Source organism: Saccoglossus kowalevskii, chromosome 7 (assembly GCF_978046115.1).
Source record: "Saccoglossus kowalevskii chromosome 7, keSacKowa6.1, whole genome shotgun sequence".
Lineage (NCBI taxonomy): Eukaryota > Metazoa > Hemichordata > Enteropneusta > Harrimaniidae > Saccoglossus > Saccoglossus kowalevskii.
Genome location: NC_140647.1, coordinates 19,552,092 through 19,613,039, shown reverse-complemented (window position 1 = coordinate 19,613,039; position 60,948 = coordinate 19,552,092). Strand labels below are relative to the sequence as shown.

The following is a 60,948-nucleotide window of genomic DNA, read 5'->3' as shown; positions in this document are numbered from 1 at the left end:
ATGATTGACAGTCATACTGTGTGTTTCCGGGATGTGCACTAAGACCAAGCATATAATATTTAATATTTGCTAGTTAAGTTCGAAACGTCTATTTTGAATAGTTACTTATAAGTTATAGTATAATTGCCTATTGTTATCATATTTTTCGGTCCGAGCAGCGTTAATTTTTATTTACTACTGCGGCGTACTGCCACGTCACTTTGATGGCACCTTGATACCGAAGAGTGGAGAGATTAATCACGTGATCATATAAAACATGAGAATCCGTCAGTGCCGTGAGTGTGTGACTGATTACAGTGTTCCTCATGGTGAAACAGACGGACTTAAAATGCTCTATAAATTACTGATTTTGTGTTTTCAGGACATTAAAGATGCCGAACGAATGATGTATGAATATATTAGTGACACATCAGTATCTACAGGTATTAATATAAGTAAGTAATTAAGTCAACTGTACGATGAATTAAAGTTAAAGCGATGGTCGTCGTTCAACGCGTTCGACTTTCGTGTAAACAAACAATAGATTTTCCCATAGACTATGGTTTTACCCGCGCTGTGTTCGTCACATGAGACCTATGAATGTCTAGTACAATAGTTGTCACTTTGCAGTCAGTGTAACACGTTCTTCATATTCTCGTTTTAGGTGATTGTCTTCCACGCTCTGTACAGCAGAAGAAGTCCAATGTCAAGAACATTCGTCGTCCCGTAATCGGAAATGAGATACATTTCATGTTGTGTGAGGATTGCTATAAACAATCGTACAACTGTCATCGTGGAAGAGTTTTGAAACCATTTGACAATAAAAGAATAATTTAATTTCTGTTTGATGACTTCACTCATTCCAACAATGCTTCGTTACTTAACCAGGGAGCTGTAATGAGACAGCTCCCTGCTTATACAAATCATTGCCATTCATCTGTTCATATCTGTGGTTGCATGTATATTTTGAGTAATAAACACTACCAAACTGTTCCTTTATTTGTTATGTCGAGTGGATTGAATTTGCGTATTTTGATTATTTATGAATGACTTGCACCATTTTAAAGCAGCTGTATCAACATACTATAGTCTGGTTAAACATGGAAGGTTTCTACCATCCATATCGGTCCTCATTATCGACATGAAATTTTCGGCACATTTAATATGGCGGTAGCAATGCCTGAAAAATATTACACTGTCACGTGACATATACAAAAAGGCGTTGATTTTAACGCGCACATTATGCCCGAATTATTGTGTTGAGCTTTTCAACAAATTGGTAGATGCTGAGTTGGCCACGCCCATATTTTAGAAACTACGTAAAACCACGTCCAAATCGTAACACGATGTCCGTAATTCGAACAATTCGGCATCTCGACTGACAGGGTCATGAACATGATGCGGACCTATACTGTCACAGTGGTTTGGTCGAGATTTGCCAAGAATGAAACCCATTAAGTACGAATAAGTTTCAATTACAGAACTTCACGTTTTGACAGTACAATTCGTTATTCTGTGTGATGTTTCTCCATGTGGAATTATGAGCTATTTACGCTGTGAAGTTCGGGTCATCGTCGTGTGAACATACTCAATTTTCTGTCCCTGTTCGCAAAACTAATAAAACAACGGCAAATGTTATAATTGGCCGGTTGGTTGTGAATATATAATTTTGATGATAAAAACGATGTATTTTAAGACACTGAATGTGTCAATAAAACCAATAAGGCGATGTCTTAATGATGGGATTATTGATTGTCAATGATTTTGTTTTGCTTGTTTTTTTTTTATTAATTATATACACACCTGTTTTGGGTCACGTCACAGATGGTATAATTTCTGGAATACTTTCACCAGTTTATTCACTCACGACATGGAGGTAGAAAAGAGACCTCCATGCTCACGACGAGCTTTGGCACAATAGATAGCATTTCGTTTCCAGACCGGGAATAAAGGAACTGGTGTAGGTTTAACAGTTTGTTGACGTTGAGGTTGGTAAAACGTGCTTTTTCAATTCACACGTTTATAGGTGCGATTCGAGACACCAGTATTTGAAACATACTGCTCTTTTGGCGGAGTAAAGCTGTGAGTAAAGATTAACACGTTATTAACAACCACGTTAAGCGGTTCCTTTAACTACAGTCTGACAGAGAAATTAACCGGTGTTGGTAGGCGGGTTTTGATGTCCAAAATTGTGATAACATAATATTTTCAATGCATATAATTAATTATTATTTCAATAATTACAACATTTCCTCTAAATAAACAAAATATCGAGTCAAAACTTGAGTTAGGGTAAATGTCTGTGTATATCTCAATCATCCAAACTTTAAAATGTTACCCTCGAGCCCCAAAACATGGATACGAGTAAACTGATAAGATCGGCGCATTTATTAAAACAAATATGTATTGTTACAAAAAGTTTAATATTACCTCGGAAAATTAACGAGCATATATTTTTCGTGCGTGTAGAAACAAGGTTGAGAACATTAGTTATTTCGTTCAACGTCATTCCAACCAAATACGATGATCCTATCGAATGTAACATGCCATACATCAATCGCTGTCGCACGGTGGCGCTCACCAAAAGTGGTGAATTGATAGACCATTAGGCGCAGTGATTAACAGTCATACTGGATGTTTCCGGGATATGCATCCGACCAAGTAGTGTAACTACATGTGTCTGTGAAGACAACAGGCGGGAAGAGGTGCATACGTAGTGTAACGTCTGTCAGACAACAGTCCGACCTGAGACTAGTACCTCGACTAGTAATCTACGAATAACAATGTATCTGATGAACTTGTTTTGTTCCGTACGCCCTCTATAAACAAATGTGGTTAATCTCAGGCCCATATACACTATGCAATCCCTCTTTAATAGAGGAAATGTGTGAGAATAATTAATCAAGAAATCTTATCAGGTGTGTAACAACGCGATGATGGTAGAATGAATGGGAGTGTAAAGTGAATGGGTCTACGCCATGTATTCGAATACTAGGTCTGAAGGGGGTTTACTTTTGTCCTCTTATCCCGGAAACATACATTATAGTTGTAAATCAATACATCTCTCGATCAACCAACACACGTGCAATAACATATCAAAACATTTTGCGCGAAAAATACTGTCTAAAGTGGAAACAATCCTTACCAACATTTGTCAAGAACAATGAAGTCACCCTAATCACAAAAACATTAATTAAGAATTAATGTTCTTCAAGTAATACTTTATGTGCAGTATTAATCTCAATAAATCTCATAGAACAATAAATATATCATGAATTATATATAAAGTTAATAAAAATAATAGTACAGCAACATGTGTTCCTCAATTATAGAATAATATAATAACAAGAATAGTGTAAAAGCTCCTAAACAAGCAATCTGTCGGCTGATATAGTTCCGCTCTTTTAGATGCAAATAAGAAAGGAATATCAAATCAATCAGTCCAGCCATTGTTAAGAAACAAATTGAGAATGAGGATCCCGAAGATTTGAAACGATGTAGTGTGATGTTGCCATAGGTTTGTGAAACCATACCTCTTCTGTAAAATATATGCTAAAATGTACCTGTTTATAATAATTTCCGCGTGTGTAAAAACAAAGATGAGAACACAGGACAAAAGTTACTCAGTTCAAAGTACATTCCAGTGAAATACAATGGTTCTGTACTGTGTACAATCACAGTCCCTCTGACTGTGGTACAATATAACATGCACTAATTCAATGGCTGTCACAAGATGGCGATCACCGAAAGAGGAACTCATACGTCTGTCGATGTATCCATGGATGCACTGATTGACAGTCATACGGTATGTTTCCGGGATATTCATCAGACCAAGCACACCGTGAGAGAAAGAGTGTGTGACGTGTTTGTGAAGACAAAGAAGGGAGAGACGCGCACGTTTAACGTCTGTCGGTTAAAATGAAGTAATTGACACCATTATTTCCGACCACTGTACTTTACGGACGGTTTTTGTTTTACAACCCCCCCCCCCCCCATAAACGAATGTGTTCCCGGTGTGTATTTTTTTCGTATCCTCTAAAGTTTCAATAAATATATCATACAGTTCCTCCTTCAAAGAGGGAGTGTGTGAGGAATATTATTCGGGAAGTGTATCCATCAACTCACATGCAAATACCTCTTTATCGTTTTCACTGGCAAAATTTTGGTGAGCGCCACCATGCGACAACAATTGATTTACTGCCGTGTGAACACGACCATCGTATTTGGTTTTGAATTTGTGCTGAACTGAATAACTTTTGACCATAGACTCTACAGAGTACACGCTTATGTTCTCATCCTTTTTTTACGTGCCCGTCCTTTTGTACTCATATTGCCAAGCACGTCATCCCGCATTGCATGTCGAGCAAATGCCGGAATAAAGCGCCATCACACGACGTATTTCAGTAATGTATCGCTGGTGCAAATACAATATCGCAAATTATTAGGCGATGAACGATTTCTTTGTGCCGGATCCTGGGTTTTCACATTTTAAATGGTAAACAATTAAAACCGTTGTTTAAGTCCCAGATATAATCCACTGAATCCAAATGTTACGCCGAGTACCTTTTCTAGCACACCCATGTTTGGGAAAAACAAGACACAATTATTGTCCATGTATTAAAGAATAAGAATCATAAAGTGTACTAATAGTTTGTATTAACTGTATTCATTCCTTCGCTGTAGACACAGGGAAAACCACAGTATGGGCAATAAAGAAGGTGTTCACCTTGATGTCTAACGAGTTTCCGGTGACTTCTCGTCAGTGATTGGTTGTCCACACTCGGGAAGAACCGTTTCTGATTGGTTCACATTGCAAGCTTAGAGCGCCATCACACGCCAGTCAGTAAGTGTATATAAAGAGAACCACGCTGCGCACTAAAGTATTAATAAGGGTTTAATTATCAGTGCTCGTATTCTACAAATTTACTTTGAAGGTATTCTCTTGAGAAATCTGTGAGGACTGTACCGGTAAGTATGCAGTAAAATCATAGACCATGTTTTTAAGACGCTCCAGCTGATGCACTCATTCTATGAACTTGACATTCTTTTTCTTATAGCGTAGTAATTGTTTTACTATAAATACACATTATGAACTGAACTGTGTCACAGACTTTTGTTGTCATATGATCACTCCAGCAAAATTGACGATGATACTCCGGTAGAAAGACCTTGTCCATTTAGTTTAAGCACATCGTTAACGATTACTATATAATCAAAAATCTACATGTTTTTGCAGAGAAAAGAATGATTAAAATACAAAAGGAAACAATAGCTACCGAAGAAATGCTGACATCCGAGCTCACAGGTGTGTTGTTCATATATTTGAGTCAAATAATAGTGTTTCGCTATTTTGTTCACATAGTCATTGATTCCTCCACATTTGTTCATAGATTTATATAGGATATACATTGTATGTGTGACGTGAACGTATTTAATGTTGTGTACATGTAGCGTAGGAGAAACATCGTTCTTACGGGGATTCACTGCTAACGTATTTAACCATATTTCACCCCAATGCACTATTGCAGGTAATGCAGGTACATCTATTGCAGTAAAGCCAGCGGGTAATCCATGGAAGGTTCCGCTATCGATGAAATGTAGTGGCTGTCGTCAGAGCGTACCTAACAGTGATAAGTTATCTCATCTTGACGAATGTTGGTTTAACAATGATGGTCCATCTGATGTTTATTTATTAAATGCTCGAAGTGTCTATTGGGCTGGTAAGTGTGTGGCACTGGTGACTGTAATTACTATATGAATGTGCGGAGATTATCGATATACATAAACAGAAGCTGATTATATTCTATTGTATTGTGTATGCAAATACGTCTTCTAAAATTGTATAAAATAAACAATTATGTAAAGATCGAAATGCGGAAAAAATAAGCTTTCAGTAAAAATGGAAGAAAGGTCGACATTTTTATCGACTTAAAAAATGTCATACCGCCCTATTGTTAAGTTGGGGACTACGGTTAAAGGCGCCGGCGTACGTCAGTTCCGACTAAGCACCATTTCACCATTGTTTTCTTATAACATGTCTTCAACTTCGCATTCACTTATCCGTCTCAACAAATATAAAATAACAATACATTTGTATTGTTTGTTACAGAGAAGTTTGAATTGTATCTGGCCGTTCCATTAGATGCATCGTTTGAAGACATTGATTTATTACTTCGATTTACCTGGATGCAATGTTGTTTTGGTCATGCACGCTCTTTTGACGTATATGCTGCTGATGCATTTACGAACTTAAAGGTATGTATGAATCTAAACATTATTAGTAATATGACGTCACAAGAAATACTATCACGATCACACGCAACGGTGAGCTGGGGTGTACGCTGTGTATTGTGAATACATTTTTTGCCAGTGGCGCCATATTGACTCAACAATAATGTGAAATAATTCACAGCTACGTTCCGAACCACTTTAAAGCTATAACAATGAGCTTTATTCAAGCATGCTTGAATGATACTGTGTATTTGTAGCAAAATTCTGTGAAGAATGCGGGTACAGTATACACGCACAACGTTCGATGCGCGCTCTGTAGTCTGGTTCCCTGCCCTATTTCAACGCTGAGGGCGGTGAAAACTTGGACAGGGAACCAGACTACGCGCTCTGGTGATACCTGCTGGAGTGCGCGAGATAACAGTGTCCATGACCAATTACACAATCAATTTTTGTCACATGGTTAAATCGTTACCTCATGTTTTGATTACTAATGTTAATTTGATATTGATATTGTTTTCAGGACACCGATGACGACCCTGACCCTGTAATGACACTGACGACAGCATATGGACTTATGGTCGGTGACGACATAGGTCCAATAGATACTCCATTACGTCAGTATCTTCAAGATGGCGTACGAATGACGTATGACTATGGCGGCAACTACACTACATCGATATTTGTAGATTATATAGGTGAGTTATTAAACCAGCTTTACAATGAATGCACAGATTTACATTTACTAAGTATTTGTAGTCGATGTAACCCGCTTTTCGTATTCTCTTCCAATTTTAGGTGAACGACGTCTAAAACGCCCTCTACAACAAGAGAAGGCCAATGTCAAAATCATTCGTCCCTTGATAAGAAATGAGATGCTTGTCATGCCATGTGCACATTGTTATCGGAAATCAACGATGTTTTTCATGGATGATGGTCCTTACGACAGCGACGAAAGTGATGACGATAATGATGATAATGTCCGTGAAGAAGATGACGACGACTGCGGGATGAAGTTTTTTTGTTCAAAAGCTTGTTCAATATCTCAGGGTCATCGTGGAAGAGTTTTGAAACCGTTTCTCAATTCACCGAGATCAGGAATTTGTACATACAGAGGAAAGAATTACTTCGATTGATAGATTTTACCAAATTTTATACCGATGACGTCATGTATGCTAACAATGTCGGCTATGATTGTAATTGTTCAGCAGAATTCTGTGTTATCAGTACAAATTTGTTACGTTGAGTACATGTGGCCATTATTGCAGGAATACAAAATATGTACCATTAGTGTGACTATTATGAAACGTACAATATGAGAAATAAATATTACAGATTAAACATGCTTTCTCTGTGTTTTTTATGTAAAAGTTATATTGATTGGACTGCATTTCCTTATTATAAATCCCCATATCAACCCCTATTTACGGCATTTTTTTGGCAGTGACAAATGTGATTAAAATTACACTGTTTAACTTCTTACCGGGCCACAGTAAGCGAGTAGAGAACGCTACACGGAAGTTTAAACATCCTCATTATGTATATATTTCAGGCCACGAGGATGAAGAAAATTGTATCCCATGGAACGGATATATCTCAAAATTAGTGACATATGGTAAAAAACAGAATGTCTTACATGTTACTTTGTGGTATCTTGAAGTATTAGAAAAAATATTGTAGTGTTTTTTTCAACGAGGAAATGTATGTTCACTGTCACAGTGGTCTATGGAAACCGTTGCTATATAATAGCATTGTATGTGGTTACTGACGAATTAAACAGACGCGCTGTAATCGAGCCACTCGGAATACGCGTGATCTTACAGCAAACGTAAAATCAACTATTGGTGAAACTAATGTGTATGACTGCAATTCGGAGATCTGATAATAGTTTATTTTGGCAAGCTGTTGATCGATGTACTACTGACTCATTCGAATATTATTCATAGAGTTATTCACGTAATTATGTCGAAAATTAGTGTTGATCACTTTCACTCACAAGTTACAAGTCACGAATTTTGGTATTATAAGAATACATTATTCATTGGCATTTTAGGTCTATTACGTCAAATGTTGCATGAATTGCGGAAAGTGTTTTAGGTTTTGCCTGGAATTGGAATTTTTAGATGCGACTCGTCGTGACTCCATTTAAAAGCATTGGAGCAAATAATTGCACTGTAACAAACAATCTAACGGGGAACCGAAACGATTGTCAACAGTCGGACGTGTTGAGAACTATTATAATATTGAACGACTCGTTTTCTCAGTGTGCAACTTTCATGACGGTCATTTTATCATCACCGCCAGACTGGGATGCAGTAAAACCATTTATTTTTACTATTTTAATATTCTGATCATATTCACTTGGTTTCAGTCACTGCTTTGCCGATGAGTTCTATTGTTATTTTACATGTACACGTGTATTTAATGTACAGGATTAATAGCTAAATTAAAACCCGGGGAGTAATTAATGCATTTACAGTACTTGGTGAAGATGGTGACAACATCATCTCCTAATATACCACCTCCATGCGTGTATAAACCGTGATAGACAGACTAATTTGCGTTGTTTTGAGTGATTTTTAAACAGCCACAAATCAGACCCTATTTATTGTGTTACACGGAAAATGACAATTTTGGTGAAAACAAGCATGGAGCTAAAAAAAGAGCTCCATGAATCGAGCAAGTTTGTTTAAAGTATAGTTGTATAATATAAGTTCAAATGAAACTGCATATTCTTTCATAAGTTTCATAAGAACGACTTTAATAGTTCGGTAAACATGTTTAGATCTCCACTGTAATCACGTTGAAGTTTGTGAACCGGCTAATACCAGAAACTGTCTCACTGTGACGCATGCGCAGACATTAGTCCGGCAGTTCAAAGTCCATTGAACAGCCCCAGCTTTGTTATTAACAGTAATACACGCAGTATTTTTAAGGTGAGTAATATTCTAAATTATTGGGTTCATATGTGTATATGACGTCACTATACTATATGCATTATATACACCCTTAATGTAGTCTTTATTTGGTTTCATACACAGTTCATAATTTAACACGGCATTCTGTAATCGACCATGCGGGATAATCTCCATTTAAAATATACACCAATAAGAACATATAATGTATCACCTGGGATGAATAGCATCTCCATACATCACTTGATTTCGTTGTAGATGCATGTAATGCACGTGAATATCCTTGGGATTATTTTAGTGTTATGTATATACTAGTATACTAGCGTGGAGTTAATATTTAACTAAAATTGTGAATGCGAAGGGCGCGACTTGTCCTCGATATGACTCCGCATGATCATAAACGCCTGACCAATTCAGTTTCTCCTCCCATCTTATTCCCGACTGCCGTCCCGGCTTCCACCCCTCCATCACACATGATTGCGACATGGATACCGTCCTGGGAACGTGTATTTAAAATGCAAGGTTCACCAGTGTCAATCTCTCTGAAAGCACCGTGATTGTAAGTATGAGCAGCAAACTGTATTGATGTCCTCGTTTTATAGACCGGCGGTAGTCTGTGTTCGAATTCATCACGCCGAATACGTCGCATGAGACAACCATGTAGAACACGGCGCGTCGTGACGACCACCGCCCTTTAATTAACTTATCCTAATGTACTCTAACTTATATTTATTATATTTTCTTGCAGACTCTAAATATGAAATAAGACTCAATATCAGATTGGCCGATGTAGTGATGTCATCACCAAACTTCTCAGCTGTGACGTCATCTACCAACAAAAAACGCTACTTGATCTTATCGGCGTTTATGCTTTTCTCTATTGCATGTTGTATCATATTGTCTTATAACATGGCCGATATTATTGGTGTGGTGCCATGGAAACGTACTAGTGTTTTACCTGCTAATAGAAACAACACCTTAGGCAGTGAAGACAAATTTTACATCGCGAAAAATACCACTGCATCGTCGTTAATTTTAAACACCACTGTAGCTTCAAATATATCACGAGATGCCGTGCCAAGTAACAGTACATATACCAATAAAGCTAAGATAGAAGACGTTGCATATTATGGCCAAGGAGAAGCACCCTTCTTCAAAGACACCGTCGTACCAAACGTTGCTCATTTTATTTGGTTCAGCAACCATACGTTTCGATTCTACCATCTCCTAAGCATACTTAGCGCGCACAAAATCATGAAAGCTGATCGCATTTTATTTCACACTGACTCTGAACCTGAGGGAGCATACTGGGACGAACTGAAACAAAAGGTACCCGAACTAGAAATAATTCACCGTGACCCACCATTAACCATCTTTAACTTAACTTTGAATGCGAGATGGCACCAGGCAGATATTGCGAGTCTCGAAATTCTCATGGAACATGGCGGTGTGTACATGGACCCAGATATATTTGTAGTACAGCCATTGGATTATTTACGTCATTACGAGTGCGTCATGGGACGGGAAATCCCCGGTTTTATCGCTAAGGGAATCATCTTTGCAAATAAAGATTCCCAGTTTCTTCGGCTTTATTACGATGGTTACAGGCGATACGATCGCTCGTGTTGGAATTGCAATTCTTTAAGATATCCTAATTATTTGGCGGCAAAATACCCCCGACTTATCCACGTTGAAGAGCAGAGTCTGATTTATCCTCCCGGAAGTAGATGGAGAGCGATGTTTTATGGGAATTTCCGGTGGTGGGTTGATAATTTTACTGTCCATATATGGATTAGAAACTTTGAACGACGTGATAAGAATGTCGTCATCTCGCCGCAGACGATAAAGACAATGACCAGTGCTTTCGGTGAGATGTGTAGATTCATATACTATGACGAACAACCCAACAAAGACACGTGACACAAGTTCGGGACAAGGGGTCACGTGGATAACGTACGCATTTATTGTAATATAATTTAGATTCATGCTCGAAAGCTAGTGTAATGTTATCAATCTTCCGAATTCTTAATGCATATATTTCACGAAGAATTATAACGACAGAAATTGCATTGCTTTTGTTTTCATAAAAGTTGACGATAAAAAAGAAATATTCTTCCAGTTTAGTCACTGTTGGCGCTTTCCTCCATTAAATAACAGTTGCCAATTCTGTATGTTCTTTTCACAGTCAGCTGGCGCACACGTGATAATAAAATAAATACGATATTTACTATATGGGGGCCGCCATCTTGAATGACGCATAAAACTAAATAAGAGACAAGTTGTGAAAGTGTTTTTCAGATTCCTACAAATCAGGACAAAAATACCAATCTTTCACAAAAATACGGTCCGTTGGGGTTATAACAAAATTCGGCCTAATTCGTCGTTTTTGTGTGGAAAAATCCCTTGCGTACGAACACCTAATTACGCGAAGAACCTATATTTTATATGTACCGCACGCGAGTTGGCCGTGTATGTCATCTCTTAGCTGTTCAAATTCTGTCCCTTTCACAAGCACACTTTGAGCACCCGTATTCTAAGCTGTGATACCAAAATATATAAGCTTCAACTTTAATAGGGTTTAATAAAACTCAAACCGGCTTTGAATTAACAAGATGTATTCCATGCAGTTTGTAGGTCATTGTGCGTTAGTGATATGATACCAGTGTAGTTGACTTCAATGCACTTTATACTGTAAAATGACTAATTTTCACTGGGTTTAAATCTTGCTGATTTACCATTTCAGGCATATTCAGTGGGTTTTAAATCCACGGTTTTATCATTTAGATAATGTGTTCTATGCTAAATGTTATATATTCACTAGGTTTTAATTTAGCACATTTTTTAGTCAGCGAAATAAGCTAAATTAAAACCCAGTGAATAATTAACCCTTTACAGTATTTATTTATTTATTTTACACAAAACTGACTAGAAATAGCACAGCAGTATGAATATTAATAACTGCAGTTATGTGCCACTGTATTCGGGCACTCAGACGATGTTGTCCACTGTTTTATTTTATCAACGAGATTGGACACACGACTCGGTTTAATTGACTGAAGACGCGGCAACATTGGATGATGATCAGTAGGTTGTCATGACAGAGTTCAACGTATTTATATTAGAGGGATAATTTCCCTCCAGAGCTTTCTATTCTGTACGTTGGATCATATAGCTTATCAACATGAGAGTTGATACTTCAACATCAATCATAGTCTTTGAATGCGCCTAACAATCTTTTTTCACTGGGGCAGTGTGGGTAATATGGGAAATTGAGTCCCATAGTGGGGATTTGGACAGCGTGTATGTGCCCGTATACACACATGTTTGAGGTCAGGGATTGTTGCAACAGCGCCAGTTTATGCCCATCCTTGGGGGATTGCAATATTGTCATTGTTTTTTTTGAGTGGGGGATTTGAGAATGCCAAGAAAATAAACGTCGAATTCCCCTATTCAGCCCCCATGTGGAAAACATTGTGCGTGGACCTATGATTGAAATGTTTTTCAAAAAGCATAGTATGACAGATTTATTGTTCGTTTCTAGAAACATCTCGCGAAAAGGATTGATCATTATACACTTTGATTGAAACTGTCTGGAGAGATGAAAATGACAAGCAAATCGTACAAAAAACAAATACATTTTGATAAGAAAAAGCCGAAAAGTGTGTTGAAATATCATCAAAACCACAGTCGCTCTATCACGTGGGGGGACATTATACCAGTTTCCCTACTGAATTTTCTGACGATCAGTCCCTAAGTAGCGAATTGTTAGTTAGCATCCAAGATTCCTGTGCTACATATGCACACGACTGGGAAGATGACCTCGATCACACCCTAGAATTCCAGCGGCGTGTTAAAATACAATAATAATTTACCATGTTTATCTCACAGCTTGATACGATCAAGAAACTGATCTGGCGTGTCTGGTTTTAGAAGTCTAAGCGATTTGTTGGCGGGGATAAGCGTACTATTTATATAAAACACGTTGTTTTCGGCTGAAGGGGTTTATTAGATGATTTTAACATCTTGAGTTTAAGATGTAGATAATTGGAAAAATATAAATTGTTGATCCATTAAAAGTAGGGTCACTGAATGATTTACCATGCGCCAAATTCGTTAAAATGACACGTGACAGCTATCTTAAATTGATATATTTTATCTCTTATATAGAACGTTATTTTGTGATTTTTTGCCAAGAAGACAAAAGTATGGTAATATTAGGCCTATACAATTTTAAGGTTAAATAAAGTTCAAATAAGATTTCAGAATTTAAAACAGAGACATTTGCCTTTAAAATAATGTCAATGCAATTGTAAGTCGCTAACGTAATTTTATGAATCGAACCGAACATTTTCCCACACTCCAATGCAATGTACATTTGCTGGAACTAGTGATGAAGCTGAATTTATTATTAAAAAGTAAATCATAATCAAAGGTGAGAGTGTCAATAGCCATACAAACCATTGCACATATATAAACCATGGACGACCCGACCCTGACAAGCTGCACGTACAACTTTCGAACTTTCAATCCGGTATTTAGGTGAAACCTGAAACTCGAGTCGACGTGTTGATGTCACTTGTGCCAGGGAGTGGAAACGAAATACACATAATTATATATACACATGCCCGGCGGTCCAAATGATTACGATTTCTTCACTTGTCTGGGGTGGTTGGTGGTGGTGGTGGTGGTGGTGGTGGTGGGGGGGGGTGTCGACGAGTATCGTAACGAGGTGCCAATGAAGACATCGCTAAGACATGTACTGTATTAGCTAAGTCTACAACACGAATTAATCAAAAGATGAATACGGAGAATTGTCAGTCTAAGGACCCCCCAACAAGGCAACATATACTTACCCCCCTTACACACTTCGTATTCGTCAATTTTAACTGACAAATAAGGGAAAAAACATGTAAATGGGCGTGAACCAAGCGCCTCATATGTTAAGGGACGAAGCGTTTGATGCGATGGAGATCAGAAACATTATGATGATAAAAAGGACTCTTTTAAATAATACTTAAAATTGAATTCAACTTTCATATTTGTTCTCGGCAGAAACATTATTTTATAAAAGTAGATAGAGAAATCAGCAATTAAATGCCACACTGTTAGGCATTTGTCAATCCCTACCAATGTCAAGAATGTAATCGGAAACTATCACGCTCACTCAGGGTGTTGTCGACCTATAAAAGCGTCAGCGAGACAGCCCCTTCTCTACTTGCAAACTATTTGGGAACGTAGAAACATCTGATTGTAGTCACCATGGCCAGAACAGCAGTTTTAGCGTTTGTCTTCCTTTCCTTGATAGCTATCGCTTTCTGTGTAACAGAAGCACCCGCGGCAGAGCCAACAGTCGCCCCAGCAGCAGGAACCGATGCTCCAGCTCCTGCAGCAGGAACTGATGCCCCAGCCGCTGGAACATCAGCACCTGAACCCGAACCATCCGCCAAATCCGCCGCTCCCGAACCACCAGTAAGTTTTGTCATTTTCTAATGTGCAACTATTGATTATTGATAGTTTGAAAGAGTGAGAATCGTTGACCATATATTTAGTGAACACGCCTAGGGTGGTTTGACAGTGTGAGCATCATTATCAACGTTTTTTTGTAGATGGATGAAATAAGTATAAACAAGTGTCATCCTTTTATCATATTTCATGGAATTGTGTAGAAGCTATGTCTTATCATTGTGAATGAATAGCGACGAATTTGGAATTTCAACACGTTTGTATTTTGATCGGAAGTCGATTCAAATATTCATATGAAATGTACGAAGTGTCGTCGATACTATCATGGCCGCGTAATTGGCGATTAGCTCCCCATCTTTCTATCGCCACGTAGACATAAATAGGGCGCTGACAAGAATTTCTAAATATTTGTATGGAATTTTCGTCTCCCAAGTGTTTTAACATTTGCTGGCTAAATGCCCATGGCGGTCTCTCCTTCTATTCGGAATAATTTTCAACTCTGTTTCCTATTTGGACTAGTAGCTAATCGGGTTTACTTCTCTTCTATTCGTAGGCAACTGAAGCACCCGAGCCCGACAGCAATGCTGGAGGCCGCGTAACTGCCAGTCTAGCTTTCATCGCCTCTTCGATGTTTATGGTAATCATGGCATAAGAAATACAGGGAAAGAAACACAAAAATAAATTCCATCCACCCTCGTGCTGAGTCACTATCAACTTACCCAGTATCTGACACCAATGTCGTCATGACAACATGAAGATGGCATGCCGGCTGTCTGAAGATAAACGATGACAAACGAAATCCACCCGTCACGTGACCTTGAAGCGCGTTGTAGGCACGAAGTTGTTGTTGAGGCTAGGGTTGTATGCCTGCCATCGCGATTCAGTTTGAACATTCGGAAGTCACGTGTCGCCTCAACAACAATTTTGTACCTTATCATCCAAGAAAAGAAACGATTGAATTGTGGAGGAACAATCTCCTTAAAAAAATTGTAGTGTCACCTTGTTGTATACTAAACGTGAATAACAAAAACGTCCAAATGATGCGCATGAGTGGAAATTACCATGGTAACCATGATTAGCTGAGTGGACGTTTTATAGCACAAGCTACAGTGCCTCTATCTTTACGTTGTTGCTATGGTAATCCTGAGGAAAATAATCTATCTTGGGTGTCATTGTGTTACGAAATGAGCATTACATGCCCTTTCAAGATAACTGTAGAGTTCCAGCCAGCATGGGATGTTTGAACATTCCATGAGGCCGCTGCAGATGTGTGAAAATACGTGATTAAGATGTGAGGCGACTTGTACGAGTAGACATTGTAATAAAACCACATTTTATCTTGATTATGTCTTGTCCGACTCGTTTTATTGGTGGCATAGTTTACATCACGGGAACGCCCACATTCCATTCCATTTATTTTCTCAACACAAAGTTGTCCAACTTTCAAGAGTAACATTAAACACATTAGTCAAAAATAAAATTGTAAATTCAGTTCCCCGTAGATTCCATACTGGTTTCCACGGCGTGGCTTCTTTTTCTTTTCCACGTAAAACGGAGTCGTCAAATTGTTCCAGAAATAATGTTTTGGCAAATAAAACCATCAAAAAAATGTTTAGGAAAAGGGGGACATAATTGCGAACACTTTCGATGAAGACCGGTGCATTGCAGCGTCCGAATTTCTTCCCCATAAAACAATCCGCCCTTGAGACAAACTGAATACATTAAACAATATAGGGTACAGAAGACAACGTTTAACTGTCCCCAACTCCAACTGCATCTGAGTCTGAACGGAAGAGTAATCGACACCCAATGAATTACAGTCTAACTGAAAACTGGTGTAAAATATGGTGGCCTCTGTGAAAGTGATAAATCGAAACAACGTGCGTGTTTCACCATATGCTGTCTATGTCAATGGTTTAATCACAATCTTTCAATCATATCGAGGGACTATGGAGAGATTTGACATTATTCCCTTTCGCACGCTAATCTTTACCGACAGGTGAAAAATTACATACATCTATCGATTTTGAAACATTTCGCAGTAAATATACAAACTTCCTTACAAACTATACCGTTGGTAATCGTCATGAGGGCGCTATTTTCCTGGTGCGTGAGTTACACATCAAAACCGGTATTGACATGTGATTGACTTTCTTGTCAACCACTTAGGCCAAAATTACATACATCTATCGATTTTGAAACATTTCGCAGTAGATATAGAGAGCGTATTAATTTAGACGATTTCCTTCATTACAAACTACACCGTTGGTAGTCGTTATGAGGGCGCTATTTGCCTGGTGCGTGAGTTACACATCAAAACCGGTATTGACGCTGTGTTAGTTCAACGGCGCGCGCGAAAAAAGAATCAGAGATGAATACTGTAACAACCGAGATAGCGGCGGGTTTTATAGTACAGCTGCAGCTCATTATTGCAATAGACGGAGACAAATTTACGGTAGCGTACAATCCGGGCTAAAATCGGTAAATGCACACACGAAGCTTTAGGTTGCAACTAATTCGTGAGGGTCAGGCAAAGTGCCATATATTTGCCGTTCCTTCAAGCAAGGACGTGGCCGAGTGCATCCTGAACAGCACTGTTTTGGTATCTCCTCAATCGGATTGGAATAATTTTTTTTCGATGAGTAAATTGTTTAACGCCATATTGTATCTCGGTCAGATCATAGGTAACCGGGCTAAGATTATTAAGAAATTAATTGATTCTAATTGGTCGAGAATTACTCAGAGGAATCCTTAATGCGAAAGGTAAACGAATTAACAACATTTGTATAGCGAAATGACATGTAATAATAATGAAAGCAATATACAGCCAAAACAAAGTCAGCTTAGACGTTCAGTTGCGAGACATAACAAAAAAAAAAAAAAAAAAAAAACGCAGCCAATGATACATTTTGAAAACAAAAATACAAAATAAACGCAATCAGAGGCGCCGACCACGTGCGTAGGAAATAAATAGAACGCGTTGTGACACAGTCTCACCAGCCTCTTTCACTCGCGCAATATAATTATGCTATTTCCCAACGCACTTATATTTAATACATTGACGAAAAACAGGTCAGGTAAATCAGGCTTGTAATTACTAGTAACTCAACTCGAACGAGATATTCATCACTGTAAAAGTGGATAAATTCGAACCAGCTAGCTCATGGCCGGAGACGTCCGGTCGCCTTCGTTGATAACAAGGTCGCCAATTCACCATAATCGTGGTGGTGAACTGTTTAGCTAATTTTCCAAAAGATGGACATTCAATTCATATTCATCCACAGGGAGCCCAGGAACTAAGATCAACTGTATGCACTCCCTATGAGCGGGGGGGGGGGGGGTATCGGCTGTTATCTAGTGTACGAAATAGACAAGGGATGAAGGCTCCAGCCAGCTCACATTTTTTAAACTCGAAAAAACAGACGAAAAGAATGAAAAATAAAATATAAAAAAAATACCAGGTTGAAGAATATTAGTTGCTTCTTCAAATTTCGCCAAAGCCCTATCTACATTTTACCGATACCTGCAGAATAAATCAAGACACTGGAGGGCGTAACGACTGATTTCAGTCTGCTTGAACACTGACACATAATAATCACCAAGTGGGTAAAGATTTCACGTTTGATGGTTCATATATGTTTTGATTTACAAAGAAACTTCGTACTTTTTAAATAATAATATATTTTTTCCAGTTTGCTGCATTTGATTGAAATGTAAAAATCATTGGACCAGTCTCAGTTAACACCCCCCCCCCAACAATGAGTTGTGATGGAATTGTGAGAGTGCTGTTTACCCTTGTTGAGTGTGTGAGGGCGCTGTTCACCCTTGAGTCTTATTTATATTTTCTTCAAATATTCATATTTCTACCTTTGAGATGCATTGTAAATTCTTTATTTTTATTATTAATTTCTGTAGAGGATATGTAATGTATTATTTCAATGTATTTTGTAATTTTAAGAAAACTCTTCTTTTGACTCCATCTTGTAAACTTCTGTTTACAAACACATTTCTTTTGCTGTCTGCAATTTCATCCAGTTTGTAATCTTTATCAGTCACTCGAAGCTTGAAACCCATTTGATGTTTTTCTGGTAAGTTTAATCTTTGTAATTGAGGTTACTGAAGTTGTTATTTAAAATATTTTCGAAATTTTTATATTTTGTGTTGAACTTTATGCATATGACAATACACATCGTCTATGACATTTCTGAATTGTACTTCTACTTTATATTAAATGTCACATCCCCTTCGGATATCATTGCTAAAGTTCTTGATATATATTCTATGCCCATTTTTATGAGTTTATTGTCAGTCAAGCACATTTTTAGTCCCCGTTCGGACGTAGTCCGAAAACGGGGACTTATGTTTTGCCCTGTGTGCGTGCGTGCGTCCATGATCACCTGTATCTCGAATATGCATAGACCGATTAAGTTCAAACATCACTCATACATCACACATTATATGGGACATATGCACATGCATTTTTTTCATGATCCGATTAACGATAGCCGAATAGCGGCCATTTTAAGGCCGAAAATGCATCAAAATCGCACATTTTCACCATTCCGGACCCGGATCTCAGTTATGCATGGACGGATTTTGTTCAAATTTGGTACATACATTAAACATAATAGAACCTTGATGCACGTCTTTTTTTTGGGGGATCGGGTTTGAAATGGCCGACTGGCGGCCATTTATCTGAGACATGCTTGGATTGATTGAGTTCAAACTTCACACACACAAGGTACATCATGTCACAAATAGATATGTGCATTTGTTTCATGATCTGCTTAACAGTAGCTGAATGATGGCCATTTTAAGGCCGAAAATGCACCAAAATCACGTATTTTCACAATTCCGGAACCGGATCTCAGTCATGCATGGATGGATTTTGTTCAGATTTAGTACAATGTGTTGTACATATGCAGGTGCATTTCGGTCATGGTCTGCTTTGAATGTATATGTCACTCAAATATGAACAGAACAGGGACGTGTCATTGACAATGACTTGTTCTTGATAATCTAATAAAATGTGTGTAATTGCATGTATTTGACATATAGCGCTCTAGCTGTGTGAATGGCGACCTGAAGCTGAGGAGTATTGTATTTCACTCAATTTAGAGTTGTTCTAGTCAGGGTGAGCTATTTTGTATATTTCTATATATTGTATTTCTGAGATTTATTGTCGTTATATTTCTTATATTTTTATTTATCATGTTTGCCAGCAGCATAAACTTTCTGTTTTTCTGACAAATATGTATTTATATCTCCCTGATATCAAAATGTACATGTAGACCCTGAGGTAGACAGTCTATTGAAATTTATTGCAATAACTAATCGTATAATATTGACACTTCACCGAGTCAAATGTATTTATTAATGTGCTTACATATTTTGTCTACACAGGTTTTTTGTTTTTGTTTTATGTTATCTTAACCATAGTATGAACTTGGAATAAAAGAACGCAGTGAATGACATACATGCGTGTTTCTGTGTGTGTCTATCTGCACATTACAGAATCAAATCTACAATAACACTCACAAGACTACTCACAATCTGTTAAAGGCAACACAAAACCAAAAAGTTTAAACAATTATTTATAATAATAATAAAGTTTTTAATGAATCACTGCACCTTTTGATAAATTATAAATACATCAATGATGAACCAACCACCTCAAAAAATTAACAATCCCATGAAAAAATAATTACATGTAGAACAATTAAATCATATTTCAGTCAATACTGATTTGGAAGAGAAAGGTGTTAATTAAAAATTATCATATTTAAAAAGTTTTTAAATTAAATATAAAGTTTCTTCATAAGTTTATTGGTGCTCATGCCCAGTACAGCATGTACATTTCATAAAGGAATTATCTGATGTAAATTAGTTTACTGTAAAACAAATAAATGTGAGATTATATTTAATGCAGACCAAACTTGTATAGCACATTATTAATGGGAGGTCAAGCCAATCAACATAATGATCCCCAAGAAAAAGCTCCACAAATGTAGGAGAATGCAATTTACAGTAAATTGCATGTTCTTACATTTGCCGAGCTCTTTCATCGGGGAGTATTATGTTGTTAGCCTTGACTTTCCCTTTAAGCATGGAAATACCAAATAATTTGGCCAACACAGTGTAAATTTTTGAATATTTCCCCAAAATACAAACAAATATTCCAATATTACTAAGGCCCTCATTAAAACTTTAGAAATGATCACAGACTAGGCCAATACATGTAATTAACTCAGGATTATTTAGTCCACAATATTACAGATCCACTGCAGTTTATTTGTATAAACTCATTCTGTGATGCAAGCACACACTTAGTTGACTCACCCCAACCCCGCAAAGTTGAGTTTATTTTATTTGAAATGTCAAATGATCTTATTACCAGTAAATAGAAAACATTTGTATCTTAGTAGGAATAGTATGATATAATTTATCATAAAATTAATATGCAGGTAATTTGAAGACTTAAGCCATACAACCAAGACATACTATATTCCATGTTATTCTCTTTGCCTCTTCAACAAAAATATATTTAATATAAATAGCCAAACTGCGATGAGTTGTGCAACAATGGCAGTCTTGTTTTTAGTGAGTGAAGCATGGAGCTTAACATTCAGACAATTGAATATAAACTCAGATATACGGTATATATTAAACGTATGTTATTGGCTTTTTAACAATTTTTCTCAGAGATGGTCACCTCTCTTAAAAAGTTAATTGTTACTTTTCACTCCAAGACCACCAATTGATAACATTAATACCATATTTTTCCTATTAGTATGTCTATATTAAAGATAAGGCACATTTCTTTTTATCCAATAGACATTGTATGCGATTTTTTTTTCTGTGCAATGTACTTGTTTATAAAACAAATACAGTATGTAGAGTGGCAATGTAAATTCACGTTACAATATTTCAGAGGATAATTAAATCTTCATTTTTGTACCAAAATGAGCAAATGAAATAAATACAAGAAACCTGAAAGTAGTATGTACAATTATCACAATGCGTAGGTATTTATAATGCACGATACATCAGCAAACTGCTCATTACTCACTGGGTCATATGAATCATTTATAAACCATCCTCAACTACCTAGGAAGCAAATAATTAACCTGAGCTGCTCAAGGCACAATCAATCCTGAGTGAAGAGGAAAACTAAAAATAAATGCTCACCCTAGCTATAGCACACAACAAAATGGAACTTACAAGAATATAACCATTTAATGTTCTGAAAGTCAATTCGTAGAATAGACTGCACTAAATTTCAAATTTCATAGAAAAATAAGTAATATTTCCTTGACTCTTTTAGACTGTGGTCACCTTGAATTGTTTGCGCCAGATACATCGACTACATACTGAAAAATAAGTCAAAAATTTCAGAAATAATACCGGTAATATAATTCATAAAATTGAGCTTCATAGAGAGACATGAGGAAGTGTATTTTCAATAATAAATAATTAAAAAAAAAACACTAAATATATTTCTTATTTAAAAAGGGATAAAAATACTTTATTTTATTAAAAATAATTCAGTTTATTTTATTAAAAATAATTCAGTACCACAGTTATCAAGAAGAAATGAATGGATTGATGGTTAGTTGAAACCCTCTTGACCAATCACAATAGTGAATGAATCAAGCTGGTAAAGAATTGACCAATCACAATGGTGGATAAATAGAACTATGATAGTAAAGAATTGATCAATCACATTAGTGGATGTATAGAACAGGGAAAGAATTCATTGTGATGATTTCCTTGATGCGAGGAAATAAATTTATTTTAAAATGTAACAATCATCATCAAAATATAGTGAAGTTACTACTTATTCTCAAAAAAAAAAATTATTTGTCATCTTTTAGAATTAATTTGATGCACCTACAGACTGTCACAGTAAAGGAATCAACCCATGTGTAATTAGTCCTGACAATAAAAATAGCTACTATTGTCTGAGGATTTCAATTCGATAATAATGTATCATTTAAAATCAATTTCTTAAAATCATTAAAAATTGTGCGAAAATTTGGTACAGTATCTTATAGTGGACACACACAGGTGTGATTAGTGTCCTGATTCACGAATTGATAGTGTTTGTGTGTTTATTGCTTTTGTGTTTGCACATATTGCATGACCTGAGGTCAACAAACCAGAAGGTAGGACAGACTGCTTATCTGTGCTTCCAACTTGAAGCGGAAAAAATATCCTCAAACAAAAGTGCCATAATCTTTCAACTAACTTTGCACACTATTCAGTTTAAGCAAGCAAAACGTCTGAAAGGATACTTCTAAAATCTCAGTTTATGTGTGAATTGCATGTTATTATCTAGTTTTATTCTTTCTTCAGTCTTTTTCCAATCTTGCTTGGCATACTCCATGTCAGCACCAATATTAATAAACATATTGCTGATGTTATTTCCATGATGAGGAATGCACCAGACCAGCCGTAGTCATTAGCAACATAACTTAGAGGTAATCCAGCTAAAACTCCACCCACTACAGATAAAGTGGCATACAGCACAGAATTAAATTAATTACTTCATCAGATATACTTTTATATAAAATATGAATCAATAAAATTATACCATTATTCTGCTATTTTTCAATGCATCAATTGCATGCCAGTATGACTGATCATGCAGTTAGGGAGTACTGACTAATGTTACACAATGAGACTCCTTACAGCCAAAACAAGGTCAGCTTGAACGTTCAGTTGTGAGACATAACAAAAAATCGCAGCCAGTGATACATTTTGAAAATTAAAATACAAAATAAACGCAATCAGAGGCGCCGACCACGCACTTTGGTAATAAATAGAACGCGTTGTAACACAGTCTCACCAGCCTCTTTCACTGACGCAATATAATTATGCCATTTCCCAATGCACTTATATTTAATACATTGACGAAAAACACTACAAGAAAAATGTAAATCAGGCTTGTAATTACTAGTAACTCAACTCGAACGCAATATTCATCACTGTAAAAGTAGATAAATTTGAACCACCCATCCGGTCGTCTTCGTTGATAACTCGCCAATTCACCATAATCGTGGTGGTGAACTGTTTAGCTGATTTTTCAAAAGATGGACATTCAATTCATATTCATCCCAACTTATTTGAATATTCTTTCGAAAATTTGAGACATCGTTAAAAAAACCCTGTACAGTTATATGTCTGATGTCAACTAATAATACGCAATTATCCAGCCAGTACTAGAAATTATTGCTGATACTAAACATGTTTTGTATTGGGAAGTTGGATACTTGAACGTGTAGTCCCCGGGCGTGTAGTAGACTAGCATAATCGTACTGTCACATGTTTTTCGTCTTAGCCTTGTCTTTTCGTCTTAACCGTCGCAGTCCGCTTCATTGAATGTTTAGTTTGATAATTTATAAACATATATTCAGTGTGAGACTGTTGCTTTCAAGTTGTGTTAAGGTATAGATGCAGGTTCGTGGGCACTTGGGAGTGAAGTTTCTTTTTTTTTGCTTTTTATTATCCGAACAGTTTGGCTATAGACTGTTAAAATTTCACAGCATTATGAATAGTGGAACATACTCAAAAGACAATTTTAAAATATAGAAAAGAGGTGCAAACATTCTCTCTTCTGAATGCTTAGCAAGATTCAGCAAGGCTGTACATGAATAATACAAAAGAAACATGTTGAAAAAAAAGTAATGACTGGATCTCCATATTATGCACTATATTTAACGTTTTACAAAAAGATAATAGGTTCAAATTTGGAACTGTTACAGCCATTTTAATTATGAGCATGAGTAAACTTCTTACTGAGTGAATGGTTATGCAAATTACCATTATCTCCACTTGTGTTTTTCAGTTTACCATGAAAGTTCAAATCTAAATAGCTCGCACAATTCTTGTTTATTTTGAGTGAAACTTTCACACAACGTGTATCAGTTGTTTATTAACAAATGGGCGTCCAGGCATATAAATAGTATGTTTTGTTTTCATATTACAAAGTTGTCAAGCAGGATGTGTGCCATATATTCAATCCCGGTAAGTATTTCACACTTCGAATGTCAATGTCCGAGAATGCAAAGCTTTAAAAATAAGCCCAGACGTCCTTTTGTTCGTAGAGACGTTGTCAAAATAGTGTGAAAATGTCAAGACAAACCGACAAAAACTGTGGTAGCTAATTAATTTTCAATCTCTCTGACCAACCAGAAAACACGAACAGAGATAATGGCTGTTTATGAAAGTGACGTTAATCGTCTATAAAAATGGCTATTGCATCACGACGACATGCCAAAACCCATCATACACCGACGCTTGCTGATGTTCAATCGTCAGATAAAAAAATAAAATACAAATATTTACAATACGAGGGAAACGGACGTAAAACCGTCCGCGGAGTCAAAACCTTGCATAAAAACTGTCATGGTGTCGTCTTATCTTTTCCACTTAGGGAGGGGCACAATGAATTACGTAAAGCCGATGAGATATTCATACAGTTATATAAACATAGCGATCGCCATTGGGTGGGTTGAGTCTAAATTTACCTTTCCTCAAACCTTTAAAAAATACTCTGTATGACGCAGTTTTTCACGATCTACGGTGAAATGGACCGTGCAAAGTTAGACAGCCAAGTTTAAATGGGCCGTAATATTTTATTCGCAGTTTTTGTACTCAATCACTCAAACGCCAGTGAGAAAAAGTCGAAATGGAAAACAACTATTGTAAATCGAAACTGGTTTCATTCAACTACGAGCAGGCGAGACGGGTCGATAAAAATTTAAAAGAACCCTGATCTATGGAAATACCTCATTCATAGAGTGCCATAGTACCAGAGGTCGCCGAGCACGGTCGTACAACGTACTTTGCGTCAACGCTACAGATGCATGCTAGCTGACAAGGGGGTTTCCGATTAAGGTAACCAAGATGGCATCGCAGAGTGGTGATTTTTCCGCGTTGTTTAAAAACAGCATCTTGTTGCCGATGTTTCTGTAATTTTCGGGGTATTTTTCATTTTTAATTAACCGAGCATTTCACGTTTATGTATTTTGCCACTGAAAAGTTAGTTATCGATGACAGCACAGCAATGGTCTGAATGGTGTTTATCCACTACATCGCAATGCTATCAGCATGGTGATCACTACAGTGAAACAACAAATGTATAATTAGTCAGTTTTATAATGCCTTCAGAGAAAAAAAATGCGTGAAAACAAAATATTTAATAGTACTTCACTGGAAGCTGCCAGGCTAGAAGTTGTCGACATGTTGCGAGATAAGGGTGAAAAAGTTTACTTATCATTTACAACTGGATGTTTTTTGTATTCCGCTTGCATGCTGGAAGCGTCTACGTCTTGTCTTTTTTTTTTGTAGTTTGCGAGACTAGTTGATAGCGCTTGAGGTAAGTTAAACAGGGTCGCGGACAGGAAGTTACACATCGCCGCACCGTAACTGAGGCCAGCAACTCATTTGCATATAACATCAACAGTGACTTGTCAATCAAAGAACAACGTAAACAAACTTTCGGGACTTTTAATCACATACGCGTGCCTCGATTCCCTATATTTTAAAATCCATTTCTGGGCATGTTCCAGCATTGACAATGCTCCAAAATTGTAACACTATCTAGCCAAGACTGTCTAGGTGAGAAAAGCAAAAAGAAAAAAAAAATGTCACTCTAGCGCCCACTAACCTGCATCTACACCTTAATACAAAGATGATTTAAACTTGTCCCTTCTGTTGCCAATGTATTCAATATACGGAAATAGCATGTGTGTGCATTTGCGCGAGTGAAAGATGCAGGTGAGATTTCTCGACGCAACGTGTTCTATTTATTTCCAAAGTGCGTGGTCGGCGCCTTTGATTGAGTTTATTTTGTTCTTTCATACTCAAAATCTATCGCTGGCACCGTTTATTTTGTCACGTCTCACAACTGAACGTCCAAGCTGACTTTGGCTGTAACTGAATGCATTATAGTCCTCACTATTAGCTGATGTGACAGAAGGATTTATCACAGTTAGGGAGTACTGACTAGTGTTACACAATGAGACTCCTTAACTGAATGCAATATAGTCATACTCACTATTTGCCGATTTATCATTTAGATATATCACACAGTTAGAGAGTACAATGAGACTCCTTAACTGAAGGTAATATAGTCATGACACTTACCATTAGCTCCCAATGCAGCGATAGCATGTGCTGAGCCAGATAGATGGGTAGGAGAGTGCTCAATGGCCAAGACACCAAATAATGATACTGATCCAAAAGTACAATTACCAATTATAAAACCAATGAACAGAAGCCAATACTGGAAGAGCAAATAATATTCATTTTGAATGCAAAAGATGAAAAAAAGTAACAGGAAATATTGATGGTAATTGAATGTAATGTAAATTCGTATTGTATGTTGAATTGCATGATTCTAATACAGTAAAGTTAAATATCAAAATTAACTGTAAAATTTGTTTTTTTTTTGAACAAGAATCTAAACAATTGTGAAAATAGAATGTTTAAGACATTTTTTGCCATATATTTTTATTGTGAGACCACTGGTGGTTTACAATGTATGTAAAGGGATGCATGTTTATTATGAATAATAGTAAAGATACCAGTACTTGTTGTACTAAGAGATGTACTAAAATATCAGAAACACATTAACCTCCATGAAAAAAAATAGGTCTTAGAATTAAACAAAAGATTACTCAAACCACCAGCCAGAGGGCACCCCACAATGCTAAAGAGCCTGTCAGCTTGTCCAGTTTCCACACACCCTTAGAAAGAACACAACAAAGATGTGAAGAGATGTTCATAAACTACCAATTTACTACTGTAAAATACTTTATTTTCGCTTGGAACTAATTTTCACTTTTTTCCCTACATTTTACATTAAACTCGTCAGTGAAAAATCAGTGAAAATAAATTCTATTCGAAACATCCAAAAAAAATTTTTCAGCAAAAATTAGTTCTAGCTAAAATAAAGTATTTTACAATATGCATATATACGCCAAAAGTGCATATCTACTTGAGTAAAATAATTACCATTGTACTTTTGCATACTAATTATGTAGGTTTTTTGAGTAAATGCTGAAATGAAAAAAACAACAGCTGGCTTGGTGGAAATACAAGGCACATGTTAATTCCGTACCTGTGGGGAATGTTCGTCTGTCCAATACACCAATAAATGTAATGAGATTGTTAATAACAACATAAACGATGTCAGCAGTGGATAACGAGCGCTTCCATGAGACTGAATACCATGCTGGCAAAAAAAAGAATGAAAGTAAAATCAGACTTGTGGAGACAAAGAAATTAGAAACCTTTCATTTTCTAATTGATGACATACATATATAACTATATCAGCAGGAATCTGACATCACCAAATTTTTACGGTATCCAATAGTGTTTCTACACACAACTGTTTCTACATATACCTAAACAGCCACAGTTCTGCGATCACCGACACAGAGAATAATTACCCCCTGCCCTTAAGGTCGTGGGTAGGTTATTAATATGTATACCGGTACACCAGATTGCTACCAGGTTTTCCTCATCAAATCATTTAGAGTATGTAACCCATGGCTTATAACCTGGACATACATTTAGAAAGCTACACTCACCAATTCTATTGCGTTTATTTCACCACAAGAGCAGTTGTTGTGCAGCACACATTTAAATTTCACATCCCCGGTAAACAAACATTGTATGTTACAAGCAACACATGAGACGCATATTGAACATGTCATGTGGCTATGGCCGTATAAGGTTATAGCCAAAAATTTGAAAATGCCTGTCTAAAACTTAATTAAAATAGCAGCTGCTAGCCAGTCTGTAGCCAAAGATGTAGTCTTTTTGTTGTTGTTGTTGTTGTTGTTGATTATCTATGGTTAATTATTTTGTCATTAACAGGTAATTTTCATTGTAAAGATTTTTTCTGTCAAATGAAATTTTGTAAATTTATCTAAAATATGGAGAGCCTGTCTAAAATGACAGGTGGCTGGCTAAAAACTTGCTGCCCTTTAAAGTGTCAGTTGCCATACTGTGTCATATTTGATATGGGTACCATGTGATATATACAACCAGAGGTACATTACTTGGGGGTTGCAACTACGGTGACATGATGCCAAGATCCCGTTTCAATCTCGCTCTCGTGTTCCAACTCAGAAAAATTCGAATGCAGGTGGATCAAAATAGCTGATCACGATATGACAGATTATGAGAACTATATTTTCTGTACATTTTCGATGTACATGTATTAAATTTATTCACTATGATAGTGGCAAGACATGTTTTTTTTTTTCATTCCAAACCTTGAACATTGATATATGTCATGTCAGAAGGTCGTAGCATCTGTCTCGCTATCTACGAGATGAGACTTGAATGGGATCTTGGCATGATGTCACCATACAGTACTATGCGCGTTGCAAATACCAAGTAATGTACCTCTGATACAACACATAATACACAAATTGGGTGTGTGCTGCAAAGTGACCATTACCATTTAATTTTATAAAATCCCCACCTTTGCCATTTGTATATCCGTGAGGTAGCCAGCTGCAATGCTGCCTATTACGGCACCAATCTGTAATGCACTGGCAAAACCACTGGCTATAAGAGGAGAATATGATCACATGGGAATTAGGTGAGCACCACCACAGGTAAATTACAATGGTGACATCGGCCCAGCTTATGACAGGCTGTTACATCTAAGAAACAGATAAACCATACAGAAATGTGATCCAAATTGAACTAGTAGTAATATAAATCATTTACCACAAATTTAAATTTACTTGGTACAAAACACCTTGAATTAATACTGAATGAAATTATAGGTAGTATCATATATGATTTGGACAACTTTCCATTTTGCTTAATACATTTAATACATATTTTTATGTTTATTATCTGCTAAACATATTTGACTAATACAGTAAAATGAGCCATGAACTTTAATCAGCAGTCAAGGTGTTTGCAAGTTATGCATGTCAAAACTTCTTCACTGAATGACTAATTCTTGATACCTTGACAACCAAAAATTCTATCATGCAAAATTGTTTTGAATCCTGCTTTTGAACATACCCAACAAAACTAGCCTACAAAATATAAAAACATCTACGTTTGAAGATTCACTTAGACGCAATGCCAACAAATTAAATGTAGAAAGTGCATGTCTAAAATGCACAGATACCGAAAAAAGTGACTCACAGCTCTATTGTGAATATTGTAAGGGGAACCCTTCACATTTTTTGTATTTACCGGTATTTCAAAGGTTGTATTTGAAACATCAGTGGAAAACTCCTGCGGGCAATTGGATGTATGCCCTAAGAAGCCAAAACCTCAAGTTCATGTTCAGCTATTTGCAAACAACTTCTGGTGAATACTATAATGGTTGCGTATGGCACATACGAATTTATAAGCTACAAACAAAATCTATCCCATAATAGAACTTTTTTGTATGCTAGACTATTGATAAGTTCATACTCACCTATGTCACTTTTTAAAGCCTGTTTACTTTAATACTACAAATACTGTTTAGCCAATTTGTTGTTTACATGTATTTTCACAAAATTTAAATGCATTCAAAACACACACAAATGAGAACAATTACTATTGATTTTTACCTAATTCCGCTGTCATGCGTTTTTCTTGTATAAGATAGAGTGACGACCAGTCTGTACACCCAGTAGTAACACCAAATACCAATGCAAAGAGTATAGAAATCACCCACATGAATGGACTTGCTAGTAGATCAGACATTGTATCAGTACCTTTCTCTTTGCCTGCAGAAACAAGCAATGTATAATGTGAAGATACCAAAAAACACCGAAATGATATTTATGTAATTATTATCATAAGTTATTTCATACTTGCAGACCTTCATTTACAGGGAGTGTGAATGTTTAACAAGAAGAATATGTTCAAATATGCAAATGTTAAAGTTGCATTTGCATGTCACCTTAACATGCGGCAGACAGTCATAGTGTGTTGTCTTTACAAACACATTTCTGTCTGTGAGCCATATTTTACGTTTTACCAAGTATTATTGTCTCTTATGTTGCATACATTTCTGAATTAAACCTTTGTGACCAGACCCCCCCTCACACACAAGTGAAATTAACTCTCCCTAGTACATCAAAGGAAAGGTTATTACCAACAATCTTGAAAGACATTTATGTACGAGGCAATTTAACAAAACTTTTTTTGGTAATCTGGACACGTTTTCTTACCTTTCTCTGACTTCACTTTATCACCTGTGTCTGTTATCACATTTTCCAACCCCACATCATTAGGTGAATTTGTGATCATAAAGAAACACAAAAATGACAGAATTACTGCCAAGGCACCTGAAATGAATTTTAACATCATGTTAATAGTGTAAATGTTTTTTTTTCAATAAATGACAAATTTAATACGGATTGAACAGTTTTAATGATGCATGATGGGAATTACATGACCTCTAGATGTGAGATGCCGTTTCAAACATTTTATCTAGAATTGATTACAATGCCAAACGAAGTACAAGAAAAATCTCTTAAAAGTGATGATTGAGGGCGCTTTAACATGTCAACATAATCATGCACACACATTCATTTCGTGGACATATTAAAACCATTACCACTGAAGTGGTGGTATATTGAAGCCAAGTTAAAAAAATTTAATCATATTTCAGAACGAGTTAATGTGCACACATGAATTTGTCATATAACACTGTTTTTTTTTAAATTATCAATTAATTATGTTCCAATAACAAATTGTTAATATCAATGAAGCTAACGTATAGAGACCATATTGCTTCACTATTTCTAGTGTTGCATTAGTGCAATGAAACATTCATTTATTTGTACATTTTCTAAGCATGCTTCAATTATATTATTTTATACAATAAACTGTTTAAAATAAATAATGAAAGCAACCAACAAATAAAACAACAATATACAAATGTGAAATACATAATTCATAAAATATTCACAACTGAAATTACGCACATTGACCTTATTTTGAAAATATAGTTTATTTATTTTACTGATTTGCATCTAATTTTATTTCCACATGCTTTAATATACAGCATATGCTGGTATGGTATTTTGTCTACTTTAGCAGGGGAAAATATTCACTGGGTTTAATTTTAGCAGATTTGAAGTATTCACTGGGTTTTAAATTCACTGGATTGTGATGGATACAATTGTTTACTTTGCATATTTTGATGTGATCTACTGTCAGTCTTAACTTAAGAAATTAAAAATTCATGTCATGTCAGGGATCTGACTTGACTAGCTTTTAAACTATTTCAGATTCCATTTTACCTAGACTGCATGGACAATTTTGTGTACTGTATGAAATATTTTCTAGGTCAATAAATTATTATTATTATTACCGGTATATTAGATACTGGGTTTTAATTCAGCGCATTTAGCTATTAGTGAAAGAATTAAAAATAAAACCCAGCAAATAATTAAACCCCCATTCTGACTACGCAATGAACCTGGAACAAAGGCAATCATATTGTTTCTAATCAGCATTCAGTCAATACCTAGAGATACAGAAAATACATTTCCCAGTTAGGAGATTGAACACCTGTCCATTTACCACAATATGATAACTTTAACATTGGTCACAATTTCTTTGAAAACATTCAGATCGATTCCAGGACAGAGAAAAAAGTTTCTTGTGAACAAACTCTTGTCAACCACTTCTTGTTATCTGTTTGTTTTCTATATTTACTTTAAGACAGAAGTGGTGTTCACGTTAGAGATGGCACGTGCCAAGACTCGGGCCGAGCTGGCATGTGCCTAAGCTTGTGTGTGAACTGAGTCAGCACGTGCAGAAAAAAACGTGATCTCTGTCTCGATAGATGCTTGGGACCGAAACTCTGCACGCGCCGAGATTTTCTGTCTGAACGCTCGACACGAGCCGAAATCACACCCTCGGTGGTAAATTTAAGAGAGCATGAGCTGATTTATACTAGTATGACATGATGATGAAGGGAAATGCAGATATATAATATATGGTCGGATGCTGTAGTAATGAATGAAATGAATGCAAACCATCGTCAGCGACGCATAGTTATATGCTTCTGCAACCAGTATTTTAATGCAATGCTACATTGATGTGAAAAAATAATTGGTTTTTGCCGTTCGTGTGCACGATGATTTGTAATAAAATACCATAACAACAAATGGATATAATTTTAATAGTGTAAACTGAGAACAGACTTCTCAAGGTAGAGTGAACCAAGTGAGTATTGGTCACCAAATGCGGGAGGAGAATAACGCACTGGAGAGAAGCACTTGTAGCCAAGGTGTTTATTGCTCAACTGCTTGGCCTAGAACTGAGTCTAAATACTCACGAGATGTTCCAGACAATGTATCAATATTACTAAGCAAATAACTAAACTAAACGTCATAGCCTCAAATCATTACACCAAGCAAAGATTAATATCAAACCTACCTTGTATTTGTAAACATAATCTCCAATCATAGAAAGCTGCAATTATAGTAGATACAACAGGACTGAGTACTCCAGCTACATTTGTACTTGTAGATAATAAACTCCAGTACGTACCCAGCTGTGCTGGTGTGAACCACTAAAATAAACAAATCATTATTAAATGTAGTTCATTTCTTGCAGTTAGATTACAAAATTTTAAATTCATTTTTCCCCCCCTATTTTTTAATCATTGTAATATACTGAGTCTAAATGAACACACATGGACTGAAATGGTACGATGGTTATGACGTGCAAATGCCAATAGCACGTACGTAGCCATAACTCTTTATGCTCCATAATTCACATACTGTGAAATACTTCATTTTCAGGGAATGGTTGATTACCGGTAGGTGAAATATGTAAAAATGAAAATATACCGGTACTTTTTTTCCTATATTTTACATTCAACTTTATCGTTGGAACCCACACATGTTTTAGCTTATGTTAGAACTTTACGATTACATCATTGTTACATTTAGCTACAATGTTATAGCGTTCAGCCAATTGCTAATTTACCGCTCAAATGTTGTTATTGTTACAATCTGTCACTTTGCTGTTGCTCCACCATCTTGTTATCTTTTAGTGAGTCCGAAATAAAACTATCGAATGTGTAGTATATTCACTTTTCATTGTACTTGTGAGATGACCCTTGACCTTATCATAGTAAGTCATTTGAGACGCCCCTTAACGAGTGTCGTCTGCACCTTGAGATGCCCGCCATGTTATAAGCACCGTAACCAAAATAAACCTGTTACTGCCTTGATCTTGTGTTTCTTGTGTGGATACATTACAGAATGGTTAACTAATTCTCGTGACTGAGTGATATTCCTGAATCGACGGCAAACGTTCCCAATTAGATTGTGGCTATCCCCACAAACTTATTAAGGATCAGTGAGACAAAACTCCATACAAAAAACCCTAAAACAGGATGTTAAATGAAAATTAATTAAGTACTTGCATGCTATTATGATACATTATAACATATTTCATGTTGCATGACTTATCGCCATTTGGTTCTGACCATTTTGACTTAATATTGTATGGATTAAAAAATATGAATAATATATTAAGCTTTTGAGCACCACAATAACTCGTACTCATATTTTTGTGTAACATTTTATCTATTTTTATGAATTTTTTGATAACTATTTCTATTATTTTGAACCAAATGGAAATAATTTCCTATTGGCTACTGATCTTAATCAACATTTTTTAAAAAAATATGGAAAAAATTCTTTGCGCTGTGAGAATAGTGACAAATCTTGATTTGGCGCTCAAAGATTTAAGACAAATATTTATGCGAATGGCATAAAAAAAAAAAAAAATTTCTAGAGATTTTGTTATTCATATACTTATGGAAAAAATGCTTTAAAAAAGGAGTACATTTTCTGTTGGCCAATAACAGGAATGGGATGTTTTCCAACTCCAGAGTCGGCAAATCATTTACAGCAGCAATGCGTTATTTAATTGGTTAGAATTTGGGGTCAGCAGATTCTTGAATAGATATCAAGTTTCAGATAAAAGTCAGATGTTTAGCATTACTTAGATAGCTAGATATCTGAATCCTTCAGTGCTATTCTCTGTTATGTTGTGTGGTCAGCAAAGGTCATTCAGTCACTATATTGAAATTTCACTATATTGACATTTAATCAAATGCAAAATATGCAAAATAACTGCAGCTGAATAATTCAAAACTATCATAATAAGGACCCTCCCAACAAAGATTTGTTTCAGATCCAAGAAAACTTTAATAACATTTCGAGGTGAAAACAAAGGCCGAAAACTCGCAGAAAACCGTACTTTGGGATGGTTGTTGAGACTCCCCTGAACAGTGTAACAAGATTAGCCCTACGTGTGTAACATATGTAAATTTGATTGTTCAGGATTACTAAAAAAGTTGATTTTGTGTTGTTTTCGCGAATTTTCACTGGCTCAACTGGCATTTCACAGAAGCGCACTCAGAGCCCATAGAAATGCATGTACAGTGGTGCACGTCTTAGCAATGGGGAATAACTTGTGACATAGCTTCGCCCCGGTGGAGTGGTATGAGACATGAAAATCAAGCTGAAAACAGTTACATGTGATTAGTATACAAATTAGGTACTCAAACGGCTCAGACTATTGAAGACTGTTGTCAGTCATTTATCTACAATGAGCAGGCATTTACTGAGTCAAAATGGAACAATTATTAAAACATGATGGAAACAATAATATAATATAATAAGTATAATAATGCTGATTAGTAACATGCAAACAATATAAGAAACTTTTTTTTAAATAAAGTTTTAACCAATTTATATAAATTAAATATAAAGATTTACAAAGAATGTGCTAACATTATTTATGTAAATAAGCTGATTAAAATGCATACTGGTAGGTCAATTCAGTTATGTAAATGTAAAGATATAGAAAGAATGTGCTAACACTATTTATGCAAATAAGCTAATTAAAATGCATACTGGGAGGTCAATTCAGTTATGTAAATATAAAGATATAGAAAAAATGTGCTAACACTATTTATGCAAATAAGCTGATTAAAATGCATACTGGGAGGTCAATTCAGTTATGTAAGTATAAAGATATAGAAAAAATGTGCTAACACTATTTATGCAAATAAGCTAATTAAAATGCATACTGGTAGGTCAATTCAGTTATGTAAATATAAAAATATAGAAAAAATGTGCTAACACTATTTATGCAATTAAGCTAATTAAAATGCATACTGGTAGGTCAATTCAGTTATGTAAATATAAAGATATAGAAAAAATGTGATAACACTATTTATGCAAATAAGCTGATTAAAATGCATACTGGTAGGTCAATTCAGTTATGTAAATATAAAGATATAGAAAAAATGTACTAACACTATGCAAATAAGCTAATTAAAATGCATACTGGTAGGTCAATTTAGTTATGTAAGTATAAAGATATACAAAGAATGTGCTTACACTATTTATGCAAATAAGCTGATTAAAATGCATACTGTTAGGTCAATTCAGTTATGTAAATATAAAGATATAGAAAGAATGTGCTAACACTATTTATGCAAATAAGCTAATTATAATGCATACTGGTAGGTCAATCCAGTTATGTAAATATAAAGATATAGAAAAAATGTGCTAACACTATTTATGCAAATAAGCTGATTAAAATGCATACTGGTAGGTCAATTCAGTTATGTAAATATAAAGATATAGAAAAAATGTACTAACACTATGCAAATAAGCTGATTAAAATGCATACTGGTAGGTCAATTCAGTTATGTAAATATAAAGATTTACAAAGAATGTGCTAACACTATTTATGCAAATAAGATGATTAAAATGCATACTGGTAGGTCAATTCAGTTATGTAAATATAAAGATATACAAAAAATGTGCTAACACTATTTATGCAAATAAGCTAATTATAATGCATACTGGTAGGTCAATTCAGTTATGTAAATATAAAGATATAGAAAAAATGTGCTAACACTATTTATGCAAATAAGCTGATTAAAATGCATACTGGTAGGTCAATTCAGTTATGTAAATATAAAGATATAGAAAAAATGTACTAACACTATGCAAATAAGCTGATTAAAATGCATACTGGTAGGTCAATTCAGTTATGTAAATATAAAGATTTACAAAGAATGTGCTAACACTATTTATGCAAATAAGCTGATTAAAATGCATACTGGTAGGTCAATTCAGTTATGTAAATATAAAGATTTACAAAGAATGTGCTAACACTATTTATGCAAATAAGATGATTAAAATGCATACTGGTAGGTCAATTCAGTTATGTAAATATAAAGATATACAAAAAATGTGCTAACACTATTTATGCAAATAAGCTAATTATAATGCATACTGGTAGGTCAATTCAGTTATGTAAATATAAAGATATAGAAAAAATGTGCTAACACTATTTATGCAAATAAGCTGATTAAAATGCATACTGGTAGGTCAATTCAGTTATGTAAATATAAAGATATAGAAAAAATGTACTAACACTATGCAAATAAGCTGATTAAAATGCATACTGGTAGGTCAATTCAGTTATGTAAATATAAAGATTTACAAAGAATGTGCTAACACTATTTATGCAAATAAGATGATTAAAATGCATACTGGTAGGTCAATTCAGTTATGTAAATATAAAGATATACAAAAAATGTGCTAACACTATTTATGCAAATAAGCTAATTAAAATGCATACTGATAGGTCAATTCAGTTATGTAAGTATAAAGATATAGAAAAAATGTACTAACACTATGCAAATAAGCTGATTAAAATGCATACTGGTAGGTCAATTCAGTTATGTAAATATAAAGATATACAAAAATGTGATAACACTATTTATGCAAATAAGCTAATTAAAATGCATACTGGGAGGTCAATTCAGTTATGTAAATATAAAGATATACAAAAATGTGATAACACTATTTATGCAATTAAGCTAATTATAATGCATACTGGTAGGTCAATCCAGTTATGTAAATATAAAGATATAGAAAAAATGTGCTAACACTATTTATGCAAATAAGCTGATTAAAATGCATACTGGTAGGTCAATTCAGTTATGTAAATATAAATATAAAGATATCCAAAAATGTGATAACACTATTTATGCAAATAAGCTAATTAAAATGCATACTGGGAGGTCAATTCAGTTATGTAAATATAAAGATATACAAAAATGTGATAACACTATTTATGCAATTAAGCTAATTATAATGCATACTGGTAGGTCAATCCAGTTATGTAAATATAAAGACATAGAAAAAATGTGCTAACACTATTTATGCAAATAAGCTGATTAAAATGCATACTGGTAGGTCAATTCAGTTATGTAAATATTAAGATATAGAAAAAAATGTACTAACACTATGCAAATAAGCTGATTAAAATGCATACTGGTAGGTCAATTCAGTTATGTAAATATAAAGATTTACAAAGAATGTGCTAACACTATTTATGCAAATAAGATGATTAAAATGCATACTGGTAGGTCAATTCAGTTATGTAAATGTAAAGATATACAAAAAATGTGCTAACACTATTTATGCAATTAAGCTAATTATAATGCATACTGGTAGGTCAATCCAGTTATGAAACTACACATGTAGTACAAATTGTACCAAGTTCAATCCATTTATTAAAGCAAACAAAACATGTTCAAGGTAGTTAAATTATTATGCAAATAAGCTAATTATATGTACAAATCAATTCAAAACAATGAAACAGTCAAGAAACAGCTAAAAATTAGCAAATGTAAATTAGGCAATTAATATGCATTGATTTAAACCCAAACTTAATCAAATATGTGCATTAGCCCAGAGCATATATGCATCAAGTCTCATCAAAACCCAACATACACACACAGACATACACATACACATACAGACACACAACTGCAAAGACTCATCGTGTGCTTCGCAAACTGGAGTCAAAAATCAGACGAAAACAATAACAGAATAGAGAGAGAAAGATTTATTATAAGAGTAAAACACATTTGTTTTATTAAGAGCACATGTATAAGTTCTCAAAATAAAACGTGTACTGTTATATTTTTTACAAAAATTTCCACAAATTTCAATAAGGAAAGCGGCAAAATGTTTGATTCAAACCATGAAATTCTTCGCATTCATTATTTACCAGCTGACAGTATATAAATTTTAAATGTCACCTTTTACAAAATAAATATGCATAACATTTCCCATATTTTTTGCATTGCCCTGAACTAATACATAGAAAGACAAGTTTACTGTCATGTAAAAACTCACCACACAATGACTCTGAACACAAAATATTCCACTAAAATTTCAATAAAAATCTCAATTCAAGTTATGTAATGCTATACAAATTAGATGAAGACCATCAGGGAAATATGTGTTATTGGTTACATACACATTGTATTATATTGTGTTTTTTTATGTTCTACACATAGTTATTCAATATAGATGTTAACGATATTCATTGATAAACTTACCAACCACTTACAAGTGGTTTCCCATACTATGAAATTAATTCCGTATACCATTATTCAATCTGACCACTGTTTGTTTTGGGGTTTTATTTGCTATTTTCATCTTTTAGCTATAATGGTACATAGATTTTGCAATTAATTTTCATTTTATTTGTAATTTTTTCACTTGTATATTTTTTTGAAAAAACAGAAAGGTTGTAAAAAAGTTTGCTTTTTGAACATCTTTTTTTCTTCTACCAAATTCTTGGTGGAACATTTTTTAAGTACTTTACAATAATTCCTCTGACAATTTTTGTTCAATTTGGATATAATTTTCCAGGTTTTTTAGGTTCTGATCAACATTTTTGAATTTCAAAAGAAAAAAATTCACAAAAATTCACCTTCGCGTTTAAATGGATAAAACTTACCTGTTTTAATATTTTTCCACATGCAGGCCAACCAAATCCTTGTGCAATGCCATTCACAAACCAGAGTAAAGCATATGCAGATATGGCTTCAAAAGCGGGAAATACTAAATTCGCAACACCACAGAAGAACAGCCCAAAAGAAAACATTAATCTTGGACTCAGTCTATCAACGAACACACCGCTAATAAACTTGCTGATGCCATAAGCGAACGTTTGACTGCTTATAATCAGACCTGTGTAACATAAAAAATGAATTAGTTGTTACTTTACACAAAATGTGACTTTACTGTATTTTTGTTAGTGTTTCAATTATAGAATATATCGAGAGGAGGTCAGAACAAAAAGAAATAAAATTTTCGAAATTTACACAACTACCAGTACACCAAAGATTCAAGAAATGTCATTACATTTAAAAACTTTGTATTTGGTATAATGTACCATTGTCCTTATTTGGACATATTGGGTGATGTCGTTTTTTCACATCAGTACTTGTACTATTGCACCATTGACCCAAAACTTTGTAATATTAAAAATAGGCAAATTAAAATTATCTAAATAGGCAACTGAGAAGTAAAATTAATAAAACATAACAAATTAGAAAAAGCAGTTAACATCCAAGAACATGTCAGCTATAAATTATCTTGAATGATAAAAGACACGGCATGGTTTGGCATAGTGCGACACATATCATATCAGGGGGAACAATTTCAAAATCTCAATTTCAATTTCTACCTAGGTGCCACAGTTTAAATAGAGAGTGGCCAAAAACAGTGTACACTAGGTGAGTTTGCCAAAGACTCATTGGGGAGGTCCAAATCACCAAATAAGATTAATTTTCGGCCGTATGGCTAACATACCCTTGTATATGTCCTTGGAGTGCAAGAACCGTAATCCAGACCATAAAGTGTACAAAACAGGCAAAATTAAATCTGATCAGTTGTTTTTATGGACGTCACTTGACATATTGTGGCATATTGTGATGAGCAGTTGCATTTTAATACATACAGTGATATACAGCACTACTAATACAAAATTATAAACAAATTCCAGCACTTACACTTAAAAGGCAACAACAAGTTTAGTTTAGTTTATTGAAGCACTTAAAATTCCTCAGAAGGAATTAAAATGGTTACACTAACTGCTAACACATATATAAAACATACAAATTTTACAAAATCACTATCTAAAGCATGACGATGGTTTAAAAAAAAAAAAAAAATACAATTACAAAAAAACTATTGATATATGTTACTTACATATATCAATATTTTTTTTGTAATTGTAGTTTTTAATATAAAAAAAAATAGATGAAATAATAAAAAAAAAAAAAAGCAATAAACAGTAAATCATTAAAACATGGAAATGAGCAAAAAAAGGATTTATGTTAATTTGCCAGAAGATGTTGCTGTCTAAGGTTTGTGTTATTTTTGATAAATTGGGCAACTGGTATTTGTACATTCAGGTTTGTATCGCTCATTAATTTTATAAATTTGTTGTAGTCACTCACTCATATTCGTGAAGTTTATAATGTGCTTAGTAGACTCTTCAAATAGTGCAACAGAACATGCTGGTATCAGACCTTTTATGACACTTATTTTCCAAAAACATTTCAATTACTGTATATATTTTTCATATTGATTGATTTATTCATTTTTAAATTTGTTTTTTGCGAGAATCATTTTTTTTTAAATATTCAAAAGTGTCGATTGAGAAAACGTAAAAGGTGAACTTCAAAGTTGTAGCACAAATCCCGATTTCAAAGCGCTTGTTGATTTGATTTATAAAATACACAGATCAACGATACAGTGTAAACGCCGCATCTGCATACCGAGTAAACCAATTGTAAAATGTAAGTAAAACTGACAGACCACCCCAGGAAACATAAGGTACTGGTATAATGACAATGCCACGTACAACACCATAAACACACTATTGGCTCATTGATATTCGCACATCGATCAATCAAACGACGGCAATTAGACTTACCTAAATCACTTTTGCTAACTTCCCTTTCTTCAATTATATAAGGCATGACATAAGTAAATGATTTCCTTGTGGCCGAATATAAAGCGTAACCAAGGTACATGGCAATAAAAATGACTGCCTGGTGGCGAAAGTACGAGGTGGTTGATGCCATTATTTGTTGTTTTTTACCGATACTGTATATCAGTTCACACTGGATTTGTGAATAAGAACGGCTGTACGGAAGTGGAAAGCGTCCTGCACCTTGGCAGAGAAAGTAACGATCGGTTACTTAACACACTCTTGCAAGTGACAGCATCTTCGTGTTTTCCGCCATAGCATACGACTGCCGCTGGTGATACCGGCTTCACAGTGCAGTGTGACCTCAACGCTGACCTGTTGACCTCAGTGATCAGCACGTTGTCACCACTTCCGGCAAATCAGCTGATCAACTGCAGCGTGAGGGCCAGGATTCGCTCCGCACATTATTGCTTTATCTGATTGCAAGAATGAGTAAATTGTAATGGGTTTGCGTGTCTTGGAGCTCTATAGTGGGATCGGTGGCATGCACTATGCTGTGAAAGGTACTAGTACATTTATTGTTGTTATTTATTAGACCCAACACCGTCTCCGAGATCAGCAGCAAAGTCACTGAACAACATAATGTACTAGTACTAGCAGCCACTGGGCAACCCTGCACATAAACATATACGCTAAATTTACTTAGGAAATCCCCACTTTCCAGTCTGAAAACAATATCAACAAGTTTATTATCCTTATTAATAATAACCATCCTAAACTAATTAGACATGTGACACGGTATCTGAAATGGTGTTTTGAAAAACACAAACTACATTAATCTTTTACTACCTAATCTTATGTTATTTTAACGTTCTGTTTTTACTTGCCTTTTTACTTTACCTTGTTTAAACTTATAACAAGTGCATTTTTTCTGTTGGGTCTCATGGTAACAAAATAAAAATTACAATGTTTGAAAGTACCCTGGTAGAGATTATGAGCTACAAGGAAATATAAAATTTCAAATTAGGGAGGTCAAAGTTCAAAACAAAATAAGACTCTTAATAACTAGTTTCAGCTGAAAATTTAACAGGCTCAGTTTTGTTCTGAGAAGCCGCAGACATATGCAAACACAACCAAAATGTAGAGAATCTACTTATTAAATTAAGTGCCAAAATTGTGTCTATACTCATTTCTTGAATCTTGCAAGTAGATCCGTTGAAAAGAGCATACAGTACATTCATATTTTTTATTGTGATGATTGACAGAGACCTGATGCTGCCTGATCATTTGAAATCATGGTTGATGGCACGAGTGTGAGGACAGTGTAAGGTTTGATTCGCGTACCATTTGCGTATGATTGACGTACGATTGAAATATCTATAATTTACACAAATGTCATATTCATATGTATAGCATATTTTGTGTAGGAAAAATGGGAATCAACCTATTGCTTTTGGGAAAAATCATGGTTACCGGTATAAATAGTCCCAGTCTCTATCACATCGGAAGTCACGTGGGCTCAAACAAGTATAAAAGCTATAGAGACAGTCGAAAAATGCATAAATATGTTTAAAAGTCTCACATTATCACCACTGAATTTAAAAAAACAAATAAAATCTTTGAAACAAGAACGTTGATGTTTTTATTTAAAAATCATTGCCTCACAGACGCATCAAGGAACTGTCATGCGCACTATAAATGTATTTATAACCTTGATTTCCACAGAAAATACTAAATTGATCTCTATTTTTCTGCACAAAAATATTGTTAAATTAGCTGAAATTGATATGTATCATATGTGTATGAACATTCGCTTGAATTTTAGGTTTTAGGAGTATCAATCGTATGTGAATCAAACATGAATCATACACGAATCGAACCGTATGCTGTCTTCACACTCATGGAGATGACTGGAATAAAAATTTCATGCAAAGTGTTGCAAAAAAAAAATCGTTGTCACATTCAAGAAAAATAAAAATGTACAGATAAGACACCACAAAAAATACACTGACCAGTGACCACACTCTTTCAGCCCTACCTCCCCACCCCCACCCCCTGGTCTGGAGGGCTGTGAGCTTGCCTTACATACAAGTCAGTCTGTGCTCAAGTTCCCATGGCAATGTACTATAGTCATGTGGACAGCCAATCACCGCTTAAACAGAATTCTGTGTCATCTGCATATTTATTTAGTGATTCACCAGGCTATTCTTATGTGAACTGGGAAGGGCAATCTGAATGGCCAGATTCCAGACTATGCCAATCCATGCGCACCATTCTTAACGTTGATTACAATTTTGCTCTAAACCTCGACTCCCACCACTATCCAAACATCCTTGTACAGTCAAACCTGTGTATAGCGACCACTCAAAGGTCTTCATTAAAATGGTCTCTTATAGACAAGTGGTCTTCATGTGGAGGTTGTGTTATTTTTTTATGGATCACTCATACATTTGTCATAATACTTGTGCAGATAATAAAGTGATAGTACTGCTGCAAGAAAAAAAGAATTTTTAGAGTTGATGAAAATCAAATAAGTTTGAAAAGGGGAAATTTTAAATTATTGTATAAAGAAAACGCTATTTATTATTTTGATTTCTTAAAAAAGGCAAATCTGTAAACATGTTGCTGAAAGGTTGTTCACATAGGACAGATGGTTTTGTATACACAAGTTGCGTATATGTTACGGATATGCTTTGAGACTGCAACAAGTGGGCATAATAGGCAGGTGTTCTTTATATAGAGGTGGTCATAAATACAGGTTTTACTGTAATATCAATAGAATACCCAACTTGTGTGCTGTTCAAAAATAAATATGTCTTCTGATGAAATTTGTCCACCTCAGACCACAAGTTCTGTATATATAATCACATTTTCCATAAATTGACAAAATAAATACTAAATTATTTTTTTTACTACACAGAAAGTGGTGTCTCAGCAGATGTGGTAGCAGCTGTGGATATCAACACTATTGCTAATGAGGTCTATCAATTTAACTTTCCTGACTGCAATCTAATGCAAAGATCTATTGAAGTAAGTCTTGATCACAGAAACAACACCTGATAATAATGCTATAGATAACTCTAACATTCTGTGTTTTAAAGTTGGCATCATATTGTTGAAACCTTTTACAGCAAGTCTCAGAAATATTGGGGCGGAAGCCAATTTGCTAGCGGCAGCCAATTCGCAAACTCGCTAGCAAATTGGCCACTGCTCTATATTACAGTAGGGGGGGGACATACAGTAATTTTATAAATAAGCGATTTTGTAAACGATTTGTACTATGTTGTCCATTTTTTGTTCTAATTATTTGAATATACTAAGATTGAAAATAAATCAGTGATGGGTAAAGTTTTCTATGTTCTTCATGTGTTCGTATGCAAGGGATTTTCCACACAAAAATGAACGCGAACGAGTTTTATTAGTGTTTGGCTCAATGTTACCCCAACGAATCAATTGGCTATGAAGGTTTGCTATTTTTCTCCTGATTTGTATGAATCTGAAAAACCCATTTTTCAACTTGTCTTCATATTTAGCTCCAAGCCATGTTCAAGATATCCGGCCCCATGGAATAAATATTGGTGAATTAATCACATTTGTCTTATTATTACTTGTACGTGAGCTGACCATGTTTCTGACAGGGAAAGGCGTGGGATATGTGCGATTATGACACAAATGTCATATTATGTGCATACATTTCGTAAATTACTCGTACATGGCTAAAAATGTGGTAATGGTAAACTACTTTGCATTATCATGTCTCGCGTAATACAGCAAATCACCTTTGAAAAGGGAATCTTAGACGGGTACAAGGATGCGTATAAGCATTCTATGTCCCCTACTGCAATATTGACTCGCCCAGAGAAGACGTGGACACAAGTCAGTGCCAGCAAGATTCGTAAACCGCCTGTTCAGTCAAAACACAAGCAGTTAGCCAATTCGCTGGTGAGTTTGTAAATTGGTTGCCCCAATACATCTAAGACTTGCTTTAAATTTCACAGACAAATCTCAATTTAAGCATTTAAGAGCTATTTTTTTTATCGAATAATCTTCAAGTCAAGTGGAGCTTATCGTATGAGTGATTGTCTGTCGGCGTCTGTCGCCCATCATTGTTCGTGTCAACTTTTTACTATTTTGACTTCTTCTTGAAAACTACATGCCTGAATGCTTTGATACTTAGTGTAATGTTCTTAAAGAATAATTATGAGACAGTTTATCTAAGGGAAAAACTGGTTTGTTTATTTTAACCAACTGATGACTGCTCCTGGTTGCTAGGCGCTACTGAGCATGCCCGCATAATTAATTACAAGACAAGACTAGGTCAAAGGTCACACTAATACAGAAGTAGAACACTACACTGGGTGTATATGTACCTTTGGTAGATCTTTCTTAGATTTGTTCATTTTGTGATGATATCTTGAATTCTCTAATTTTGGTGAATATTTTTGCCATGTTCGTAAAAAGTGATATTGTTGACTTCTTGTTGAAAACCGCAAGTCTGATTGCTTTGATATTACATATATAGGTACTACATGTGGACCACTCTCAGATTTGTTGATTTCGTGATGATATCTTCAATTATCTAATTATAATTAATATTTTTGTCATTTTTGATAAAAGTGATATTTTCAACTTTTTGTTGAAAACAGCAAGTCTGATTGCTTTGATACTAATACATATTGTTCATTTTCTAATGATATCTTTAGTTCTTTAATTGAAATGTGCTTTGCTAACAGCAGAGCTATCTCAGCCGCGAGGCTGCTTGTGTCTTTATTATAATAAACCCTATCATGCATTGCTGTACAAATTCTGCTTCTGCTTCAGGTTCATGTTCACATCTCCCTAGGTCATCATTTGATAAAACCTGTGATTAATCTAAACATAGCTGCTCTTTACTAACAGGGAATCACTCTAAAGGAGTTCATGAAAATTAATGCTGATGTGTTGTTGATGAGTCCTCCCTGTCAGCCATTTACTAGGTGAGAACACCCAGTGTATAATTTGTCAATTTTCATAAAAACAAAAGTTTAATCATGTGTGAAGTTCATCAGTTGAGGGCGCACTTATTAGTTCCCACTCAAGACACACATGGATGAACAAGTTGCAACATTGTTTTTTACAACAAAAGTTGATCTATGTGTTATCCAGTGTTGCATCAACAAGTTGCAATGTTCTTTTACAACAAAAGATGATTTATGGGTCATCCAGTGTTGCATCAACAAGTGGCAATGTTCTTTTACAACAAACATTGATCCATGTGTCATCCAGTGTTGCATCAACAAGTTGCAATGTTCTTTTACAACAAACATTGATCCATGTGTCATCCAGTGTTGCATCAACAAGTTGCAATGTTCTTTTACAACAAAAGTTGATCCATGTGTCATCCAGTGTTGCATCAACAAGTTGCAATGTTCTTTTACAACAAGTTGATTAATGTATCATTCAGTGTTGCATCAACAAGTGGCAACATTCTTTTACAACAAAAGTTGATCTATGTGTCATCCAGTGTTGCATCAACAAGTTGCAATGTTCTTTTACAACAAAAGTTGATTAATGTATCATTCAGTGTTGCATCAACAAGTGGCAACATTCTTTTACAACAAAAGTTGATCTATGTGTCATCCAGTGTTGCATCAACAAGTTGCAACGTTCTTTTACAACAAAAGTTGATCTATGTGTCATCCAGTGTTGCATCAACAAGTTGCAATGTTCTTTTACAACAAAAGTTGATCTATGTGTCATCCAGTGTTGCATTTACATGATGCAACGTTCTTTTACAACAAAAGTTGATTCATGTGTCATCCAGTGTTGCATCAACAAGTTGCAATGTTCTTTTACCACAAACGTTGATCCATGTGTCATCCAGTGTTGCATCAACAAGTTGCAACATTCTTTTACAACAAAAGTTGATTCATGTGTCATCCAGTGTTGCATTAACAAGTTGCAATGTTCTTTTACAACAAAAGTTGATCCATGTGTCATTCAGTGTTGCATCAAAAAGTTGCGCCATTCTTTTACAACAAACGTTGATCCATGTGTCATCCAGTGTTGCATCAACGAGTTGCAACTTGCTGCATTCCTCTATTTCAATCGTGTTGCTACTTGTTGGCAGCAATCTGTCAATTCATGACACATGGATCTACTTCTGTTGTATCATCTATTACATAGATTAAACATTATTTTGTCTCTAAATTTGAATATCTGGAAATAGTATTATTGCAAATCAAGAATTTACCGGAATAGAATAAATATTTTTGTTACTAAATCTATAATAATTTTTTGTTCTCAGTGTATTACTGTAAATATAATAACATACTTTATTACGCTATAATGAAATAACAGATCATCTCAGACTCAGCGTAATAAAGTTGTTAAATTGAAAAAATAAACATCTACGGTATTTATTTTCATTGTTCGCATATCTGTACATAGATCTGATTTTCTCTTATACATGTACTTTTAGTGAGCATGTGATTTTAGCTCAATAAGTTCACCTATAGCTGGAGCTAATTCAACCTCCAACACTATATGTATGTGTAACAGTAGCACTTGTCTTGTAGTACCATTGTCTTCTACAAAAATGTTTTTAAAATAAACTCAGCCAAAAAGTTCTTTTATCATTATAAGGGTTACTGATGCTTTTTGTTTAATTTGTGATCTCGTCTGAACTGTTAGGAATTTTGTTGGTTCATCAATGAACTTTGACATAATAAATTTATTCCTTCGACACTATTAAAATATTCATGAGAGCAGAGAAAATGACACCGATAAAAATGAAAATTTTTGTTTATGCAAATTAAGTGCAGCCCAGTTGTGTTGTGAGATCAGCAGTGTAGCCAGACAAATTTTGTATATTTACAATTACATCTTATACGGTATTTACACTAAAACCAGTTGATTACCGAAAAACGTGGTTGAATTGGGATCAAGCCATCAAGTATTTATTTTGTAATTTTTGTGGCAAGTAATATTGGTCATCTGATCATTTGTATAATGTATATGGTGAAAACACTAGTATTGACCAACGTATCTACTAACAAGTGGTGTTTTGTGATTACATCATAAAATTAAATATTATGCCTTTAGTATTTACATAGACCCCTATTTATACTGGTAATACAATCTTGTATTAATTTTGTTTTTCATAGAGTTGGTTTGCAAGCTGACTCTAATGACCCAAGAACAAGAAGTTTCTTTCATCTTCTAAAGACTTTACAAAGGTTGGTAATTACAGTAAAAATCATGTTTTAATAATTTGTTTTAAAAAGTTAAAATTAGTACAAGAAAAAAATAAATCTGGTTGATATTGAATATAATGTCTGGGTATGCAGAAATGAAGCAAAACACTGAAAAGTCATAAAATGTGCATCCACTTGCTTCTATGTGAAACCCATCACATGTTGTATTTTGAAATTCCAGTTGTCAGGTATTATTAAATTGACTGTCATATTGCAAACAGTTACATGTTGAGTAGCTATAGAGAAATAGAGAGATGCTATGGGATTACTTGTAGTGACAATTGTTTCAAGATTTAACACAATTTATTATAATGTATAGATGAGGACATTGCAAAATATATTGCTTGGTGGATATAACTGCTAATAGTAAGTATATTAGACTGTGACTGTTCACCAGCAGTACTTCATCTCAGCCATTATAACAAACCACTGACACACACACAGCTTTTTTGTGATGCAACAAAATAAGTGTGAAAACAAAAGAAATCTGAGCATTTGCATATTCCTTGTGAAAACACTGATTTCTTAGTTCATAGTGCTTTAGTAATAAACTACCCCCTATATGGATCCAAGACATCTATGTGTATGTGTGTGTTATTCTCTTTGACCTCCCAAACTGCCTGTCCCTATTTTGTATGTATTATAAATTTTGATAATGTGAATCACACGTTGTGTATCTCAAATAGCAGACAAATATTTGTTGCTTGCTTCTTGTTTGAAAACCAAATCATAAATTTTCAATTCATTCTTGTTTCTCTAATACTCTCAGCACACGGGAGTTATTTTTAAGCTTTGTTTGATTTAATACCTCGCTTCTTCCAGCATTCAACAAGCTGTCTCAACTTAATTTTTGAGATTTCATATTTTCAATCGTACAAAATCAATCCTGTTGGAGGGCACACTATTCACCAATTGATACTAGCAAGTCCTAGCATTTCTGTACATGTCCTGTCTTTTCTGAGATCACATTCTCTTCTTTTTACACAAAATTATGCTTACCTGGGGGTACTTGTGTTTTTATATTTCAGTTTATCTCACCCTCCCAATTTCATACTTGTTGAAAACGTCAAGGGTTTTGAAACGTCAGACACTAGGTAAGATTTGGGGACTGCAATGATAATATCCATTCTTTGGCATAAATAACTGTGTTATATACTGGATGTAATCATTGAATAAGAAACTAATAACACTTTATTGGTGTAAGAGACACTAATATTTTTTAAGCGGCAACCGTCAATCAATAAAATATGTTCATTTTATTCAAATGATGAAGGACTTAACAACCAATCAGAATTCTTTATTTCAATAACATTGCCTACAACCATCTGTACCATATAATTATTTACGCCATAGAAACTTTTCGTCATTAGAGGGCATGACTTATAGAAAGGTGTATTGAAATCATGATTGACCATATTTGGGTATTACATGACATGCTTATCAAATGACAGAATGTTTAACTCTCTTGTATATACTCATTTGACCCGGAACCCGAGCAATGTTACCGGTATATTGTTAAATTCAGTATGCACTGTTTTTTAAGTAATATGATAATTTAAAAGGTGAAAGAATTGCATAAATAAAAGCAGTGTACATGTTTTGTATATATAACTCACCATTGATGGCGCTGGTATGATAAGAAATGAAATGAAATGGTTCACCACTAGGTGGCAGCATATATCAAATGTCAACATAGAATCGTCACTGTTGTTAGATATGTATATTTGACTTCTAACATACATTCTAGATATTAATGGCACGTTCAGATCGCAAAACCAAACTTACTGCACCTAGTTTATTCATTATTGCTATAATTGTTTGAAAAATTATTAAGTTTCCTTGATCACATTATTTTTTAGATTACTTATTTACAAAGTATCTATTTTTGTTTTAGGAATAATTTAATTGAGACTTTAAATGTTTGTAAATATGGATATCAGGTAAGAATGCTGAACAAAAGAATTTATTTTGTTTGAATGAAAACACGAACTGATAAATCTTTCCAAGCACCTACTGTGTTCTGTGTTGCTATTGGTTAGAACTGACAAACATTTCCAAGCATCCACTGTGTTCTGTGATGCTATTTTTTAGAACTGACAAACTTTTCCAAGCACCTTCTGTGTTCTGTGATGCTATTGGTTAGAACTGACAAACATTTCCAAGCACCTACTGTGTTCTGTGTTGCTATTGGTTAGAACTGACAAACTTTTCCAGCACCTACTGTGTTCTGTGATGCTATTGGTTAGAACTGATAAATCTTTCCAAGCACCTACTGTGTTCTGTGATGCTATTTTTTAGAACTGACAAACTTTTCCAAGCACCTTCTGTGTTCGGTGTTGCTATTGGTTAGAACTGACAAACCTTTCCGAGCACCTACTGTGTTCTGTGATGCTATTGGTTAGAACTGACAAACCTTTCCAAGCACCCACTGTGTTCTGTGATGCTATTGGTTAGAACTGACAAACCTTTCCAAGCACCTACTGTGCTCTGTGATGCTATTTTTTAGAACTGACAAACATTTCCAAGCACCCACTGTGTTCTGTGATGCTATTGGTTTGAACTGACAAACCTTTCCAAGCACCCACTGTGTTCTGTGATGCTATTGGTTAGAACTGACAAACTTTTCCAAGCACCTTCTGTGTTTGGTGTTGCTATTTATTGGTTAGAACTGACAAACCTTTCCGAGCACCTACTGTGTTCTGTGATGCTATTGGTTAGAACTGACAAACATTTCGAAGCACCTACTGTGTTCTGTGTTGCTGTTGGTTAGAACTGACAAACATTTCCAAGCACCTACTGTGTTCTGTGATGCTATTGGTTAGAACTGACAAACATTTCCAAGCACCTACTGTGTTCTGTGTTGCTATTGGTTAGAACTGACAAACCTTTCCAAGCACCTACTGTGTTCTGTGTTGCTATTGGTTAGAACTGACAAACATTTCCAAGCATCTACTGTGTTCTGTGATGCTATTTTTTAGAACTGACAAACTTTTCCAAGCACCTACTGTGTTCTGTGATGCTATTGGTTAGAACTGACAAACATTTCCAAGCACCTACTGTGTTCTGTGTTGCTATTGGTTAGAACTGACAAACCTTTCCAAGCACCTACTGTGTTCTGTGATGCTATTGGTTAGAACTGACAAACATTTACCAGCACCTACTGTGTTCAGTAATGCTATTGGTTAGAACTGACAAACCTTTCCAAGCACCTTCTGTGTTCTGTGATTCTATTGTTTCGTACTGACAAACTTTTCCAAGCACCTACTGTGTTCTGTGATGCTATTTTTTAGAACTGACAAACCTTTTCAAGCACCTACTGGCTTCTGTGATGCTATTTTTTAAAACTGACAAACATTTCCAAGCACCTACTGTGTTCTGTGATTCTATTGTTTTGTACTGACAAACTTTTCCAAGCACCTACTGTGTTCTGTGATGCTATTTTTTAGAACTGACAAACCTTTCCAAGCACCCACTGTGTTCTGTGATGCTATTGCTTAGAACTGACAAACCTTTCCAAGCACCCACTGTGTTCTGTGATGCTATTGCTTAGAACTGACAAACCTTTCCAAGCACCTACTGGGTTCTGTGATGCTATTGGTTAGAACTGACAAACATTTCCAAGCACCTACTGTGTTCAGTAATGCTATTGGTTAGAACTGACAAACCTTTCCAAGCACCTTCTGTGTTCTGTGATTCTATTGTTTCGTACTGACAAACTTTTCCAAGCACCTACTGTGTTCCGTGATGCTATTTTTTAGAACTGACAAACCTTTTCAAGCACCTACTGGCTTCTGTGATGCTATTTTTTAAAACTGACAAACATTTCCAAGCACCTACTGTGTTCTGTGATTCTATTGTTTCGTACTGACAAACTTTTCCAAGCACCTACTGTGTTCTGTGATGCTATTTTTTAGAACTGACAAACCTTTCCAAGCACCCACTGTGTTCTGTTATGCTATTGCTTAGAACTGACAAACCTTTCCAAGCACCCACTGTGTTCTGTGATGCTATTCGTTAGAACTGACAAACCTTTCCAAGCACCTACTGGGTTCTGTGATGCTATTGGTTAGAACTGACAAACATTTCCAAGCATCCACTGTGTTCTGTGATGCTATTGGTTAGAACTGACAATCCTTTCCATGCACCTACGGTGTTCTGTGATGATATTGCTTAGAACTGAAAAACCTTTCCAAGCACGTACTGGGTTCTGTGACGCTATTGGTTAGAACTGACAAACATTAGATAATTGTCAAAGTTGCATACACTTATCTCATAAAACCCTGATTATATATAATATATAAATAACTAGGATGACTCTGGGGAAACTTAGAAAGGCACTTGAGTATAAGAGAATTCATGTTTATTTGATATAATTGTGGCAAAGACTGATTCAGAGAATGACATTTTTAGTCCCCGCAGTCCGAAAACGGGGACTTATGTTTTGAACTCCGTGTGGCCGTGCGTGTGTGCGTGCGTCCGGACCTGTATCTTAGAAATGCCTGGACCAATCACAATCAAACTTCACACATACATCATACATGATATTATCCATATGCACATCAATTTGTTTCACGATCTGATTCAAGATGGCCGAATGGCGGTCATTTTTGTGCTAAAAATCATCAAAATCAAGCATTTCTCGGCTGTTTACAGATGGATTTTGTTCAAACTTGGTATATACATTAGACATTATGGGACCTTGATGCAAATAATTTTTTTTTTCAGATAAGTTTTAATGAATGTGGTTCTTGTGCCATATCTCTGACTTACTTTCACTGATTATGTTCAAATTTTAAATATTCAAAATGGCTGTCTGGCGGCCATTTTATTTTAATGAATGGGCTTCTAGACCCATATCTCCGACTTGTTTTGACTGATTATATTCAAATTTTTAATATTCATTATACATCATGTCATAGATAGACAGATATATTGGTTTGACGATCCTATTCAAAATGGCCGAATGGTGGTCATTTTTGTGCTAAAAAATCATCAAATATCAAGCATTTCTGGCATTTATGGATGGATTTCATTCAAACTTGGTACATACATTAGACATTACAGGTTCCTGATGTACGTCATTTTATTTTTCAGATTGGATTCAAAATGGCTGACTGGCGGCCATTTTGTTTTAATGAGTGGGCTTCTAGAGCCATATCTCTTAAATGCTTTGACTGATTATATTCAAATTTTATATATTCGTTATACATCATGTATGTATATACATGTATTCAAAACGGCTGATTTTGAATGCTGTTCCAGAGCAATATCTCTCAATATGGACAAGTACTTGTTTGATGATCAGATACAAATGTCAATCATTTTAATGTTAAAAAATCATATTCCTGACATGGTTATATTCCAGCTATATTACTATAAACAAAACTATATATCTTAAATTTGATAACTAACGGGGACTGTGTCATGCATGGCTTGTTTCCCTATGATTTAAATGTTGTATTTCCCAAAGTACTAATTGTTTTGCATAGGAGTCAACAAACATATTCTTTATATATTTATAAATATGAACTAAGTGTAATTCAAATCAAAACATGACAATTTGACCAGCTCTTCCGGTTTAAAAATGTGACGGCATTGAAAAAACTTTGCGTTTATACATTTTGTGTTTTGGTTTATAATTGACATGTCTTTGTTGACTCCATTGTAAACATTGGTGGTGTCATAACTACATTTTTTTAATCACAAAGTATGCTTCAACAGTTTCATTTTGTTTTTGTCTCCAGGAATTTTTACTCTCACCAAATCAATTTGGTATACCTAATTCAAGACTAAGGTATTTTCTGCTTGCCAAAAGACATCCGTACAAGTTCAATTTCAAGTTAACAGATCAGGTTAGTTTTTACTTTAAAGACAAAAGGAGTTACTTCATAAGTGATAATTATATTGGTGGTTGAGTGTCTAAATACTCTCTTGGAACCACATCTCCAGGAATGGTACATTCTTTTTGCTGGTTAAGAGGGGGTGGTGAACCAGGTTTTAATAATAGAACAAAATAAAAAAAAGGTAGTGATTTTCTCTGCAGAAACATACATTGTTCTCTATAATGCCTGGTAAAAATTTATTGAACAAAACAAAACCAACGAAAATATATTTGCACACAATTTCTAACTTGTCCACCCCTAGAAATAATGGTTCAGTCCATAATGCTCCTTCCTCTACTGAATGATGCTATTATGAGTATTACCATATATCTTTCTACAGATACTCGAGGAACTACCACAGAAACAAAACTTAACTGAAATGAGCCAAGACTGTACACAGGAAACACGACCATCCTTGGTAAGAAAGTCTGCTGAGAAGTCTGATGGTAATAAATTTTCAGATTGTGCCATGGATGGATTGTCTCAATTGTTAGAACATTGTAGCTGCATATCTGACAAAGTAACAGAATCATGTGATGATGATGGAGCTTCTTCGTCTTCATCTCATCTTCTTGTTGCCAATAGCAACATTGATCACAATGATCAGAGTATACGATGTGTGCGAGAGTTCTTAGAAGGTGATGTACAAGATATCACGGACTATTTGATTCCAGATAAGATTCTATTCCGATTTGGTAAAGTTATGGATATAGTAAAACCTGATTGCAGGAGATCATGCTGTTTTACTAAAGCGTAAGACATCTCATTTGTTATCTTCGTATATTTTTCTAAACATAGTAGAATACTGTATAAGCTTGGTTTTTAGCTGTGTTTTATTTTCACTTATATCGACATAGTTAAATGCACAAAATCAGCACCCTGTGAATAATGTAAACTGTGATAAATCTTCACTGCTGGGAATTTGATGATTATCTGGCTTTCATGTAATCAAATTTTGGTAAAAGTCACTGACACTCTGTGTCATTAGATTCTCGGGAAATATTCATTGTTACAAAATTTCTTGAAATTCTTAAATGTATGTCTCTCATAAAATTCATCCTGCTTACCATATTTAAATTTAAAAATAGAATATATTGTTTCCTTTCACACACACACACCAGTGAATTAAAATTCTAGTGAATAACTCTGCCATATCACCATCAATTCCATTGCAATTAAACACAGTGAATATTTTCACTACATTATAATATATTTCCATGACTATATAATTCTTTGCTCTTTCCTGTTTGGATGTACCAGTAGTCTGAAAATGTGTATTAAATTTGATTTTTCAGTGTTTACTTTTCTTTGTTTGTGCATATAATTCAGTACAAAGACAGCACATAATAGTTCACACTTCATTCTAAAATTATTTTTATTAGAAAATTTAACTTTCCTTTCATTTTTTATACAATTCTGACTCAAAAACTGTGACATGGATATTTTGAACTAATGCACACAGTAACTACGAAAAATCAATCATCAATATTGCTTGTTATTTTTTCCCCCCCAGATATCACCATTATGTAGAGGGCACAGGATCGGTTTATCAAATGAACACAACGGCTGATGTAAGTAAGCAATGAGCAATTGAACTCAAATAATCTTTTCAATGTTGTGCTGATTTTTTCACCTTTCACATAATAAAATTTTCACATAATAAAATTTTCACAAAATAAAATTTTCACATAATAAAATTTTCACATAAAATTTTCACAAAATAAAATTTTCACATAATAAAATTTTCACAAAATAAAATTTGTATATTTTTCTCCATGATTTTGTATTTGTAGCAAGAAATTATATAGATAAAACTGTGCAAAATAAGTTATCAAAATGTTTGATGGGAAAAATGATCAAAATACTATTCAGCATATTGTTTATGTTATTTCTAGTACTTCAAGATTACAATCTGGAAACATGAAAGGCAGATAATTTTTAAAGGCATGCAAACTTGGATGAGATATGATAAGCCTAAAATCAGTGAAATGGACACACTTTTTCAAATTATTAAACCATCTTTGGTATCACATCCATAGAGAGTTGTAATAATTATATATTTGTTCAATTGCAAATTCATATCCAATATGACAATTGCTTTAAAAATGAGTGGCATTTATAGATAATAAGAAAAATTCTGTAAAACATTCCATTTTCTTGTTAACAATTTTCTTGACATGATAATTAGATGATGTTCGAGATAACAGTGCTTTATATCCATCGTTTGTAATTTCTGACATGACGCATCTCCGCGACTGGCTCTATAGATCATTCCAAACAAAATTTTTACTGCTACCGCTACAAACGTTTGTGGTGTTCTCTATCTCACAAAAATTCGTCACTTCGATGTATGTGCACTTTAATTGGAGATAGGCTTGTAGTCGAGCCAATACAGTACATGAAATCTTTTATTACATTTTTAAGTAACCAATCTCTTATAATGTGCATACAAATTTTACCAATTTTCATTACAATTTGAATAAAAACCTTTTTTTTGTTTTTTCAGACTAAAAAAGCCTTTGAAAAGTTTTTAAAATCCCCCAGTGATGATGATGATGAAAGAATATCATTGCTGAAAAATCTACAACTCCGATATTTCACTCCCAGGGAAGTTGCTAACTTGATGTGTTTCCCTCCGGAATTCAGTAAGTGTAACCATTGATTAATGCTTGTTTTTTCATATGCATTGAACAGTGTTTATGATTCAAATATTGTTTCTCTTTTGCGTTACTTGGTGTGAAACAGTTTTAGCACCATCTTTGTTCTAAGCAGACAATTTAACTTGCAGCAGCTTTTTTAGAACTTGTGTTTTTTCTTCATTGAATTTTTTTTAACAACACTTTTCACATTGGTACAATGGATCATGGATACTCTACTTGACATAGGGGTAGACAAAGATGAGCAAACACTGATACTTCACTAGATACAAAAACGGCAAAAGAAGTTCATGATTGGCAGTCTCCGACGGTCTCCACCAGTTTGATGTTGATGGGTCATCTCAAACTTCGACGTCAAACACAGCAACATAATTTATTTTACGACTGCAGTAATCCAGTTAATTGGACGCAACAGACATTCAACAAAAACTAAAGGAGTTTGGGATAGTTTTACAACCTGGTTTGGCAAAGGAATCATTACTTAAGCATGAAATATACCAAGTATACAACACCATGGTCACTCCATTAAACGATGATGCTAACATTCCTGAAAACAGACCCACAAACAGACCGCATGGATACAGCACCTCTGATGAATTCCAGCGGTTGTAATACTCAAGGGGAGTTACTAAGCAACAATGTTGCTTTATTTGGGTTTTTAATTAAAAACTAATTTCATTAGCCTCTTGTAGCCTCAAGATAGATCTACAGTGGGTCTTTGCAACATCTTTCACCTCTTCAGTAAACAGTATCTCATATTTACAGCCCAGCTGCTATGCCAACAGGTAAATATGGCCATTGCTATATCTACTAGTAACCACTGTGGTTGTGACATCGCTGTCTCCACTAATAACATCATGCAGCCACGTTCCTTAATCTTTCATGAATAACAGTCACGCTGTCTCTTCACATAGTACCGTAGTAGCCATTGCTGCTACTACTTCATCACATACTTACGGTACTCTCATTTATGCAGCGCATATTAACTTTAGCTTCTTTTTTCCAGGATTATTCCTTTTACGGACTGTTCACAGTTGAAGGCTCACTGGGGACCATCCCAGTCTAAGCATAATTTGTTTATTTACCACTTTGTATTGTTATCTTTGTGATTCACGATGAACCCCCTTTTCGCTAAATAATTATTTAGCCAATCTCATTTGTGTTTTTGTCATAAATATCCCCTAGCAACGGTAATTTTCGACTCATATTCAGGTCATCAACAGACCAGTACAGAATAATATGAATATGGTGTGTTGACTCAGAAATACAAAAAACATCAAAGAAACCAGAGAGCTTTTACGTCTTGTTTATTTCGCCATTTTCAGTTACACCAACACCAACGGCACTACTTATTACATATCAATACAATCAGGTGATCTGGTGACATATAACACCATTACAAAAGTATGTATTCTGACACATATAATGTAGTCCCAAAAGTGTCATAATGAATTAAAAATTATGTCAATCTGTTTCTAACATTCCATATTGTATTATTGAAAAAAAGTACAAAATAATTTAAGAGTATGTTTGTGGCGCGCACCAAGTTGCCCCTGATTACTATATACTGCCATGGCAGTAGCACCACATGGAAAAAAAAAAGATCCTTGTGTCAGCAAACATAATTGAGGTAAATTGTGTCACATGATTTTATCTATGCAAGTGAAATTTGTGTAAATGTATAAAATTTACTTAAAAACTTTGACTGTTGCATTTTATGTTTGAGAATATAAACAATTAATGTTTTTGCCATCAGCGATCGTTTCGCAAAACTTCACCAGCACTGCGAGCAGGGACAATAAAAACTGTCCTGAGGCACCCAGTTGTCACATAAATCCAACAAAAACAGAGCATGCGTGAAGCACTTCAGAACTCTCAAGACTGGGACATACCTGACTTACTTCAAATCAATCTTGTGACAATACTTTATTTTCGCTTGGAATTTATTTTCGCTGAAAGGATGATTCCGTGAAAATAAAATCCAGCGAATATACTTTTTTCCTATATTTCACAATATAAAATGCCCAAAAAGCCTTTTCAGTGAAAATTAATTCAATCGAAAATAAAGTAATCCACAGTATGTAAAATCATGTGATTTTATTTTTACAGGTTTTCCAGAGTCTATTTCTTTGAAGCAAAGATATCGTTTACTTGGAAACAGTTTAAATGTGCATGTTGTTGCCGTACTGCTACAGAAGTATCTATTGGATGATTGTCAACAAAAGAAATCATGAACCCATGCAGTGTAATAATGACTTAATAAGCAAAATTAGGTAATCATGGTATAAAACAAAGTCCATGTGATTTTAATGACTGTGTTGTTGAGGGCGCTCTTTTTGTAACATCAAGGTGTCAATACAGTGTTTACTCCACAATTAGTAGTGGTCAGTTTCTACTAAAAATTTATTATCTAGATATGGTCAACTGGTGGCCTTTTTTATAGTTCAAAACTGTAAAATATGGAAGTTAAGTGACAAACATATTATTTTCCATATTTAAAGATGTGTGTTGTTTGAGACAGGAGTTTTCCTCTGAACTGGCTGCAAGCAAATTGAAAGTCTAAAAAAAAAAACATAATAGATTATGAACTTTGATTATATGGAGCTTCCAATTTGAAATGGATGCTACAGTAGAGTTTAATTCTAGGGAATATTACAACATTATTGTTTCCACGGAAACTAGGTAATTTTCTGGTCGCTTCGTTCCCAAAATCGATATGTGCTCACATTTTTTAATAATGTTTTGTTTAGATTTTCATAAAACATATGTTGATTTGATTTTACATGATTTTACATTTTTTTGTTTTTTCTAAAATTCTGATAAAAAAACATGTATTTAAATAATAAAGTTAAAAATCGATTGAGCAACAAGTCTCATTCCACTGCAACAAGAATAATTCATATTCGCAAAACTGCATTCAGTTGCTTGTAAATAAGGTTTGTGGTTATAACTTTCTGAACGCCAAATTCACATTTGTCATATTCCACTAGATAATAAATTTTATATTTTTCTCCCAAAAAAATAATCAAGTGTGTATATGTATGCAAGGGAAGTGAATTTTTCCATTTGGTCCAAAATGAACAAAGAAAAATACACCCAAATGTTGCACTAAAATTTGGTGGGAAAAGTAATGATATTCAAAGAGTTAAATTTGAATTCTGACATAATGATACTGTCAACACAACAAACCCATTGTTTCATTTTTATAAATATTTATAAATTTTCAAAGTTCAAACTGAAACGAGACATTTTCATTGGCTGATTGAATAGCTTTATAATATTGTCAAATGACGTCATTGCAGTCTGCACTTTTGGTAGGTTTGATTCAGCTGCCACTGAAAATAATTAATATTTATAAAAATGAATATATTTGTTTTGTCAATAGTATATTGTACTAGCAAATTGAACTTTTAAACTCTGTATACAGTGTGTTCTTCTCCTACTATCTGACTTAAACTGATTAGATCCATGTGTTTTTATGAAACTTAGATTTGGAGGAGAAGGTCAAGAGTTCATGTGATTATATTCTTCATACTGAACTTTGTTGAGTATGAAGTACTTCACATCATTCAGAACACATAATACCAGTGTCTATTGGCATCCAATTTTTTTTATTTTAAATTCGTTTTTATCCAGCCTCTCCCGAACTTTGTGCAAATACTGCTTGTTGAAAGCCTGCCTGATTACTATGGAATGAGGCCAAAGGCGAGGTGACCCAGAAATTGACTCAGTACAGTATATTGACAAATGGTTGTGCCTA

General features: G+C 34.8%; 5 protein-coding genes across 5 annotated transcripts; 4 read left to right on the top strand and 1 right to left on the bottom strand.

Moving 5' to 3' along the window:
* Nucleotides 1-256: 256 nt before the first annotated feature.
* Nucleotides 257-7,548, top strand: LOC102808599 (uncharacterized). The gene is made up of 6 exons (XM_085501840.1): nucleotides 257-434; nucleotides 5,216-5,284; nucleotides 5,508-5,699; nucleotides 6,089-6,234; nucleotides 6,731-6,905; nucleotides 7,006-7,548. Exons 1-6 carry the CDS (start codon nucleotides 257-259, stop codon nucleotides 7,341-7,343), a joined length of 1,098 nt encoding a protein of 365 aa, XP_085357966.1. The 3' UTR covers nucleotides 7,344-7,548.
* Nucleotides 7,549-10,031: 2,483 nt separating this feature from the next.
* LOC144348038 (uncharacterized) lies at nucleotides 10,032-11,354 on the top strand. Its single transcript, XM_078007538.1, has one exon. The coding sequence runs from the start codon at nucleotides 10,032-10,034 to the stop codon at nucleotides 11,040-11,042; it is 1,011 nt and encodes a 336-aa protein (XP_077863664.1). The 3' UTR covers nucleotides 11,043-11,354.
* Nucleotides 11,355-14,344: 2,990 nt separating this feature from the next.
* Nucleotides 14,345-15,928, top strand: LOC100372962 (uncharacterized). Its single transcript, NM_001191053.1, has 2 exons — nucleotides 14,345-14,591; nucleotides 15,139-15,928. The coding sequence occupies exons 1-2, from the start codon at nucleotides 14,382-14,384 to the stop codon at nucleotides 15,235-15,237; spliced, it is 309 nt and encodes a 102-aa protein (NP_001177982.1). The 5' UTR covers nucleotides 14,345-14,381; the 3' UTR covers nucleotides 15,238-15,928.
* A 4,247-nt stretch (nucleotides 15,929-20,175) lies between these two features.
* Nucleotides 20,176-41,777, bottom strand: LOC100375165 (glucose-6-phosphate exchanger SLC37A4-like). Its single transcript, XM_002732638.4, has 9 exons — nucleotides 41,418-41,777; nucleotides 39,432-39,664; nucleotides 33,012-33,147; nucleotides 30,791-30,907; nucleotides 30,185-30,343; nucleotides 29,086-29,171; nucleotides 27,712-27,825; nucleotides 26,736-26,874; nucleotides 20,176-23,089 (listed from the first exon to the last, which is right to left on the bottom strand). The coding sequence occupies exons 1-9, from the start codon at nucleotides 41,566-41,568 to the stop codon at nucleotides 22,926-22,928; spliced, it is 1,299 nt and encodes a 432-aa protein (XP_002732684.1). The 5' UTR covers nucleotides 41,569-41,777; the 3' UTR covers nucleotides 20,176-22,925.
* Nucleotides 41,778-41,840: 63 nt separating this feature from the next.
* Nucleotides 41,841-59,767, top strand: LOC102802258 (tRNA (cytosine(38)-C(5))-methyltransferase-like). The gene is made up of 11 exons (XM_006813914.3): nucleotides 41,841-41,977; nucleotides 44,335-44,444; nucleotides 46,314-46,390; nucleotides 48,560-48,631; nucleotides 49,678-49,743; nucleotides 50,544-50,589; nucleotides 54,394-54,501; nucleotides 54,872-55,284; nucleotides 56,045-56,102; nucleotides 57,038-57,176; nucleotides 59,298-59,767. Exons 1-11 carry the CDS (start codon nucleotides 41,917-41,919, stop codon nucleotides 59,420-59,422), a joined length of 1,275 nt encoding a protein of 424 aa, XP_006813977.1. The 5' UTR covers nucleotides 41,841-41,916; the 3' UTR covers nucleotides 59,423-59,767.
* The last annotated feature ends 1,181 nt before the right edge of the window (nucleotides 59,768-60,948 follow it).

Bases quoted from the DNA above. Each gene is read 5' to 3' on its own strand.
- LOC102802258 (XM_006813914.3), top strand. From the start codon at position 41,917: ATGGGTTTGCGTGTCTTGGAGCTCTATAGTGGGATCGGTGGCATGCAC. The intron at 46,391-48,559 runs GTGAGAACACCC...TGTTTTTCATAG, and splicing joins CCCTGTCAGCCATTTACTAG to AGTTGGTTTGCAAGCTGACT. The intron at 57,177-59,297 runs GTAAGTGTAACC...TTATTTTTACAG, and splicing joins GTGTTTCCCTCCGGAATTCA to GTTTTCCAGAGTCTATTTCT.
- LOC100372962 (NM_001191053.1), top strand. From the start codon at position 14,382: ATGGCCAGAACAGCAGTTTTAGCGTTTGTCTTCCTTTCCTTGATAGCT. The intron at 14,592-15,138 runs GTAAGTTTTGTC...TTCTATTCGTAG, and splicing joins CCGCCGCTCCCGAACCACCA to GCAACTGAAGCACCCGAGCC.
- LOC102808599 (XM_085501840.1), top strand. From the start codon at position 257: ATGAGAATCCGTCAGTGCCGTGAGTGTGTGACTGATTACAGTGTTCCT. The intron at 435-5,215 runs GTAAGTAATTAA...ATGTTTTTGCAG, and splicing joins ATCTACAGGTATTAATATAA to AGAAAAGAATGATTAAAATA. The intron at 6,235-6,730 runs GTATGTATGAAT...TATTGTTTTCAG, and splicing joins ATGCATTTACGAACTTAAAG to GACACCGATGACGACCCTGA.
- LOC100375165 (XM_002732638.4), bottom strand. From the start codon at position 41,568: ATGGCATCAACCACCTCGTACTTTCGCCACCAGGCAGTCATTTTTATT. The intron at 33,148-39,431 runs GTAAGTTTTATC...TGTTTATTTTAG, and splicing joins GTGGAAAAATATTAAAACAG to TGGTTCACACCAGCACAGCT. The intron at 30,344-30,790 runs GTAAGAAAACGT...TTGTTTCTGCAG, and splicing joins TAAAGTGAAGTCAGAGAAAG to GCAAAGAGAAAGGTACTGAT.
- LOC144348038 (XM_078007538.1), top strand. From the start codon at position 10,032: ATGGCCGATATTATTGGTGTGGTGCCATGGAAACGTACTAGTGTTTTA.